Raw genomic sequence first — 72,089 nt, 5'->3', positions numbered from 1 at the left:
AATCGATCGTTGTTAATATAGACTAATAGTTAATCACACAAGCAACCTATGAATTAGCCAAAAGGCTCATACAAGACTTATATAATAATTTCATACAAGTCTCCAGTTATAGGCCAAGTCAAATAACTAATGGTTCCAAAATTATTAACGTTTCTATAACTTAGTAATAAGTAATTTTGGTATAAAACAATATCTACTTATCCCAATAGGATCAATTTGGGTATAATCGGAAATCCCTCGAAAAACCCTACAACTTTGCAGAAGGAACCGAAAGCTAATTTGGACCAGAAGTGGTCCAAAAACTCAAAATAAGGTTTCTGGTCCTAAGCCCAACCCCATCGGGCCTGACTCGGGCCCACAAACCGTCCCACTACCCATCAACTAACCCATCGGGTCAACCCACGACCCGACCCGCAAACCCGTTCCAGGATCCGAAATGGTCCGACTTACCGAGTCAACTCAGTCAATTAATCAAACACATTGCATACGTTTTTAAGTATCATTCTAGTTGTACACAGCACAAGGGTCAAAGTTTCGGGGTCTCTAAGTCTCTCAATTCTCATCCAAAATGAACACCTAATAGCTCTTTAGAAAGAAGTGATCCTCTTCAACAAGTTCCTTTCAGGCATGAAGAACTAAATCGATCTCTAACATACCTATAAACATCCATGAAGATGCCTACTCACTGCAGTTACAAGAAATATCCTGATTTCCAGTCACAACAAGTAAACTTTGAAAAATTATAATTAATTCCCTAGAAACCCAAATTGAGCAAACCCAAGTTCAAAGTGAATATGAGATGCTCATCTATAAGTTTCATTCCTGTATCAAGACTAAATCACAATTTAAATACCAACAATTCATGCTCAAACCTAAGGCAGTGAAACACCAACTCACATAAATTCATGATTTTCAAGTTCTATTTGTTATTGATTCTAAGCTATGTTTTTCAAATATAACAACAACCCAATTCATTAAAAACATACTATAATCATTCTAAATAGTTACCTTGGTTTATTAATTGATTATATCCTAATCTCCAATGACTCCATGTCTCCATCATCACCATCATTCTCTTTTCATCAACAACAACCTCATTAACATAACTAACCATTCTCAACACTTAATTCTCTAAATGATTCTCTTTATAGTATCAGTCATCACTGCTACTGATTTATTTTCAAGTTCTAACTCACAGATCATTCACTCACAAGAAATATAGTTCATCATCTCATTAACATCACAACCTTATAACCTATCACTAATATATCTCTCCTTTATGTATATCCCTTCTCCATCACTAATAAATATCTCTTTCTCTTCCTCACACTCTCACCAGCTCTCTGTCAACAGCTCCCTCCTTCCTAATTAACAACTAGATGAAACAGGAGAGAACAAAATATGAAGAGATAATCTTCACAGCAAAATGGTTTTTAAAACTATATAGGTGTTGTTATCCAATGTTATAGAAATGCTAAGGGATAACCGTTACTAATGAAAGGTCCATTCTAATTAAAGGTACGCCAACATAAGTAAATGGTCAAAACACTGGCCAACGGCAACGGTAAACGGTCAATGGAGAAGTCAACTCCGGTTGACTTTAAGTAAAACTACACCGTCCAAAATTCCGAGTGCGATATCTTCTTCGTCCGGTATCCGATTTGCGCGTTCTTGTAGTCCATTCTGCATAACATTTCGAGATCTATCTAGGGATACTAGTTTCATTTCCAAATTATTAATTTTTTTTTTTTTTTATTAATTTTCGTTCATATTTAATTAATTACATCATTAGCGGTTAATATGTCTCATGACTGGTCTAATAGCGTTGACGTACTTGAGGGTCATTACAAGACCAATATTGCAGAATATTCAAAGATTTATTCTATTTTTCATCAACATTCGCATAGAGACATGTAATAGACTTAATCTTTGTAAACAAAAGTTCATCCTATCTTCCATCAATATTTGTACAATGACATAATAGGCTTAACTTTTATTGTCAAAAGTTCATTCTATCTTTTATCAATAAAGACATATGATAGACTTAATCTTTTGAACAAATATGGGACAATCGTAGTTCACGGACGCAAACACACATATCCCATAACAAGTTGCAATGTATAAAACCATAAAGATTAATACTACAAAATCATCATCCAAATAAACTTTAGAATTTAAATAAATAAATCTCAAAATATTGCAAGATGAAAATCGTTGGAAATAGTTATACATACTCACAATAATTTCTATTACAAACCCTAGTTATCCTCTTAAAAACACAAGAATAAATTCTCATAAGAAGTTTCCTATCAATCTAGTTGACCTATCCTACTCACTGAGTTCCCCATCTTGACCTGGGTTGAACCCTTGACCCGATTTAACTCAGTGGATCATTTGACCAGGACCTTGACTTGACTATGGACTTTGACTGTTAGTTGAACCATTCGACCATCATTTACCGTTAGTTGACCCATTTGGGTCAGCACTTGTGTTATGGGCCGAGTCTAGTGGACTTGGGATTAGTGTTATGTATTCTTAATTTTATGTTATGGACTCTTATAGTCTAAATTAGGCTTTGGTTCCTTCTGCAAGTTGTGGATATTCTTAAGTCTTATCTATTAGACTATAGACCTAATCTAATTGAATTAGTAAGCCACTAGATATGCAAGAGAAGGGTAATGAAGATGTGCGGAACCTTAAATGGGCATAGAACAATTAAATTAGTTCACTTAGCCTATAACTGGAGAATTATATGAGATTATGTCATGAGCCTTGTGTGAGCCTTTTGGCTAGATTCTTAGACTTCTTGTGTGATTAACAATTAGTCTATATTAGCAACGATCGATTCAAAGGATGAACCAGTAGATCATGGATCTCGAGGTAGGCGTGGCTTGTCATCAAAAGAGGTGGGAATACTTTTAACTATTTTGAAACCATTGTTGTTTTATTTTACAAAAGTTTATGTTTAACAAATTCATGCATTATCTGATTGTGCGTTGTTTTATTTAAATTCCGAAAGTATATAAAATACGCTCCTTGATTTTTGTGTGTAAGGAATTGGTCGACACCAACATTGATGTGTAAGGAATTGGTCGACATCAATGCATAATATTGGATGTGTAAGGAATTGTTCGACATCCAATATATTTCATTGTCAATGTATACAATTGGATGTGTAAGGAATTGGTCGACATCCAATAATAAATTGTTTTGTCGAAGGAGTTAGTTCCATATACCATGATTGTTTGTTTCTGTATTTTGGATGCCATTTAGTGTTTTGGGAAAAACATGATTTGTTATTGGATGTGTAAGGAATTGTTCGACATCCAATAGACTTCATTATCAATGTATAATATGGGATGTGTAAGGAATTGGTCGACATCCGATATATTCATTGTTTTTCCAAATCCTTCCAATGATTACTTGAAAGTTAAATGTTATTCCTATTGGGCACTCTGTGCTCACCCTTTTCCACTTTCAGTTTTCAGAGACAGATCAGAGTTGCGCAGCGAAAGCTACAAGTGTTGACTCTGTTAATTAGTTAACTTCTGCTATGTTTATTATGTTGTTAATTGTATCTGTAAACCAATTGACTATTGTATATGTATCATTTTAGAGAAGTTCATGTATATATATTCTGAGCGGGGTTAGTTTTGAGATAAGTTTTGTAGCAGATTTCTTAATTGAATGTTTAAGTATTTGAATTAGATTCGTAGTGCCTCTTTATTTAGCTAATCTCTTGGATTAGTCAGCTGCTAACTTAGGGGGCGCTACAGTGTTGGTATCAGAGCTCACCATTAGATCTTATATGGGAATAGATTGAAATATCCAGTGCCAGTTAGTGAAATAGATTAGTTTAGAACTGGGTTGGGTTGTGAGATAAATCTTAATTACTAAAAGCTATCAATAATGAAAAGAAATTTTTGATTGATTGATTTGTTTGTTTGATTGTTTGTGTATGTAATGAAGTAAAAGTTGTAGGGTACACCAATAGATTTAGCTGATATGGATTTGAGAATAATCGATCTAAATAGTATGAACAGGTACACAATACAATACTAAAAAAAATAGTGAGATTAGTACTATTGATAAATTTTAAAAGTCACAAATATATATTTTTTTAAGCACCTTGACTTATATGTAGGGTCAATAATTTATTATAACATAAATGTTAATAATACTTTTAGGACTCAATAATAATTGGAAGACTAGTTAGAATAAGAGTTCGACCATCCATGTTAATAATAAAAATATTATTATAATAACTATAGGATAGTAACAACAAAATATAATTCTACTTAATAGTACAACTTAAGGATTATTTAGCAATAATATAAAATTTAATTACGATTAACTTTTATCGGCCTAAGAAATAAGAAATAAATGTTATAATGATAATAAAATATTAATACCAAATGATTATGACAAATTGTTAGTGGTTATTTACTTATATCCAGTCACATAATGAAATAAACAGATAGATACATTGAAGATAATATGTAATAATTTAGATAACTAAAGTCTAAAATGTTGTGAACTATTTATATATTTTACGAAATAAATTATAATACTTACACCAATTACGATAAAATTTTAGAGACTAATTAATTTTAATAAATTAATAATTAGTTAATCCAGCACTGGGGAATAATGAAGGTTGTGTTTTCTCTGTTCGTAGGAAAGCATTGTTGGGATTGGCCAACCTTGACAGGGCAACTTCATTCAGAGATGACCGATCATAGAAGCTTAGTATAACTCTTTAGGAAACCGATAATTATAAACTCACTTAGAAATATTCATAGGAATCTCCCTTGTAATTAGAGACAAGTATTTTATAAGATAGAAATTAGTGTAAGAAACCTAGACTTCCGTATTTGATAGAACTTAACTCAGTGTAATTGAACTTAGAGCTACAAATTTTAGATTTTAGTTATAGAGCCATATAGGTTTGTGTTTTGTTTATGTTGTTTGCACTTAGATAAGAGATGCGGTTATTCTATAAGGTGGGGAGTTTTTGAAGACTAGAAGGATGGTTCGATTTTAGAGGACGAAAATGATATAAGGTGGGGAGAATGTAAGGATCATCAAGCTCGTCAACGCTATTAAACTAGTTAAGAGACGATTTAGCCGTCAATAACTCGATTAGTGTACCTCGAATGTTAAATATTAGAAATTAATTTAAGAACGACCTAGTTACGAAACTAGTACCGTTAGATAGAACTCGAGAAGTTATGCGGAATGGACTACTCGAATGTGTCATTCGGATATCGGACGAAGAAGATATCAGCTTTGACTGAAGGGCAAAATAGTCTTTTCGCTGTTAGCCAGGTGGCTACCCTTATCTAGATGAACGTTTCATTCGCTGGTCTTATCCAACCAAGACGAGCAGATAAACTCGCCCTTCTTTCCTTCTTTCTTACTATTCTTCATTCTTCTTCTTTCTGCTTCTATTCTCTTTCTTCTTTCCCTGTTCTTTTCTTCTGCGATTGTTTGAGAGTAAAACGAGAGAATTCGATTGAGAAGAATCAATTTTGATGAAGATTTTATGCAATAGAAGTTGTTGCTGGTGTTGATAAAGATTCGAAAGTTGTGCTGATGTGTTATGAAACAGATTTAGAGTTTTGAGATGGATTCTGGATTCATATGAAGTTGATGGGTTGTTGTAAGATGAAGAACAGAAGGGTTGTAATTGATTTGGAGTTTGAAGTTGATTCAGTGGCGAATCATTGAAGATATTTGAATTAGGGTTTCTCAAGATGAACTGAATTAGGGTTTTTGAGTCGGTTGAGGAATTATGTGGATTTGATTGTGAAATCAGTCAATTGAGGATGGGTTTTCATTGTTATTTGCAAATAGGAGGATTTACTAAGTGTTTCTCAAACTGCAGTAGAGAATCGAAGAGTTTGGGTTAGTAAGAAGGACTCGGAGATTAGCTTGAAGATGAAATTGATGTTTAGGATGTTGATATGAGATGGGTTTGAATTGAATCAAGGTTAAGGCTAAAGAATTTCTTGAGAGTGATAATTAGGGTTCTGGATTTTGTAAACTGAAGATGCTGCTGAAGTTAGGGTGTTGACTTGAAGCTGATGAAGAACTAGGTTCGATTCTCGTGTTAAGAAGATGATGAAATCATTATAATTGTTGGTGATCAAAGTTGGTTTGAGGTAATTGCGTTTCTATGTTAACTTAGAAAATTTGTTATTTCTGTTCTTGAGATTCAATTTGAGTTATTGTGTATGCATGAAGTAGAAGAGAGAGTTCTTGAAGACATGAACTAGTTATAAAGTTTAAATGACAGTATGATTCAATTGCAGGGTGATAATTATGGTGTTGCATATTTGTATATCATTGAACTAAGTTACAAATTGTGCTAGTGATATTCAAGTTAGAAGGGATATGAGTGACTGGTGGAGGTTTGTAAACTGTAATTGATGGTGTTGTTATTATGAATAATTGCAGGAAATGTGTAATGGAAGTTCTTGTTTTACAAGACTGGAAGGTGTACTGAACTGCTAGGGGTAACAGATGTGCAGTGTTCTTTGTTATTGCAATTGAAGTATAGACTAGAAGTTAGTAGTGTTATAGCTATTGGAATTTGAGTGTATTGGGAGATGTTTGAGAAAAATTTGATTGTAATGTTGTTAGTAGTGGCCTTAATGAAAGATGAAAGTTGCAACTGCAGGTAATTAAGCAGTGATTATGTTTGTAATTGTTTCTGAAGTTTACTTAAGAATATTTGAGTTGAAGTTATTTTTGAGTTATGATTTGTGTAGAGAGTTATAGCCTGAGTTCTTCAGCTTAGCTGACTTGACCTTATGTTTCTGACTTAGTTCTGAATGAGTTATTTGTGAACCAGACTTACCTGAATCAGTCTAGTTGACTGAGCCTACTCACTGAGTTCCCCATCTTGACCTGGGTTGAACCCTTGACCCGATTTGACTCAGTGGATCATTTGACCAGGACCTTGACTTGACTATGGACTTTGATTGTTAGTTGAACCATTCGACCATCATTGACTGTTAGTTAACCCAGTTGGGTCAGCAGTTGTGTTATGGGACGAGTCTAGTGGACTTGGGCTTAGTGTTATGTATTCTTAATTTGATATTATGGACTCTTATAGTCTAAATTAGCCTTTGGTTCCTTCTGCAAGTTGTGGATATTCTTAAGTCTTATCTATTAGACTATATACCTAATCTAATTGAATTACTAAGCCACTAGATATGCAAGAGAAGGGTAATGAAGATGTGTGGAACCTTAAATGGGCATAGAACAATTAAATTAGTTCACTTATCCTATAACTGGAGAATTATATGAGATTATGTCATGAGCCTTGTGTGAGCCTTTTGGCTAGATTCTTAGACTTCTTGTGTGATTAACAGTTAATCTATATTAACAACGATCGATTCAAAGGATGAACCAGTAGATCGTGGATCTCGAGGTAGGCGTGGCTTGTCATCAAAAGAGGTGGGAATACTTTTAACTCTTTTGAAACCATTGTTGTTTTATTTTACAAAAGTTTATGTTTAACAAATTCATGAATTATCTGATTGTGCATTGTTTTATTTAAATTCCGAAATTATATAAAATACGCTCCTTCATTTTTGTGTGTAAGGAATTGGTCGACACCAACATTGATGTGTAAGGAATTGGTCGACATCAATTCATAATATTGGATGTGTAAGGAATTGGTCGACATCCATTATATTTCATTGTCAATGTATACAATTAGATGTGTAAGGAATTGGTCGACATCCAATAATACATTGTTTTGTCGAAGGAGTTAGTTCCATATACCATGATTGTTTGTTTCTGTATTTTGGATGCCATTTAGTGTTTTGGGAAAAACATGATTTGTTATTGGATGTGTAAGGAATTGGTCGACATCCAATAGACTTCATTATCAATGTATAATATCGGATGTGTAAGGAATTTATCGACATCCGATATATTCATTGTTTTTCCAAATCATTCCAATGATTACTTGAAAGTTAAATGTTATTCCTATTGGGCACTGTGTGCTCACCCTTTTCCACTTTCAGTTTCAGAGACAGATCAGAGTTGCGCAGCTAAAGCCACAAGTGTTGACTCCGTTAATTAGTTAACTTCTGCTATGTTTATTATGTTGTTAATTGTATCTGTAAACCAATTGACTATTGTATATGTATCATTTGAGAGAAGTTCATGTATATATATTCTGAGTGGGGTTAGTTTTGGGATACGTTTTGTAGCAGATTTCTTAATTGAATGTTTAAGTATTTGAATTAGATTCGTAGTGCCTCTTTATTTAGCTAATCTCTTGGATTAGTCAGCTGCTAGCTTAGGGGGCGCAACACTAATTTACTAACTGGCACTGTCTATTATCTATTGTTTCCCAAGTAAGATCTAATAGTAAGCTCTGATACCAACACTGTAGCGCCCCCTAAGCTAGCAGCTGACTAATCCAAGAGATTAACTATAGAAAGAGGCACCAAGGATCTAAAATATCTAATTAAACACTAAGAAATAATTTCTAAACAAAGATTAACCTGAATCTAAACCCTCTCTGAAATAAATACAAGAACTCCTCTCTAATGATACATTTTCAGTAGTGAGGTCGTTTACAAATAGAATATAAACACAAAATAAATATAGCGGAAACTAACCAATTAGCGAAACCGACTCCTCGTAGCTTTCATCGCCACGTGCATATCTTGATCTGTCTCTGAAACTGAAAGTGGGAATTGAGTGAGCACATCATCCTTAAAAGGGGTGCCGAGTAGAAATAATAACTAACTTTCAAGTAATCACTAGAATGATTTAAAGACAATGCAGGTTTTGTAGAAAAACTGATAAAACAAGGAGAAACAGATAAAGCATATTAAGATAATAGTTGTACTGAAATATAAAGTTCTACCAACCAATCATTCGGCAAACATTCACAATAGAAATAATAATTGAGCGACGTTTTCCTTTGGAGTAGCAAGGCATGAATGTTGTGGAAACTTCAATGATCATTAAAGCACCGTGAGGTTTCCGGCCTCTAAGTCATAAACGATAAGTACCTTATCAGTACCTCATTCTACGTGCACTCTACATATCAAGTATATAAATATCTAATGGTGTCAATATTATATCTGACAGATAAACTTAACCATGGAAAACCCTATACCTCTCGCAAGACAAGTTCAACAATCATATATAAGACACTCAACATCATTCTATCCAAATACCAAAACACAATATAATAGCTTTTGAAAGTAACTTAAAAGAAATAATAAACATCTTATGTATGAGACAAAAGTTGCCCGTACACAAACAGGGAATAGTAGTGTGCCCCCATCCCGAGCCTATACAATAGTGCGCCCCTATCCCGAGCTTATAGATGTGCTTAAAATAGCTATAAATTTTGGGACACATATCTCATACCAATCAAAAGGAAACCTTCTTCCTTTTATGCTAACAATAAGTAAATAATGTAATCACTTTCCAGTCAATGGAAAGAATCACTTTTTGAAGATAAGTAAATAATCCCAAAACACAGATATTAGATGTTTCTAAAGATCCAATCTCATACCAAAATATAAAAGAAAACTAGTTTGTATTACACATATAATACATGCATACACATATCATATACTAACAAAGATATGCATGCATTTCAAAAAGTATGGATTTTTAAAACATTAATGAATACATGAGAGTTCGTTATCGATTCTCACCTCTTATGATGACAAGCCTCGCATACCTTGAGATCCATAATCCACTGGTTCATCTTCTGAATCGATCATTGTTAATATAGACTAACTGTTAATCACACAAGCACTCTAAGAATTATCCAAAAGGATCATATCATAATTTCATACAAGTCTCAAGTTATAGGCTAAATCAAATAACAAATGGTTCTAATACTATTAACGGTTCTATAGCTTAGTAATAAGTAATTTTGGTATCAAACAATATCTACTTATCCCAATAGGGTCAAATTGGATACCATCGGAAAGCCCTCGAAAAACCCTACAATTTGCAGAAGGAATCGAAAGCTAATTCGGACCAGAAGTGGTCCAAAAACTCAAAATAAGGTTTTTGTCCCGAAGCCCAAGCCCATCGGGACTGACCCGGCCGACGAACCAGCCCACTACCCATTTACTAACTCATCGGGTCAACCCACGACCCGACCAGTAAACCCGTTCTAAGATCCGAATTGGTCTGACTCACCGAATCAACTCAGTCAATTAATCAAACACCTTGCATACATTTTTAAGTATCATTCTACTTGTACACAGCACAAGGGTCAAAGTTTCGGGGTCTCTAAGTCTCTCAATTCTCGTCCAAAATTAACACCTAATATCTCTTTAGAAAGAAGGGATCCTCTTCTACAACTTCCTTTCAGGCATGAAGAATTAAGTCGATCTCTAACATACCTATAAACATCCATGAAGATGCCTACTCACTTCAGTTACAATAATTTCCAGATTTCCAGTCACAACGAGTAATTTTGGAAAATCATAATTAATTCCCTAAAAACCCAAATTGAGCAAACCCAAGTTCAAAGTGAATATGAGATACTCATCTATAAGTTCCATTCCTGTATCAAGACTAAACCACAATTGAAATACTACCAATTCATGCTCAAACCTAAGGCAGTGAAACACCAGCTCACATAAATTCATGATTTTCAAGTTCTATTTGTTATTGATTATAAGATATGTTTTTCAAATATAACAACAACCTAAGTCATTAAAAACATGCTGTAATTATTCTAAATATTTACCTTGGTTTATTAGTTGATTATATCCTAATCTCCAATGACTCTATGTCTCCATCATCGCCATCATTCTCTTTTCATCAACAACAACCTCATCAACATAACTAACCATTCTCAACACTTAATTCTCTAAATGATTCTTTTTGTAGTATCAATCTCACTACTACTGATTTATTTTCAAGTTCTAACTCACAGATCATTCACTCACAAGAAATATAGTTCATCATCTCATTAACATCGCAAACTTATAATCTATCACTAATATATCTCTCCTTCATGTATATCCCTTCTCCATCACTAATAAATATCTATTTCTCTTCCTCACACTCTCACCAGCTCTCTGTAAACAGCTCCCTCCTTCCTAATTAACAACTAGATGAAACAGGAGAACAAAATATGAAGAGATAATCTTCACATCAAAATGGTTTTTAAAACTATATAGGTGTTGTTATCCAATGTTAGAGAAATGCTAAGGGATAACCGTTACTAATGAAAGGTCCATTCTAATTAAAGGTCCGCCAACATAAGTAAATGGTCAAAACACTGGCCAACGGCAACGGTAAATGGTCAATGGATAAGTCAACTCCGGTTGACTTTAAGTAAAACTACACCGTCCAAAATTCCGAGTGCGATATCTTCTTCGTCCGGTATCCGATTTGCGCGTTCTTGTAGTCCATTCCGCATAACCTTTCGAGATCTATCTAGGGATACTAGTTTCATTTCAAAATTATTAATTATTAATTTTTTTATTTTTTTATTAATTTTCGTTCATATTTAATTAATTACATCATTAGCGGTTAATATGTCTCATGACTGGTCTAATAGCGTTGACGTACTTGAGGGTCATTACAAGACCAATATTGCGGAATATTCAAAGATTTATTCTATTTTGCATCAATATTCGCATAGAGACATGTAATAGACTTAATCTTTGTAAACAAAAGTTCATCCTATCTTCCATCAATATTTGTATAATGACATAATAGGCTTAACTTTTATTGTCAAAAGTTCATTCTATCTTTTATCAATAAAGACATATGATAGACTTAATCTTTTGAACAAATATGGGACAATCATAGTTCACGGATGCAAACACACATATCCCATAACAAGTTGCAATGTATAAAACCATAAAGATTAATACTGCAAAATCATCTTCCAAATTAACTTTAGAATTTAAATAAATAAATCTCAAAATATTGCAAGATGAAAATCGTTGGAAATAGTTATATATACTCACAATAATTTCTATTACAAACCCTAGTTATCCTCTTAAAAACACAAGAATAAATTCTCATAAGAAGTTTCCTAAACATAATAAAGACAACAAGCAAAAATCAAAACACTCATAAACCAACAAAACCGATCATGAACGGAAATCAAAGATCACTTCTGGAACCCCCACAAGTCTTGTGTCATTTGAGCTTGTGATTGACGGCATTCACTGCTTCTTCATAAAATATATCCTCATTGAGAAGATCTTTAACATGTGTCTTCATGAGAACAAGGTCTGAATTAACCTTTTTCAACGCAGTTCTTAACACATCAAGACCCTTCATATTATCAACGAGTTGCAGTTTTGCTTCCTCAAAGTATTTAAGAAAATCATGAACCACTTCAGCAGAAACCATATCCTCATTCTCAATACCCTGATGAGTATAGGCATAGTAGCATGAGGCATCAGGATTTTTATCATTATCTTCTACTAGGGTTCTTTTTTTCCCTCATTTGGACTCGAAACCAATACCTTTATCAAGAAAACTTCTTGCAAAACCACCAGTGCGAGAAGTTGAAGACATTCTTGACAAAAAGACAATAACCTAGAGTATGCGTACGTGACTCAATAGGTTTGGTATTTAAATGGTTTCTTAGGGACGGTAACTTTTAGAATTTCCATAGTTGGTTCGTGACAAGTAGCACGGGTACTTGTACGCACACAAGCTTGACCCACAGGCGTGAAAATAAAAACAACAGAGACTGCAAATCAAGAAAAGACTGTGTGCAAGATAAAATTTTGCTGAGTGAATATTTTCACGAGACTTAGCTCAATAAATTTTATATACTCAGAAGAAAAATTTAGAGCATAAGAGTAGCATTTTTGTCTCAAAAATAAAAAGGAAAAAAAAATGACACGACCAACACAAATACTTATACAATAAAGTTTGTGAATGATAACTCAGCTATGAACGATAAGAAAATAGCTAGATAATCAGAGAACATTTTGCCATCAAGTATACCTGATCATATCTCACTCAACCAGGATTTTTATGAGTGCGATTTCAACCTTGTGATTAATTAGCACAAGTATGATTCTTGATCTTATTAAATGAATTTTGTTTTCGACTAACCCTCTTTTTCGTATTCTTCGGCGTTTTGATGCGAAAAGTTATCATAAAACTTACTAGCATCAAAATACGACGCATAGTATGGATTCTTACGTGAAGGATTTTGATAAGGGAAATTCGATAGCTTGTTGATGAGTTCTTTGTATCCTTCAATTATCAAATTTAGGTTTTATTTCATACCTCCACTTTTCATTCCTTCTCCTGAAACCTTATTCGCATCAACAACAACAACAACAACAACATCTCCCTTTTTAGCTGAAGAAGATCCTTGAACTCTTCTTAGAAGAATTGTCATTCAACGATGATTTCCTCATTTGTTCAACATGTCCTTTTGAATCACAAAAGAGACACACTTTCTGATCACCTGAGTGATTAGGGTGAACATCACCTGAGTGATTAGGGAGATTTCTTCCTTCCGTGTGATGTGGAGATTCCTTCCTTCCGTGTGATGTGGAGATTCCTTGATTAGAGGAAGAAACGGGAACATCTTTTCCAATCGGAGAGGACTGCGGTTTAGCTTCTGGAACTGAATTTTCAGTTGAGTTAGAAGTGATTGGTATAGTGGACTCTTCAGAACATCCTTGAATAGATAGTTTACTCAAAATACGTTCAATATCCAAGCATTCTCTTAGAGTTAGCCTCTGGTAAGGTTCATCAAGAACAAACTAAGGCGTTTTCTTCTTGGAGAACCTTTAAGTGAGAGTCACGATCATTTATTATACCAATAAGCACAATGACTTTGTGTTTCAACCGATTGATTTTATCATCCTGGATTCTAAAAAGTTTTAAAATCACACTCTCTTTGGCTGCTTCTCTTTCTTTAACAGAATCAGACTGGTTCGAAAGGTAATCGGGTAAATACTTATCAGTGTAATCCTGTTTCGTTGGGACACAATGTTCATCTAAATTAGAGATAGACGAATCTTTCTCTTTAATAGATTTCATGGAAACAGAACTTTTATTTCTGATGATGAGTTTATCTAAGATAGCACTACTGTCCATAGAGTCAGATCGCTACAAACACAGATTTATGAGGTCGTAAACGTGTTTGCCTGCTATGATACCAATTGAAAAATCAGGGGTCAAACAACCACACCCAATATTTCTCTTAGCAATCTATATGGACTAACTCCAAAAATATACTTTCAAGAGAATCAATTAGACAGTCAGACTCAATCTTAAGAAAAGTATATCAAAGAGTTATTTCTCTATTTCTCAATTCAATCCTCAATCAAACAAATAAGAATTTGCGAGCCCTATTGAATATAAGAAATAACTTGGATGGTATCAAAAACCAATATCCAAGTGTCAATCAATTTTAATTAACAACCAAAGGTTGGATTCTCAAATGATTGAACTTACGCACAACCTGTGATATTTCAATTATATAAACAAATAAAATGCGGAAAAGAATAACACAGACACCAAAAGTTTTATTAACGAGAAAACCGCAAATGCAGAAAAACCTCGGGACCTAGTCCATATTTGAACACCATATTTTATTAATCCGCTACAGATACTAGCCTACTCCAAGTTAATTTCGGACTGGAATGTAGTTGAGTCATAAGAAATCTCACACTGATCAAGGTACAATCGCGTTCCTTACGCCTCTAGAACCACGCCGGATTCTGCGCACTTGATTACCTTAACTGATCTCATCCACAACTAAGAGGTTCTACGACCCAAATTCGAAGACTTGATAAACCAATCTGTCTCACAAAGAAAAGTCTATTGAATAAATAAATCTATCTCCCACAGATAAACCTATGAGTTTTGTTCCGTCTTTTGATAAATCAAGGTGAACAGGAACCAATTGATATTCCAGACTTATATTCCCAAAGAACATCCTAGAAATATCAATCAACTCACAATAATCTTAATCTTATGGTAGCGAAACAAGATATTGTGGAATCACAAACGATGAGACGAAGATGTTTGTGACTACTTTTTGTCTTGCCTATCGGAGATTAAATCTCAAGAAAATATTAGAGAAAATAGTACTCAATCACGATAGAAAACAACAAGATCAGAACAGGCAACTACAGAGAAAATAGTTGGGTCTGGCTTTACAATCCCAATGAAGTCTTCAAGTCATTAACCTACAAGGTTTCGTGAAAAAACTAAGGTTAAAGGAGAATCGACTCTAGTGGAAAATCGTATCACACAGGAGGTATGGGGATTAGGTTTTCCAGTTGCTAGAGTTCTCCTTTATATAATCTTCAAATCAGGGTTTGCAATCAATGCTACCTTGGTAACAAAGAATTCAATATTCACCGTTAGATGAAAACCTGATTAGACTCAAGCTAATATATTTCAACTGTTAGATCGAACTTAGCTTGTTACACACAAATGAAAAGTGACTTCCTTTAGATATGAGTAACCGTACCTAAACGTGTACACCTTTGTTGGCTCAACAATAGTTAACCGAAATTATCCGTATGAACACTTTCATATCAACCTCATTCATCTTAACCATAACTAGTTCAAATGACTCAGATGAAACTAGTTCTAGAGTTGTTCAATTATTTATGTTCTCAAAGAAGTATACAAGACACAATTGAAGTAAAATCGATCTTGATTCACTCGATCAAGTCATGAACATTATAGCCACGGTTTTCAAAAGATTGCATTCCTTATTATATAAATGTATTAATTCATGAACAAAACCAATTTTAGAACTTAACTTACTCAGATATGCATACAGGTACGCATACCTAAGTACCCGTACTAAGTTTGGGTTCGCCAGTATGCGAACGGCTACGCATACCACCAAACTCAGCAGAAATTCCCGGACCTAAACCTCACGCCAGTACACGCATACCGGTATGCGCACAAAGTTCCCGGATTTTCACTAAACCAAGAAGTACGCATGCGAGTATGCATACTATGGTTCCCAGACTTGGATTACTTATATGAAAGTATGCATACTATGCTTATATCCAATTGTTCTAAACTCTCATTTCAACCATTGAAACATTCTTGGAAGACGAAAATAGTTGTCTCGCACAAACTATTAGCTTCTAAGCAATTTTCAAGTGATTAAATGATCAATACGGAACATTCCGAATCTACATCAAATGACTATCTCATACAAATCATGTAAGGTGTTACAAGGCGATTTTCACATGATCTTTTTTTGACTTTCGTCAAGAATATAAGATGAACTTAGTTAAAGCGAAAGTTTACCAACACATATTTTGAGAAATATATAAGCGAGTTAAACTCATCTCGAAATATCAAATGTGCATAATTGAAGTCTATATTGCTATACGACTTTTGTCTCAATTAGGAGATATAGTAGATACATTTTTTAGTGATAGATGAGTTCAAGTCTCCACATACCATTTATTGATGAATTTCCATAAGCTCCCCTTAGTAGTTCTTCGTCTTCAATCGATGAACGCCGTGAAGTCTAATGCTCAACTACACTTTCTATCCTAATCCGAGACTTAGCTATAAGTAGACTAGAAATCAAGACTTATAGTTTTGGCAACTAAACTTGACAAAAAATCTTGAGATAGCAAAGCTTGCGAGTTTGATCGAGAATTGCTCTAACATCAAGCATCATCTACCTCGAGTTTCCCATGGTTCTTCGGCCTTTGTATCCTTTGCTCTTTCCAGTAAGCATGTGCGGTAGTTGCTGATCGTTTGGCCGCTTCATGAAGCTCTGAGAAAGTATGGAGTCAGAGATTTTCCAGTAAGGATCTGTAGACTGGGATCATTCCATTTATACACAAGTCTACAAGTTGTTGTTCCTTGAGATTTGGATCATGACAGTCCATAGCCCGAACTCTGAACCTTTTCACATAATCATTGGGATGTTCATTGCTCCTTTGAAACATCCTTCCCAAATCAGAGAGAGTGACTTGCTCTGAAACAAAGAAGTATTTTCTGTAGAAAGCATTAATCATCTCTCCCCAACTGGTAATACTTCCTGGTGCGATGTTATTGTACCAGGTGTATGCTCTGCCTGTCAGAGACTTCGAAAATTCCTTCAGAAGAACGACATGGTTGTGTTCATGATCTCCCAATGGCTCCAAAAATCGAGAAACATGTTCTCGATCATTGCCTGTCCCATTATAGAGAGTGAATGTTGGAGAATCGTAGCGTTTCGGAAGATATATTCTCTATGTGGCAGCAGGATATGGAGGTTGATGACGGTGGACATATGATGTCTTGTCTTTTCCTCGACCTTCCCAAAAGCGCTCCAGATCTTCAAGAGTGATGAAACTTGCAGGTTCCTTTGCCGGTGGATTATCTGCAGCCTTGCAGACTTCATCATCATCTACGACATGGATTAGTGAGATTTCAGGATCAATAGTCGAGGATGTTTCCTTAGCTTTTCCTTTCTCCGACCGGCGTTGATCCTGAGTTTTCTCAGACGACATCTTGTCAGTGAGAGTTTTGAGATAAGTACATAACTCTTTTTTTGTTGCATCCATGTCAGTATGATTTCTAGCGAGAACTTCCTGAACCTTCATAAGATCAGCTATAGTAGGCGGATTTTATCTGACTTCTTCAAGAGACCGGCCAAAGAGAGGATTGTTGATGGTGTTAATACCATCTCTTGCAGCATTAACAGGGGTGGTTACTGGAGCACCGGAACTAGGAGTAGTAGTAGTGACACTTGGTGTGACATTTCTGGCCGGAGGACTGGTGTTAGCGATACCACTAGAGCCTGCAACGTTGAGAGAAGTAGTATTGGTAGTGACAGTACCACTAGAACTTGAATGTTGGGATTGGGTGTTGAACCCGGGTTGGTAACACGTCGTGCAGAGACTTGTTTGATCGTCCACCCACTATTTTTCTAACTTCCTCAACCGCTTGCAAGGCTTACTCACATTTCTCATCATGGATGAACACACGTGACGTAGGCCGCCAGACTAAAATCCTAGTAAATATCCCCGCATGTGACATGATTGATGTCTCATGATTATAGAGGAACGCGCGATTGTGGGATATAAAAAAATTGGGGGATATAGGAAAACGACAAAAACGGGATCCAAATATCAAATCAGGATCACCCCTTATCTAAGTATTTTATATAGTTCCTAATCTACCCCTCACTAATCCTGATTAGTGATTAATAATAATTAGTAAAATCATAAGATTTTGATAAATGATTAGTGTGTGTTTTTATTTGTGTTTGGGTGAGAGTAGAAGGAGGGAAAGAAAATTTGAGAGGGAAATTATTTTGGTGAAAATGGAGGATGATTGTGAATAAAGAATTGCTTCTGCTGAATCTTTAGCTCAACTAAAACAAGGAGCATATCTTGAATCTTCATCCAATGACAACAACTCAAAATTGCAAGTTTTTGTGGATCCAACATCTTTGGAACATGAATTTTATGAGCATGAAGTGTTTCGTGAAGAACCAACCCAAGAGAGTAAACTAGCTCAACATATAAGCACTCCCAATACTCAGGTAAAGCCGCGAATAGGTTGGAAAATTGATGTTTTTTCTTAGAATACACCATTGCTTATGCTGTAAAATCTCGGTACCGGCATGGTCAAAGTATGAATACCATGTCAGAACCACAAATACCGACATAATATTCATAGTACGACCATGCCGGAACCAGAAATACCGGCATAATATTCATACTACGACCATGCCGGAACCTTGATATCCCCCATTTTGAAACTAAAACCGGCATACTACGCAACCAAATTACTATGTCGGTACAAAAGTTACTTTTTACCTACCACAGAATTTTCTACGGAATATTCTACCGGCATGGTTGAATTGTTAGGTTACCATGCCGGTACTGCATGAAAAACATACAGGAAGCAGTGTCTTCCGAATCTAAATACTGGCATGTAAAATTATCTATAGTTCCACGTCGGAACTGTGTACCGCGTGGAACCATAGATAACGAGCATGCCGGAACACCTGCCGGCACAGTTCAGTTTTAACGTTACCATGCCGGTACCTACAAAAAAACATACATGAAGGAGTGTTTTCCAAAGACAAATACCGGCATGGTATATTAAGTATGTGCCACGCCGGAACCTCCTACCGGTGTGGTCACTAAGATTACGAACATGTCGGAACCAGTATTTCCGGCGTTGCTTTCAAACATATTGAGAATGCCGAAAGCGTCTCAAAATTGGTCTTCGGTTTCGGTGCAGTTCGACTATGCCGGGACTGTGATCGAGCATGCCGGAATTGCGTACCGGCATAGTATTAAATTTTTCTTTTTTGGAACTAATGTATTTTCTTTTCGTTCGATCCTTAGGTTGTGACATATATTGATCCAACAAATGCAAAACCGCTCGGTCGGGATACGTCGGAATACTATAAAATGCCTCCGGTACTATAGTAAGCTATTTATAGATGATTATTCTAGGGTTTAGGGTTTCAAAGTTAAGAGGCTCAAGGAGATATATAAAAACACACGAGTTTTGGGCTTTTGGTTCCAAGTATTAGCTCTCCTTATATATAGAAAAACCTCAACGACTAGTTTTTTTTAAATCACCCAAACTCCGGCATTGAAGTAAATGTGGCATAGGATACCGGCACCCAGTTCCGGTATAGTTTACCGTTAGATGTTCGTGCCGGTACAAGTGAATTTCTTCACAGACAAATATTCAACTATTACCGGCATGGTTGAACAACATGGTTCAGCGCCGGTACGTTATACTGGCATTGAATATATAATTGCGACCATGCCGGTATTTGTGAATTTCTTAAAAAAAAAACGGCTAGGTTTTTTAAAAATAAGACCGTTGGAGATTCATTTCTATATAATACCCCCTCATTCCTTTGGAAAAATCTACACAAAGCACCCACCAAATAACAAAAATCCTTCTCTCAAGAAAGCAAGCACCAAAAAATAGATCAATCAAGCACGGTTAAAGCTACACAAGCGATGTGAGATTCATCATCAAGCTCTATTTTCAAAGTAAGTAGATTGAACATTACTAAAAATATGTGGACAGTTAAAATCTTCACTACTATGATGCATAACTAATTTAATCTTCTCTTACAGAATCATCATTGCAGGTGTCAAATTTGCAAGTCACCTTCTCATCTAGCCATGGACTGTCCTTTTATTTATTCAAAGTGTAGAAGATGTGATGGGACACGCCGGTTTTGGATTGCAAAAATTGATGATGCTGAAAATGGAAGAATGTTTCTAAGGTGTTTGAATCACCCAAAGTGCGATGAGTTTCAATTGTTTGACAAAGCTGTTGAACTAGCATAATCAAGAGAAAACCACAAGGGCCAATGAAATCCTATCGATAGGTGTGATGGATGTTATATGAAGGGAAAGGAATATGTTGAAAGAGAAGAAGAACCAATGAAGATGGTCCTTGACACCCCCATTCCAGACGATGTCTTCGAAAAGATTCGGGAAAGGCTCAAAGGTTCCGCAATTGTTGAAAAGGCATGGAAATGGATTATGAGATCATCTTTAACCAAATTTAATCCATTCCATGTTTTTTAGTATGTTTTAATTTAAAGTTTTAAATCCAATGTAATAGATTACTTATGAATGAAATAAAAGAGCATTCGAAATGGATATATAATCAAAACCAGCATTGTAATTTTATCCTAAGAAATGTTCCGGCATAGACTCAATCAAGCTTACACTGCCGGTTTTCTGACAACTGGAAAATTTGAAAAAATCATAATTCCGGCATAGATTTTTGAAATACTACTATGCCGGTACCTTCCAATATCTATATAGGAACATTGAATTTTTTATCTTCTGTTCCGGTATGGTTTTATAAAACAATTTCATTGTCGGTACCAAAAACCGGCATGGAATAATAATCATCTTTCATGCCGGAAACAGTATCGGCGTTGTAGAACCTAAACTTATCTATGCCGGCAACAGTCATAAATAAATCTTTCAAAGATAGCATTTCACTAAAAATCTAAACATGTTCAACATAAACCAAACAACTGGATTGTGCTTAAATGTTCTTAATCCAGGTATCATAAACCAAAAGCAAAGCAAACAACTAAAGAGTTAACCATGAGATACAAACGAAAACAAGTTCGGAATTGTTCAAGACGTAACAACCACCATCCAAATAAAGAAACACAACTAAAGAGTTAATCACTTGGTCTTTTGCTTCTTTTGGGCCGGTTTCTTCCTAGTTTCCCCGAACAAATCTTTTGCACTAGGGTCGGTTTCTTCAATTCTATCAAGATTTTCCTCGACTTGCTTTATTTCTTCAAGGGATAGCACCTCTCCTTCCTGGTACTTGCAACCAAAAATCTTCTTCAACTTGCCAAGCCGACGCCGCTAGTTTAATACATCAAACATATAATTAGTACATATATGCTAATATAAGATTATGTGTACATTAAACGACTAAGCAATTAACAATACTTACTAGCAATCCAACGGTCTTATTAAGTTGGACCATCGTAGGTGGTGCCTCTGCAGGAGTTGGAATGGGAGGGTTTTTCTGGGATGAAACTTAGACGTCATCCGGGCACACGACATAAGGATGTGACCATTCCAGGTAATCTTCCATGCAGTCGTCATCAACTTCATCACCGTTTTCCACAATCTCCCACTTAATAATATCTACCAAATGACGTGGTTCCCTATCCCTCCAATGTGTTGGTTCCGTATTTGGATCATACTCTACGTGCAACCGATTGGGAGTTGAAAAGCACCGAGAAAGGTCAAGAACATAACATTGAAGAGAGGCCGTCTCAAAACATGATAATTGTTTATATCCAAGTTGGCGCATCATACGTGTAGGATCATCCATAACGTATCCTTTTGGGTGGAACAACGACCCTTTGTAAAATGCAACGTTACCAAACCTCAAAAGTTGGTGGTTTCCTCTAGCCTCCTTGTATGGGTCGAACACAACATATTTGGTACTTATCGCGTCCAGAGCCAATCTAGGCTCCTCGGATATAAGAACATAAGTTTAAAAACAAAATTATCTGCAGTAGAGTGAAATTCCACAAATTGGTTTGTTTTAGACTTAGAGGCCCTTCTCATCTCCGTCATCAAATTTTCCATTACCGCGGTGCCCCAAGAATAGTTAAAGACATCTTCCAACGGATCCAGGTACTGAAGGTAGTTTGCACTAACCCTATTGCCATTAGTGTCAGGGAATACCTTACTTCCCAAGATGTATAACAGGGGATTTATAACGAATTTGTTTAGGGTCTCATCCATCCTCCAAACTTCTTTCCTTTATTTTTTCAAACTTCTTCTTAAGCAGCGTCAGCTTGAATGTCTTTGTCCTACTAGACTTGGATACATAGAAGCTCTCCACAGAAGTTTTGTAGTCCCAACCAAACAGCTTGTTAGTCAGAGCATGCAACTTCGACCATTCTAGGTCCAGACACTCAACTCCCTCTGCAATTGATTTGCCGATAACATTCAAGCCTAGAATGTTCTGAGCATCTTCAGGGATGAAGGTCATCTCCCCAAAAAGGAAGTGCATGGTATCAGTTTCACCATGATACCTTTAGACGAAGCAATTGACAGTCACAGAATCAGGCTTCACATAATTTTGAACCAAATCATATAGACCAGAATCCTTTACTATTGTTTGAACCTCTTCACATTCCTCGGACAAATTCCAACCATCTGCGGCTTGGTTTCGGCAAACACGCACAGCTTTCTTATGATCCTACAATTATGAGACAACAAAATTAAGAGATTGTACATAAATACACAACAATACATATGCACGAGATAAAAAAAATGCTTACATAGGTTTGATAGATAGTACGAGCCCACGAGTCCTTGTATCCAAATAATTTTTGCGGTTCCGGAGCTTCACCCCAAATTATACCACGTTCAAGGTCAGGTATCATGTCATCAATGTGAGGAAGGTGAGAACCTTTAAATTTTACTTTGACTATACCCTTTCCCTTCTTTCCCTTGCCTTGTGTTGGATGTTGACTTGTCTCACCAACTTCGCTTTGGCTTTATAATTGACTTGGATGAACCTTATCATCTTCCTCCTCACTTTCCTCTTCATCATGCTCATCGTCCTCAACAGTTCCAGTAGGTTCACGGATTACAAGTCGACCACGGTCACCACCACTCTCCCAAATTATCCCTCTTGTATCAACCCCCAAACGCTTGTTGCGACCTTCATTTTTCCCTCGAGGAGGCAGAGACTGGGGAGTATCAAGACCGTCCTTCCTTCTTCTCTTAGTGACAACATCTTTAGTTTTTCATTTGTTAGCTTCCTTGGATTTTGACCTATATCATAAGCACACAAAATGAATATAAGACAACTCATTTTCAGTTTTAGTACCGGCATAGACTCACTTAAAAAAACCACGCCGGTACATAGCTCCCGGGATAGAAATTTAGCAAATAACTCTTGCCGGTACACTGTTCCAGCAGTGAACATTAACTATTGACAATGCCGGTAGTCATATGTAATTCTCCTGGATACCAAAAGATCACTACTGGCACTTGATAAGTGCATAATTCATATGATTTGAGTGTCCATTCCATACTTGTTTTAGCTATTATTCTTGCATGTATTCATATTATTACTCTTGTTTTCTCTTATTTGCCTCTAATAGGTGAATCATCCAAAAAGGAGCTACAAAGTGCTGAAAGATCTAGTAAGAGAAGTATTCCAAGTATCCAAGCGCCCAAGTATAAGAGAAGTAGAAGAAGTGCGACGAAAAGCAGCAAAATGCTCAAAATCAAGAGATGAGACAAATATGGATATTAACTCATCCAAATTAAGGATTTATCATCACCATATTGAATAAAATTGAAATATAAAAAAGAATTCAACAAGAATGAGGTCATTCCGAGTTCCGATGAAGAAGTTGTGGCCAAAACAGTTTTATCAAATACCAAAGACAGTGAAGTCCGCGAACTGGGTTTGCGGACTGGGTTCCCAAACTTAATTCCGAAACTTTCTGCTGGATTTTGAAGTTTGCGGACTGGGTTCGCGAACTTAGCAAATGGGAAACGTGTATTTACTCCTTGGAAGACCTAAGGGCACGTTTGGATTCGTTATTTTGTTGGGTTCTTGAACCGAACTAAGTACTTGGAGAACAAGTAATATAAACCTATAAAAGGGTATTAGGTTATGTAAAATAATATATCATCGACTCATATCATAAGTTTGCATCAAAACCCTAGGGTTTACCCCTTTAGGAGGAAACCACCATTATCATCTTCTTTGTAATATGAGTAGCTAAATCCTTTGTTGATTAAGGATGAATTCAATGTTCTAAGCGTGAAGCTTTATTAATAATACAAACCTTTGGAGAGTTTTTATCATCATCGTTTGTCTTTACCATATCTAGGGTTTACGAGTGATTCTTATATTGATTTGGGAGGCCTACTAGATCAGTATATTGATTGTTCTATTGCTAGTGGAAGTTATGAGATAAGTAATCGTCGATTAACTCTCTACACAAGTAGAAATCGCGAGACCTTACAGAGGGATTCTGTGTAGGAATCGTGTGCGAAGACAACACCAGCAAGTGAACCTTGATCTAAGAGTTTAACTATTGGGATCAACTTAAATTCACAAAGCTCAAAGCATTCGATTGGATTACACCTTGAGTGATCTACTACTTGGTGGTTCGTTGGATAGAATCTGGTAGGCGAGAACTTTCGTATCCAGTGATAAAAGGAGTTTTGGGGATAACATTGATCTAGATGTTATTCTACGGTTGGTGATGAATGGTTCTTACAACAATAGATAAGTATTTTAATCCATCTATTGCTTGGTAACGGCGAAGGATTCCTTAATCATCTCGTTTCTTTGTCTTTATTTATATTTATCTCACAACAAAACCTCCCTTTGTTATTTACTTTATTTTGCTATTTCAAATAACCTATCAATTACACAGATCTATGTGGGAACGATCTCTTACTACCGCTATATTACCAGTTAATTAGTGGGAAATATATCACTATTAATTTGTTGAGCATACGACGGCCCAAAAAAAATTTGGCGCCGCTGCCGGGGAGCAGTCGCTAATTGATTTGTTATTTGTTTAGCTTATTTTTATTTTTTAGGTTTTTGTTTTGATATTATCTTTTGTTCTTGTGAGTCGTCATGTTTCCTTACGGAAATAACATGTACGGAGGAGCACAAGATCAATCATACAATTGTGGTAATCAATACGGTTTTCAATCTCATTCTTATAACAACTACCAACCATCCTATGGGTATAACCAAAACCAATCTTTTGAATATGATCAATATCCCATGGAACCTTACATATATTATCATACATGTCAACCTTCTTATGGTGGGTATGTAAGTGAACAATCACAAAGATGGGAGGATAGTTATGCTTCTAATCGTTTATCTCCTGAACATGAACAGAAGCTTGACCAGATTACGCTTCATTTAAAGGCCGGTATGTCAACACTGGAGTCATTCAATGAGAAACTAAGTGCGGAGAACAATATGCCAACTGAATATTACTTCAATATATCTAACCAAACTCCTGATTGTTTTTATGATCATTCACCTATTCAAAAAGGGGAGCTTTGGTCTGGAAATAGTGTGGTGAGTGAAAGTGTAGGTTTTGAAGAACGTCTTGACCAACTGATCCAAGAGATGACGCAACATAAACAAGGGTTGGACCAATTCATTCAAAATTTGGATGAGCGCAACAAAAAGATGGATGAATCACGCCAAGAATTTCAAAAGAATATGGAAAAGATAAAGATACAAACTGCTCAACTCATTGAGAATAGGAATGAGGAAGAAGTTTGGCCTCAAAACCAAACCAATTCTAAAATTTCTGAGGACGAAAACAAATATTTTGGAGATGAGCAACCTTTGGAAATTTCTTATAACAATGATGAAGTTATACCAACTCCGGATCGCAATAATGATCATTCGCCTATTCAAAAGGAGGAGGGTGGTTAGACGAACCATTGTTATGAAGGTGATGGTGTTGTGTGTTGTTGTGTTGTGACATATTCAAATGCATATCAATGTTACAATGAACATCCATATTACAATGTTTTTAGGCCGGTTGATTTGCAAGAAGTAGACCTAATCATTCCCTCGACAGAGACTCATGCAGAATACCCAAAAATTTATACCGAGGAAGAGTTCATGAGAGCGGAATTTGATTCGGATTCTGATTCCGATGACGAGGTTGTTGAAGAGATGGATATTGAGAATGAAACAAATTGATTGAAGTCGTGGAAGACCCAATTGAGCTAGATAATAGTAGTTCGATAGAGGACCACGATATAATTGAGGTAAATAATGCATTGTTAATTACGAATAAGGATCCGGTACAAGGTTTGTCTAATCCTTTGCTTAATTTTATATCTATTGATCCTTTCCATCTGATTGAAGTAGTTCCTGAAAAAGTTGTTCACTCAACTTTTAAGAAAATACCTCACCTAGGATTGGAATTGTGTGCTTATAAAGTTTTAATGGATTATTTTGCTTCTAAGTATCCACCACTTGATGTGTTTGAATCAAGTATTATGCAGGTTCACCAAGCTGAGGAACCTTTTGAAGTTCCCGAATTCTATGTTCTTTATCCACTTCCGAGTGTAGAAAGGACTAAGTGTGGGGGAAACTTCAATAAAGTGATAGTTGTAATATTTATATTTTGTGTTAATGTTTTTGTGAAGTTGTTATTGGAATTGCAGATTTTTATTTGGAAGGATTACCAAATTTTCAGATTATTGGTGTACGGACGATAACAATAACGTCGGTCTTTGACGACGTTAAACCAAGCGCTGCGTGGGAGGCAACCCGTCGGTTTTGTATCTCTATCCCTTTTGTTTTTAGTTTACTTAGTGTTGCATATTATATCTTGCATTCACATCTTAGATTTTACAAAGTTTTATATTTATAATGAAAAGTTTGATTTGACGAACAATATTCTCGTCAGAAATTCTGACTGCGCACTTGTTACGAAAACAGCTCTCGAGACTTCATACGGAGTCCGATTTGAGTGGTTGACCCCAACTTTTAAAGAGGACAGACTCACATTTCTTTTCCAAAAAGAAAATCTGAATTTGGAGTTGGTTAAGTTGTAGCGATAGGCCTGGACATTTGAGTTTCGGTATTTTTCCAGAACTTTTTCAAACTGTATATCAGTCAGTACGGAGGCCATAAAAGTCAGACCATTACCGAAACACTGTGAAATGTTTACACCTTATAGAAAAGATGTAGGCTAACAACTTTTATTTAGGATGTTTGTCCTAGTTCCCTACCAATTTGTACAGTTTTCGAGTTTAATTTGTTGTTACGTCAGAAATCATAATTTCGGTTTTGAACATTGAGGACAATGTTGAGTTTAAGTGTGGGGGAGTAGTTAAGAAAGTTTGGCTTGCATATATATATATATAAAAAAATCTTGCGTTCTTGAGACTTCATCTTTTGGAGTTAATTATGAGCTATTTAGGATGACACACTACATCTTTTTAAGGTTGAAACAGTTCTTCAAGCTATAGATTAAGTTCCATTTATTTCAATCCTTAAATACATACGTTCATAATTGAATGTGAAACTAAGCTATGATAGTCATTTGAAAGATTTATTCTCGCAATTAATCATTAATGAATCACTTTCTTTTTATTTTTACAGTTTTATGTTTCTCTAAAGTGATTTGGTGGGATCCTGATACTACCGTAGATGTTGTAGCAAGGTAATCATTCGTTGAGTATTTGAAAGCCCCATAAGAAAATGGTCTTACACTCATAAAGAGTGAACCGAAAAAAAAAATTTAAATAAGGCTCCTCTTCTTTTATCGACATTAATAAATGATAAGTCCGGTATTTCGGACTAATCATAGTCGATAAAAACAAAAAAAAAACATATCATCATTATATAGCAAGTTAAAAGACTATCGATGAGGTTCTTGACACTTTGATAGCAGTATGTGTGAAACTTGTCTCTGTCTCCGTTGCCTAAGCAAGCTGGAACGCAGGATCCAAGGCAACTATCATGTACTTGCTGAAAAGGAACATGCGCTTAGAATATCTAATTATGCGGTCGAGTTAAATGGGTGCTTCTCTCAACTATTGTGCTATAAATAAGGATCCTTTGACGAGACTCATACAAGTATTGTAGGTAACATCTTTCACTTTAGTAAACATTTGCACACTTCACTTTTCCATTTCCATTTTCTTATCTATCCATGTGATTTCAGTATGCGAGTGTTGTGATAAACATTTCCACAAGTACGATGACTATCTTAGTAGAGTTTGTAATCAGGTTGAATGCCACACGTAAGTAATTGCTAATGTGTGATGATTGAAATGTATGTGGGATGTTTGCAGCTAAAGAACTTGTGCAAGCTAATTATTTGGCTTTTTGCTTTGTGTCTGTCCTTAGTGGTTCTTCCAAGGCGACAAATTGGAGTAGGTTTTGTGGGTATACCTCTTGTAAGCCCTCACGAGAATATAACTCGTCCACTAGGGACACCTAGGGGTTTAAAGGCATGTTATTCATGCTCTGTATCCTCACGACATGGAGTTGTTGTATTTAGGATTAGTTTTATTTAGTTTGCTCGAGGACTAGCAAAAGCTAAGTGTGGGGGAATTTGATAAATGCATAATTCATATGATTTGAGTGTCCAATCCGTACTTGTTTTAGCTATTATTCTTGCATGTATTCGTATTATTACTCTTGTTTTCTCTTATTTGCCTCTAATAGGTGAATTATCCAAAAAGGAGCTACAAAGTGCTGAAAAGATCTAGTAAGAGAAGTATTCCAAGTATCCAAGCGCCCAAGTACAAGAGAAGTAGAAGAAGTGCGAAGAAAAGGAGCAAAATGCTCAAAATCAAGAGATGGGACAAATATGGATATTAACTCATTCAAATTAAGGATTTATCATCACCATCTTGAATAGAATTGAAAGATAAAAAAGAATTCAAAAAGAATAAGGTCATTCCGAGTTCAGATGAAGAAGTTGTGGCCAAAAAATTTTTATCAAATACCAAAGACAGTGAAGTCTGCGAACTGGGTTTGCGGACTGGGTTCGCAGACTTAATTCCGAAAAATTCTGCTGGATTTTGAAGTTTGCGGACTGGGTTCGTGAACTTAGCAAATGGGAAACGTGTATTTACTCCTTGGAAGACCTAAGGGCACGTTTGGATTCGTTATTTTGTTGGGTTCTTGAACCGAACTAAGTACTTGGAGAACAAGTAATATAAACCTATAAAAGGGTATTAGGTTATGTAAAATAATATATCATCGACTCATATCATAAGTTTGCATCAAAACCCTAGGGTTTACCCCTTTAGGAGGAAACCACCATTATCATCTTCTTTGTAATATGAGTAGCTAAATCCTTTGTTGATTAAGGATGAATTCAATGTTCTAAGCGTGAAGCTTTATTAATAATACAAACCTTTGGAGAGTTTTTATCATCATCGTTTGTCTTTACCATATCTAGGGTTTACGAGTGATTCTTATATTGATTTGGGAGGCCTACTAGATCAGTATATTGATTGTTCTATTGCTAGTGGAAGTTATGAGATAAGTAATCGTCGATTAACTCTCTACACAAGTAGAAATCGCGAGACCTTACAGAGGGATTCTGTGGAGGAATCGTGTGTGAAGACAACACCAGCAAGTGAACCTTGATCTAAGAGTTTAACTACTGAGATCAACCTAAATTCACAAAGCTTAAAGCATTCGATTGGATTACACCTTGAGTGATCTACTACTTGGTGGTTCGTTGGATAGAATCTGGTAGGTGAGAACTTCCGTATCCAGTGATAAAAGGAGTTTTGGGGATAACACTGATCTAGTTGTTATTCTACGGTTGGTGATGAATGGTTCTTACGAACAATAGATAAGTATTTTAATTCATCTATCGCTTGGTAACGGCGAAGGATTCCTTAATCATCTCTTTTCTTTATTGTCTTTATATTTATCTCACAACAAAATCCCCCTTTGTTATTTACTTTATTTTGCTATTTCAAATAACCTATCAATTACACAGCTCTATGTGGGAACGATCTCTTACTACCGCTATATTATCAGTTAATTAGTGGGAAATATATCATTATTAATTTGTTGAGCCTACTGGACAGTCCAAACAGCACTCTCGAAATAAATCAATTCCATGTCGTAACTGGTTACCAGCATACAATGCAACCTAACACCTATGCCGGTACTGGTGACAAATTCGTAGGTGTTTCTATAAGTTTTAATCCACTACCGGCATACCCGAATTATTATTAAGGAAGGTCGTAACCTAAAACCGGCATAGTATTTCAACCCAATCTCTATGCCGGTACATATCATTCAGTTTCAGGCAACTCTGGGTTTGGAAACGGCATTGCATTCATGCTAACATCTAAGCCGTCACTTAATACCGGCACTGTATTCATTCTAGATTGAATGTTATAACCCAATTCCGACATTGTATTCATACATATTTCAGTGCCGGTACTCTCTGTAACTCAACTGTTTGAGTTAGGGTTCGCGATTCTAACCTAAACCCATTGTTATAAATCGACTTAAACACTCATAAAGTAGTTAAAATCACTTACCTTCTCACAGAAACCATGTTTGCGAGAAGTTGATTGTCCGAGTTCGCTGCTTCTTCTTCTTCTTGAGCAATCTTAGCAAAAATTATAAATATATGGATTTTGCATATAAAAATATATGCTAAAATTATCAGAAGTATCCCAAAGTATCCCAACCCTTTTTGAAATTAGAAAAAGACAATACTTTAAATGGAGTATTTGACATGTATCCCCAACTATCTAATACTGATACGGCGTCAATACGGATACGTTAGCAATATTGAAGTATCCGTGCTTCATACGACGTAACGATGGAAATATACTTTTGCGAAAAAGGAGAGAAAAGTTGGTTGAAAATAAGGGCGTGCCCGACCTCTTTGATTAAACATCATTAGAGGGAATTAAAAATAAAATTGAGAAACCCTGGAATTTTAGATGATATGCCACGTAAATATCTAACTAATGTTTAGATTAAACATCATTACAGCACTCTTATGACCTCTTTGATTACGAACAAACAAGTTGGTGCTAAGTTTCTATCTGCAACAAAAATTCGGCTCTACCTATTTACAATTGAAAATTCCATCCAATACGCGCGGCAGCCCTCACGGATCTGAATCTCAATGGCTTCCGTGAAAAAAAGAGAAAATTCATACCTATATATATATGATATCTTCTCAACTCAACCCGTATAAGACATCTGCACAAGAATCATCCTCTAAAGGCATGTTCAGATCAGGTAACACAAAGAAACTCCCCCGGACCGCTGAAGATAATTTTGTTTCTACTTCACAATATTCCAACCCATTAAATTTGCCTCTTGTTCGAAAGATAGGAGTTTCATCAATGATTTCCCTTGCGTTCCTAAATTGGTCAGAGTAGTTTGCTCTGGTAGATGCATCGCAAGATGCACCTGTTTCCCTGGTTGACCGAGTTTTCAAATCTAACTGCAGAATACAAAGATATTGATCAATTAAAACTACAGAATACAAAAATAATGTCGTCAGTTTCTATGCTATGTCCATAGAGCATAGAAAACAAAAATATATTACATCAACAAAATTATTAAGACAGCAGATACAAAACAAGCACGTCCTAACTAGGTCTGAACTGTGACATGAGAACTCATCTCATCTCACCGAGTTCAGGATCTACATTAATCCAAGCATTTCTTCATGTAAAATTTCTCTTAAAAAGAATGAGACTATAATTTTATCCTCGGAGAACCTTCCAAATCCTATATTAGAGAAACCAATAAGCAACTGGAATCTACATAACTAACATAACACACACCAAATTTATGTGCAACACGAATATGCATCACTTGGCCTCAAGAACAATGCTGCCAGAAAAGATCTTAATCTTGTACCCTTGGATGGAGTAGTAAAATACTTCAACAAACAACACTAAGAACTGTGCCTTAGTAACTGGCAAATTTGGATAGACAACAAACTCTAAGACACTCAAGTAAAAACAGGAAGGGACTAACGAACTAATAGAGAAGGTGGAGAGAAAGAAGTTAGCTCCTCTGAGTGATAATGCAACCACATACAAGAAACATAGGTTCATTCCGCCTTGCAACCAACAGTTGGTTTGATGAAAATGCAAGATGCTTACAATATTGCCACGTAGAATCAGTAAAGAAGGGAGAAAGGCAGCAAAAAAACTGATCTATAAAGCAGGAGGAGATAGAAGAATTTTATCACCCAAACCAGCAAGAATGTTTACCCTCTAGTTCCTTTCCTAGAGCGGTCTAATAATTCGTAAGATTTATTTTTTCCTTGATATTGTCTAAGTTTATCTCCACAAGAATGTACCATGCATTACAGAACATATGAGTAGTACAAAAAGGATCGTTCTTAGTTTGGTGTTTGCGGGAGACACTTGCTGGTGGGCTAACACCTCCTCTAACTAAAATGGACTAATCAAGCAATATTATATAAAGATTGTCCCTAAGTTTCTCTAACGCCATTTCTTTCATTATGATAGAAACAAATGGTGTGCTGACAATCAACAAGAAACGCACAAAGCACAAATGAAGTAACGCAAAAACAGGCACCTTAATTCTCTTCAAGCTATCATTTACGGCTTTTCTTCCCTCATAAGTGTTCTTTAATGTCACTAATTCCTATTTAAAATGCATAAAGCAAAGGTCACAATTGAGAGATTCCTAATACTTCAAATGCAACCAAATTGTAACTGAGAACAAAGCTTCAGATAGGTACCTTTTTCAGATTTATTTTCTCCTTCAGTAAGAAACTCTCTTCTTCTTTAAGATCTGCTACTTTCTGCAAACAACAAAAAAAGCATTCTCAGTAACTTAAAATCTTTGTACTCATACATTACATCATTACTGTTACACTCACGACACAGATAAAGGGAGTATGCACTCTCGACCTATATAGGACATAAATTGGGAGATCTCAAATTCATAGAACTAGTATTTGTAGACGAATGACTTCTATTTGATCACTTCTCACAAATCCATAGAAAGTTATGCAAGCAAAATTATCAAGATCAAGCAAGTCCTGGAAAAAAAAGACTTCATTATCACTATAATTACCTGCTTCTTTCTTGACCGGTTAGCATTAGGTCCAATTGTTGCTGTAACCTGAAAGATTGAACCAATAATTAAGTTAAAATTGCAAAAGAAAGAGAAGATACATAAAGCAGTTGACACACTTAAATGAAGATACAATCTACAGTTGTTTGCATGGAATGAGTTCAGGTCAAGCAAAGAAGTTGTTTGAGTGAGATAGTTATGTCTTCAGACGACCCAGATGGAATGGACCAAAAGCAACAACAAAAAATATCCATAAATTTGAAGGATTAAAATAACAGGTTATTCAAAACCTTTACAGTGAATTCAAAAACCAGTCCTGTAACTGTAACCAAAATCCAGCTAGTAAGTCGGACTCACATCCTCTCGTTTGAATTATAAAACATTTTCGATTAGAACTTTAATACTGCTCAACCATTTGACCATGACCATTAAATTTAATCTCATCAAAAAATAATAATTAATTAAACTAACCAATTGATTTAAAAATTTATATGTTATTTTTTATTTTATTTTTAATTAAATAAAGAGTATTGCATTAACTAGTTGGAAGCCTAACAAGCTACGCTCCAACAACGTGCTACTACATTAATTGAACAGGTTGTTGTGCTAGCCTACCAGCGAGCCTCATGGGTAATCTAGCTAAGGGAGCCGAGCGGATGGGGGTTGAGATTGTGTCACAAGGGCAAGCTAACTCAATAGCTTGCCATGTTAACTCTACCAATTGATTTTTATTTATTTTTTATTATTGTTTTTTCCTTTTCAGAAGGAAAAAGAAAACACCATCTATGTGGGTCCCGCAGACAAAACTTGTTAATTTATTAACAAGTTATTAACTCTCATTTATTAACTCTAATGGAAATTTCACAAGGCCAGCAGATACTTATTTCTGTCACAAGGCCAGCAGATACTTGTGACAGTTATTAACTGTCACAAGGCCAGCAGATACTTATTTCTCACCTTGTCTCATTTATTAACTCTAATGGAAATTTCTTATCGTGCCATGGAATTGATCAAAAATAAGTATTACCACAAAATTACAATTTTTACATTTTAAAAGAGAACAAAAAAAAAACTAAAGACAATTTTACATTCTAAAAAAAAAAAAGAAGACAGGACATGGGTTATTAAAAAAACAGAAAAGTATGATTTTAAAAAAAAATCCTGTTTCTGTTAAAACCAATACATCAACCAAGCAGGTAAACAGCGAGATTAAGAGAAAAAAGAAACTAAATATTAATCGATCGAGAAAAAGACTAACAAAAATAAAAATCTATCCCAAACAAAAAGAAAAGAAACATAATGGCAAATCTTATGCGCCCTATTTACCAAATTCCTCGTTTCATCGGTGGGAATGCAACTCCTATGGTGCATCCAAGCCTTTGAAAACACTATATTCCAGCTTTTGGTCCCAAATGTGTGGATCCAGAGCTGGAAAAACGACAATGACTTTTCAAAGAGAGTCAAGAATTTCATTTTTACTCTAGATCAAACAAAGCCCACAGATGATCCAAAGGCTGTACGTAGAACGAGAAGATAGTGAAAACCAGAAGAGGACAACTCGTTTTTAAGAAAGAAGAAATTCTGCGGAAATCTCAACAAAAGTTGGATTCCCATTGAACTCGATTAGGGCTTAAGAGACATATTTTCGTATAATTTGAAAGACGAAGGGAAAAATAAAAGAAACCAGAGATAGCAACAAACAAATAACGATTCAAGAACAAAAGACACAAACAAGGAATAATAAAAGAGGTTTGAAGAAGAGTAAGAAAAACGAAACACTAGTCGCTATAGATTACTACCAAATACTGAAAACACCATATTAAAACTAAATCTTTGACTGAAACACACACATATCAGCGGATTTCCTTCTTTTTTTTCCCCTCACAAACTTGTCCTAATCCTTCATTTATTTATGACAAAGCAAAGGCATTTAGGTGCAACAAAATTAATAAAAAAACATCATTTACTAACTCCAGCGCGTTTGAGCTGGAAACGAATCCAAAAATACAGATTTGAGAAGATAACCTTCAATGGTTTCAAAACAAGACAACTTTGCCAGTTTGCCCCCTCCATGGTGGGTGCTTAAATGGCAAACTCTTAGGTTTGCCACACCCATAGGAAGGGGCCTAACAAGAGAGAACGAGAGATTCAGCTTAAAAACCGGCAATCAGATACGAATCATAAATCATCACCGGTTAAGGGTATTTCCGTAAACGGATGAACACAAAAAAGTCGGCACCAAAGAGATCTGAGAATAGAAATCCTGAGAGATGGAGATAGAGATGGAAGGAGTAAGATTCGGAAAAACTGACCTTAGATCTGGAGTTGTGGTTGCTTGACCAAATGGAAGGTCGACTTGATTCTTCGCAACAATCAACAACAGAACCAACACCACTATTACCACTACCACTAGCACCACTTATTGAAGATCCAGGACTCCATGAGAAAGGAGTCGTTGGACTTGCTCTAGTTAAATCGTTTTCCTTCTTAATAATTTGTCTGTTATTGTATCTCACTGGTAATAATCTAGAACGAGGTTTTCTCAATCCCCATTTAATTAAAGGAATAGTTTCTGAATCAGTAATGTTTTTAAAATTGTTAGTAGTATCAGGATTCAGTTGCAGAGATGAGGCGTATGAATCCGAAGAAATCCTCATTATCAACTCAGCCACCATGGTATCATCCGTCATGGCGGATTGAATCCACTCGTCTTTTCTCATTAGATCTCTTTTTTTTCTTTCTATTTTCAGAAACTGATGGTGATATTAGATTCTTATGGATGGGAGAAAGAATGAATTTTTAAGAGAGATAAAGAGAGAGAGAGAGAAGAAGAAGAAGAGATTGAACGAAATGGTGGCAATTGGTGCAGCAGTTGGTCTTAAATAAATAAATTAGATTTTTTTAGTATTTCCATATATCATTATTTGAGGGTGGTGATAATATATTTTGGGTGTTACTTTATTAACTATGTCCGCAATTTTACGTTGCTTGGAGAATATTTACATCTTCATTTTTGTTAGAGTGAGTGTAAAAAGAGATCCCGGGAGAGTAAAAAATCATAGCCGACTCGCTAACCATGACCCATTTAATATATTATGATCAAATTACTCTTACAAAATATACCATTTAATCGCACAGAGTTTCCCTATTTTCCAAACAGGTCCTACGCATGCCCATAAACAAAAAAACGTTCTACACCATTGCCGTCCGTCAGTTCTTTAAACATATGTATGGATTTATATGACATTGATTAGGCTTTCCTCTAATTTCTATCTTCTTTACAAGTTGTCAATAAGATTTGAACTGATTTTCTTTTTAACAAAGTGATAATTTATTTTTCTGTATTTACTGCTTTGAACCGTGAGAACTTTATTAGGTCAAAAGATTGATGCAGAAGTAGTTCGGAACATCGAACTACAGTAGTTGCAATAGACCCCAAATCAGGGTCCAAGAGCATAGTTCAGCAGTATCCCATCAACATCAGTAAGGAGGACGTTAGAAGTTCAATCCCCACAGCCGTAAATGTTTGTGATAGATTAGTTGTATAGTGGGTTGAGCGGTGTTGGGTCTGGTAGTGAGGCCAGTCCAACTGGCTGGGTTCGAATAGGAGCCTGGGCCCGGCTTTCGCGTATAAAAAGAAAATTAGACCCCAAATCAAAAGAAGAGTTGACTTAAAAATAAGCAGATCTTTGTGAATTAAATTTTATGGGCTAATCATTTTTTGGTTGATTTTGTTTCTGAAGGACATGAATGGATAAAAACAAAGGATGAATAACAATTGATCACAAAATATTTTTTTTTTGGACAATCAACATATTTCAATTCATTCAAATCAAAATCGTGATTACATGTTTGCTTACAAGAATAACAAAAACATCAAAATATAAAATAATCAAAACCCTAATACAAATAAGAACATCAATTACCAGTAGATCGCGAAGAGAAAGAGCGATAAACAGCAAAGATATCCAAAATAATTTTATGTATAAGGGAGAGATGATGGTAAATCCGGAATTAAGATCTGACCATTTAATCTGATTGTATTTTTCTTCTTCAATAAGAGATGCTCCTAATACAAAGGAGTACATTGCCCATAAATTTGTCGATCCACACGAACACGGATGTCGATAAAGCGATGTCGTGATGAATCGTTGATGTTTTTGAACAAAGAATAGCAAGCCACGAACCGACCATTAAACTTGAAGAACTCGTCCCACAACGACGAAGAAAAATCGTCCCAAAACGATGATGTTTATGACATCATCTTCATCCATTATTTGTTTGTTCAATATTTAATTTTGATTGTTGCTTTTGGATTTTATTATGTTTATTATTTTAAATCATTAACTTTTCTTTGTTTTATCGGTTTTAGGTTTCCAAGCGTTTCATGTTGGTTTACATAATGAAAGTTATTAACCGTAAATCCTTGGCTTTACTGGTAATCGCATAAAATCCAATCATTGGTATCATTGACAACAATTGTATTACTTCCAAACTGTATTTTGAAAGTCTTATTTTGCAATTTTCTTCTAGTATGTCAGTTTTCAATATATTTCTTCTTCATGTGATGTGGTTGTCAACATATTGAGGATTCCAACCTTTGTAGTTTAGATACCGAGTTGCATGATATGATCAACAAATAGAATAACAGTGTAAATGCTAAGGTGTATCATGACAAATATATATCAGTAGGTGAACCTGGAAAATTTGCTAAATATTTTTGGCATAGTGTCATTTCGATTTTAGTTATTATGAAAGTAATGTGTGTTATGAAATTTGAAAATGGAGACGATAAATTAGTACTTGATAAGAAATATTCTTATTTCGATGGTCGTCTCATGTTAGTGAATTGATTGTAGCCATCAAGTGAGGTTAATGTTCTGAATTAGAAGAACGTAGAAATTACCTCAGATCTTTCTTCCATGTAAGAACTTGAAACCCCTAAATTATCGTTCAAATGGGTAAGGTGGTTAAAAACCATTTATCCACCTAGTGCAATTCCCATTGAAAACCAACGTATCAGATTCGTTGTTATGACCTTTGTTGTTACTTATCGGATTAGAGAAATCAATGTGTTTAAAGTAATAATTAATCGACTAACCTAATCTTTTATTACCATAGTCGGTCTATCCAGATTTATACAAAATATTATACTTGCGACCATATTTGACATGTTTGAATGACAAAAGAAATCATCTGCAAAAATAAGGTCATTTTTTTTACTTGAAAAGTAAAATTGGCGATGCTTTTAGTAGACACGGATTATCTAATATTGGAGAAATGCTTTCTCCCTATGTTCTCCCCTAAGAATAAATTTTATATCAACGTTATTAATAAATTTGAACTACTAACATAGTTGATTTTCAGAATTGTGACAATCAACTTCATATCTACTGCGTAAGCAAATTTAGGGTTTAAGAATGTTGATTTTCAGAAGTGTTAACAATGAAAGTTAACTTGGTTGGATAATTATAGTTTATTTTAATATAAAGATAATAACCGGTAAAAGTAAGGTTGGAAAAAAAATAGTTGAGTAAATTGTAATATATATTGAACTTTTAGAAGGGTAAATATTAACCAAAAGTTATGGGAATTGGTATTAGCCACAATGTTGTTAACTATGAAAGTTTTTTTCTTCCCATATGGTTAGCTCACCTTTCACATACCTGGGTATCCATATTCTAAGTAAATTCAAGTGCAAAACTGTGAAGGAAGATGTCATTTAAAATATGCAACGGAAAATAAGTACTTGGAAGAGAAAAAACTTTCCAAAAGGAAGGCACTTAATCCTTTTCAAAAGTGTTTTACCTAGTTTACCAATCTATCGTCTATTTCTAATGTTTGTCATGGTGAAAAAGCAAATAAAAAGATAATATGCAGTTATTCGGGATTTTACTGCAGTCAAGGAACGTAGTTGGGTGACAGAGGAAAAAAGTTTCCCTACCAAAAGAGCAAGGTGGAGTTGGAGTTTATGAAATTGTGCATAGGTGAAAATGTGAAATTGAAGAAATGCATTGTAGAAAATAATTCATCGGAAGCTTGGAGATTCATGTTTCCATCAAAAAAAAAAGAGAGAGATTCATGTTTATTTTGGCAACGCAATGTCTTGGTAATCAGATTATCCAGTCACTTTATCCAGTCTAATAAAAACTTCAAATCAAATGTAGTTATTAGTCTATTATGAGTGAGACAATTGTTGCTAATAGTGTTTGGGGTCTTGATTTTGGGATAAATAAATAAAAAAAAAATAACATAGGTGTGGATCAACTCATTTTGGAAACAAATACCACTTATTTTGCAATCGATTCTGTCACAGTACCCCTGGTTTGGATTATATTCCGAGTACATGAAAATCATCAAAAATATCTACTCTCTCCGTAAGGCGCAGAGAAATGAAAAACAAATCAGTATTTTTCCTGCACTCCAAGAAAATGATAAAAAATATAGAATTACTCTTTGAATGACTTTGGTATTCAACGAATCTTCTTAAATTTAGATTTACAACGTATGAACAGAATCGAAAATCAGACAAGAAAGTACAAATTCTCCAATATAATGTGCGTGAAGAAAAAAGTCTTCAACCACATAGGATACACAATCATATTCACAGGAAAAAAAACATCTCCAATACACTGATGTAAGGATGATTTTGGAAAAAACAAAGTTACACACTCTCTAGGTGAACCTCTAGTTTTAAACATCCACCTAGAGGATACCTTCCCATTATAGTCACACTTTTATTATTAAAAATCATCGAAAACAAAGTTGGAAATAATTTTTAACCAAATAAGTAAAAGAAGGATAAAAACCTTGTGGGTTGGAGATATAACTTATTTTTTCTTAATATTTAGTATTTTATACTTAGAGGATGTTAAAAGTGATGCCACATATGAAACGTCCACATTCACTGTCGGCGAAACTCTTCGTGTTTTTTTTTACAGCACGGCTAGACCCATTCCCTGAGCATACTTAACAAACTGGACTAGCCCTACAACTAATCCAACCGCCACCCCAGCAACAAGACCCAATCTCAACTCTGAAACTCTTAGTTTGTTTGTTTTTTTTCTTTTTTGGAACAACACAGCTAGACCCACCCCCCCTGAGCAGACTTAAAAATATGGAATAGCCCCACTGCTAATCCGTCAGCCACCCCAGCAATCCATAAAGGAGATTGGTGAAAGGGGGGATTCCAATCTTCCCTAATGTAATCGATCTCCCTGCTTCCCGTCCGCACTATAGACGAAAGGAGGTGCCTTTACCACTATACTAGATAGTTGTTGGCGAGAAACTCTTAGTTATTTGGAGCTTTTTATCATTAAAAGTTTGGGGGACCACTTAAAGAAGGAAATTAACAGAGTCTTCACTTCACTAAACATATAAAATACTGAGAGAAAATAATTACAACTTATAACGAGGGAGGATCCATGGATAATCTTATATGGACATTATTTTAGAGCAGTTCCTATGGAATGAACAATTTTAATTTGTTCATTTTGCTCCCACTATGGACTCAACAAATTTGAAAAACGAATGGTCAAACCTATAAAATTGAGGTTTTGTTTAGTGCGGTCGTAGATTAGGCGCACGCTTGATGTACAATTGTGTGGTGGATCTAAACACGCTGGCATGTGATCCAAAACTTGGCGGTTTTCCCACAAATGCCAACGACTCTAGTAAATCCTCCAGCGTGTGACCCAAAACCGCCAACGGAAAAATCTGGACGTCTGAAAAATCTTATCATCCAACGACTAGAATTTTGAGTTCTATAAATACTCCTCATTTCATCTCCAAATTCACACATTCTAAATCTCTTTACTCTTTCTTCTCTGAGCTTAAAAAAATTCTTCAATTCAACAAATTTGTCGAAAGATGTCTCGGCCCGTGTTAGTTCGGAAAGCTCTGTATACTGTAGAAGAAGATGAAGCTATTTGCAGAAACTATATTTTTGTATTTAATCATCTTGCTTAAGAAAACTATCCATGGGTGAATTTCTGAGCGGTTATTCACAAAGGGTTCTGCAGTGACACCCGTAATCCGAGTCGTCGTGCTATGTGTGGCATGGAAAGTCATTTTAGCATAATTAAGAAAGAAATAAGTGAGTTTCTAGCTTTAACTATGAGATAGACTGAGAGATGAAGCTGATGCTGAGATGGTAAGAAGATCTTTATTGAATGGCGAAGATGGAAAAAATGGCTTTTCGTTTCGAAAATTGTTTCGAAATCCTTAAGATGTTGAACAATTTCAACCCCTTCCTTGTAGTTATTGTTCCACCCAGTACTTCTCATCAGTGAAGCTAATGTAAAATGCTTAATTTTAAACATATGTAATTTCATTTAAACAAGTTTTCGTACTTTTAATTGATTAAAATTAGAATTACAAATGCAGCAGAATTAAAAATCACAATCTCTCTAACGTCGCTCATCATTATCTCGCTCATCGTTATCTTCGGGGCCTAGAGTCAGTCATTCTCCAAGATCCGGGATATCCCCACTTGCTAACATATTTGATAAATTTGTATAAGGGGAAAAAACTGGTTGAAGAACATTGCGCGATTAAAAAGCACTCGGTCCTCCAAACATATAAAATATTTGTTGTGATGGTGCCGGTGTAACAGTATAGCAAAAATCACTTGGGTTGAAGGGCGAGAACGATGATGCAATGCGCCTAGCATATGGATGAATTACTGAGGTTGAGATATTGGCACAGTTTGTAGTGAAGTACTGTACGGTACTTGTGTTTCTACCACCATTGTATTATTCTCGTGCCATGATCTGCCATGATCTGTTGCTCCTGGTAGAATCGAAATACTGTGAACGCCCATCATCATTTACAGTTGGACTCAATCAATACATTGTATTCGTCTTCCATTTGCGACACATATTCAAGTGTATAGCCCCCATTTCCTGATTCAGCCAATACATATCGTTAAGTTATCTGTTCAACTCTTCGTTACTGGCATCCACATTGTAGTAAGGACAATCACATTCCATAACTTGGAAAACAATGAGGATCGTGGTTGGCTCACCTTGTGAAGTAATACTTGGCATCTCTTAATGGATTTCAGGTAAATTTGACGAAGGTGATGAAGAACTTGCACCAGTGGTGGGGTAAGTCATAAAGCATGGATAATCACATTGTAGTAAGAACTTGCATTATAAACCAGGCGTGATAACCCTGGGGAATCAAACCCATAGATGTGCATGTTGTTTATACCAATTACAGTCTTTGCAATCGACTTGTACCCGTTAACATACTGCGTTTCATCAATATCCCTCCGTCTATTTAGTTCACACCTCTCCCATGACACTACTCTCAGCCGATCAAAATCTGATGCAGAGGTTTGCATATGTGGTGACGGGTTAATTGCAATTGCATAAATTCCACGTAACTGGTACATCAGTCTTTCTCCCAGGTACCAAACCCCTTTATAGGGATGTCAATGGGTACCCATTTATCCGGAACCGGACCGGAACCGGCACATTCGAGTTGGTTCCGGGTCATTATATTGTACCCATTAATAATTTTAATACCCGACGGGTGGACCCGTTAGGTACCCGATTATTATCGGGTCTTTAAAGGGTCTACCCGCGGTTCTCGGGTACCCGACAAAATATATATAATTTAGAAAATGATTACTTTTACAATATATCCGTCTACATTTATGATATATCAGTCTCAAAAACATACCGGAGTTCTCTCTTTCTGTCTCTTAATTGACGATTAATCTTTCCTCCAAGGTCAACTGTAATTAACTTCTTCATTATATCTTTTCATTATTTGATATATAGGAGTTTTATGTGGATCCCAAAAAAAAATAGATCGGATATTTAGGATAAGTTATTGCACATCATGATTTTGGTTATGAATGTTACGTTGTTGGTGTTGTGAACACAGATGTAACGATGGTATCATCGTGTCCACAAACAATATTCGTAATGTAAATAAAATCACAAGAATAATTGAAATACATATAAAACAGCACATAATAACTATACAGGAGACTCTGAGCCTTCGGGCTCGTCCTCATCTCTCATCATAGAAGAATCTATGATGAGTTAAACGTTGCATAATGGATAAACTATAAGATTGTAAATGCGGAATGTAAATGAGACAATGATTTACGTGGTTCAGCACTAAGGCCTACGTCCACGGGGGTTGGTTTTTCACTATGTATTATATGAGATTACAATGGGTAGTCGAGTGACTCTGAGTAGGGAACGATACTATAAGAGTTATTGATAAAACTCAAACTTACTCTTACAATTTCTCTCTTTCCCGGACTATAATTCTTTCTTCCTAAAATTGGTCGACCCCTTCTCTCTTAGTGGAGTTGGGTTGGGTATTTATAGGCTTCTTGTGTAGGACCCGCTTCTAGGGACAATTGTTTCTTATCGTCTTGATTTATGTGTTGAGCCCGATAATACCTTCATAGTTTCCCGATGCCTTTAACGGTAACATAGCTTAATGATGGGTCTCATCTTGCTCCTCCATAGGATAATTGACACGTATCCTACGTCCGAGGCATTTATTGCGGGTGGTTGGGCAGTCCGCACGCGTCATACAGTTGTCTGCTGCTGCTGTCTCATCCTTGTCAGTGAAATCCATCTACATCCTTGATCTTGGATCCTTCTCGGGATAGAGTAAAGTAGGATCTAGGGCCTTCTATGGTGTTCCATGGCGGCTTATTCATATGATGCTCCCTGATCTTCTGCCATCGGATCAATCTGTTGATGATTAGATGGATATGATGCATTCCCCTTAGGTGTTGGAACGTGGCATCATATCTTGATATTCCTATGCCATGTGTTGTCTACGTGTGATTCTTTCGACACGTGGTCGATGAGGGATTATGTGTATACATGTGTATGATTTCCCTAATAGGTTAGTTAGCTGTTAATTGATAGGATAGATTAATAATTACGTGTCTACAAGTGGTGGAGACAAGATAAGGGCATGATCAAATGTTTTAAAAATGATGAAAACTTGTTGGAGATGGTGTTGTTCATTTATGAAAACCCGTCGCAATTCACGTGAACCTTAGGTTCTGTTAACAGTTGTTAGTATATGAAACTTAATTTTAAAAAGAATATAGAATCAGTGAATGCTATTGAAAGATCGGCGCGGTCTTTTTATTTTTTGATTCGCAGGCAATTGACGATGATGCCGATGATTTTGTATATGGAAATATGTGACCTTGGACGGAGGTAGTAGTTACTGGTTCCCTCATCGAAGAAGATATAAAGACTAAATGATTATAATGTTTTTATTTATGACTAGGTGATGCGCCCGTGCGTTGCACGGGCTCAGATTGTTCCATCTGCTGACTAAACTGATGCACGGGATCAAATTGGTAAAAATAAGCTAAACATATGTTTATGTAGTTGGAGGATTTACTGATTGTTACAGAATAAAGAATTTTGACATATCTGTAGATCATTCTCTAATTCGATTCCCTCTTATGGTATAGGCTAACAATGTCCTCGGGCTTTGCAGCTGCCTCATTATTGCACAGATGTTATGATTCAGTCATTGCTGAATTTCATCTCCTTGTGATGGATACACCTTAGACCACTATAAATTTCCAAGTGACATTGCTTTTGAAGCTTCCCGACTGTTGCACAGATGCTATATTCCCGTCATTAGTGGCTTCACATCCTGAGCAACCGGCGACAGATACTGCTTGGAGTCTGGAATAGAATGTGTCCTCATCATGTATCGTCAATATAACCTGCGCAACACCTACAGATACTGTTATATTTGTGTTTAGTATGAATTTCTTTAGCTACACTTTAACGCAACTGTGGACCTTCAAACACCAATTCTATTTTGAGTTCTCAGAATGTTAAATTTATAAAATTAACCTTGACCAATAACCAATCCAGAAGGAAGGTGGAGCTTAAATGACCCTGCTTGGAAAAAATTTCAATTTATTATTTACTTGATGTTGTTGTATCTACAACATTCAATATAAAGTGTTATAAGTAACCACTCATCTATCACCAATTAAATTTACATCGATGGATAAATTTCTATTCATTTTAGTGTGCCCAGAAACACACATGTTTCTTCAATGCGTATTCATCATACCTTTCAGAAGTAGGCTATTCATCATCTATTGAAACACATGTGATAAATCTGACGCCAACCTCCACACACATCACCTATTAAGCAAAGGGACAACAATCAGGTTCATGAATGAAGGCCCTAATAGACACATATAAAATGTTCACAACATTTACCTCTCTGTGGAGAGTCTCATCAAGTTCCTAGCTATCATCAGGAGTAGTTTCGTTTTCCTATAACTGTGCTAAACAAACAAATCATACAAAGCATATATATTAGAATGAAACATAGAAGCTCAAAGCTTATTGCTAGGACCAAAGAGATTTATCTAATTAAAATATAACTATAATCAATAGGGGTCATAGCCTCCAATAACACACATGTTGTTATTAGGGAGGTCTAACAACAGAACCCCATGATTACTATAGTGTACCTGTAGACCATATGAATCACAAATATGGTCAAGATCACCTTCGTTTTTTTTTTTTAACAACGCATCATTTGATTATTTTAACATTTGATCAGAATCCAAAAGGAAAAAAAAGATACCACATTTCTGCACCATTAGTTTATAACCATCTCTTCCGTTTGTTTGGGATCGAAGTCATTGAACATCAATTGTAATTCAACAATTAAAAACATCTAATTTCCATAATTGTTTTGGGTTCTATTGGATTCTACTATCGCAATTTAATCATAAGAAACATTAATACCTTTAGACTGCGCTAACCGTCTTGGTTACTGTTTCTATCAAACAGCATAAAATAAGAAACCCTAATTTGAATGCAAAAACATGGAGTGAATATCAAATAAAATCATTTAAACCATGATATTATCAAATACCTAATTATACATTCTGATTCTGACAACCCCTAGTGTATCAAAAATTAAAAATCAGTCTGAGAATCCAAAACAACGTAAAATTCAAAACTCTAACTTGAATGCAAAAACATAGAACGAATAATCAAAACATTTCCTGGTTCGTTCTGCTAAAAAAACATTACCTGGTTCGAACTGGTAGACCTCATCTGCAAATCAAAAACACTGGCTAGTTAACCTCATCTGCAAATCAAAAACACCGGTTAGTTAATTCAAATCCGCGACTTAAAAAATCCTCAAATTTTATAAGTAGAAACGGTAGCAGAAGAAATAGTTTTATGAGAGGAAGAGGAGCGGATGCTGGATGCGAGGAGACTGGAGAAAGAGATGAAAGAAACAACAATTATTAGGGTTTGGTTATATGAAAGAAAAATAGGTAGAGAAGTGGATGCGGTCGAGAATAAAGACAAAGAAAGAATCGGTGGTTCGGTAGAGAAGTGGTGTGGAAATACGAAATATATTGGTGGTGTGAAAAATCAAAAAGTTTTTTATTGACTGAAATATATCCCGGTGGGGCTAGAGCTGCACAAGACCCGGTCCAGACCCGGTGACCCGCTCCAAACCCATAATTCCCGGACCTGTACCGACCCAGACCCGGAGTAGCCAGTACAGGTACCGGTTCTGAATGTTGATACCCGGAACAGACCGGTACAGGTATTGGTTCTGGCCTATTCCCGATCTGTACCGGACCGAAATACCCGGTAAATTAGAGCCATTGATATTTTTTAGGATATTACATCCTAGCCATCCCTTGTAGGTTTAGTCTCATCTTCAAACATAGGGTATATCATTTTATTTTTTTTCGTTTTTCCCGATCTGAACTCCTCCTTCACTGAAGAGTCTGAAGAAGAGAACAAGAACAAGTGAACAACATGCACCATAGATCGTGAAATTTCTTTGTTCATACGTATCAATTTTCACCCCCCACAGATTCAAGGTTAGTCCTGGACTCCTGGCTTGAATCTCAATTTTTTTTCTCTTTTTTTTTCTCAATTTAGAAATTTGCTTTCCTTGTTTTTCTTCTGAATCTTCTTTGGTTCTTGTTTACTGATTCTTCTACAAAGTAAACAAAGATTCTTAATAAGCTTAACGAATAAGGTGACGCACTGACGCAGTGACGCTGATGCTGTTGTTTGAGTTCTGAAAGAAGTAGAAAAGGGTAAGATTATTTAGGTTTCTGAATTGATTGATTTCTTTCCTTGAAGTTGATTTGTGCTGATAGATTAAAGATGAGTCTTCTGTAAATTTTTAGTTAGAGTTTTGCATGAGGTTTAATTTTTGAGTTTGTAGAAAGTTAGGGTTTTCCCCTGTTTTTCCCAAAAACCCAAAAATTAGGGTTCGTATGAATAAGGGTGACTGTTTTGGAATCCACAGATGAAGAAGATGAATTGGTTAGGATTGAATTTGGGTTGATAGTTTAAGGTTCTGCATAGGAGAATTAGAAACTAGGGTTTTAGGTTGTATTTAAGAATTAATTGGATTGTTTTGGGAGGAAGATGAATTGGGTGTTGCTGTTGGTGTTCTTATGTAGAAATAGATCTAGTATTGGTAAATACAATTGATAAAGTTGTTCTGTTGATATGGATTTGGGTGGTGAATGATTTGGATTCAGTTGAAGGGGTTTGTATGAATTAGTCTTTGTAATTAGGTTTGGATAGAACTTAGGTTTGGATTGAACATATTAGCAAATATTACCATTCAAAATCAAAATATAGAATCATGAGAAATCAGTGTGTAGAACCTAATGTTTGTTTGGCGTTTGATCACTGACAGTAGACTTAATGTTGTAATGTTTCTCATATAGTTTCTTGTAAGATGCTTTGATTGAAAACCTTTCTCGTTTCTCTATCTTGTTGTCTTGTTAATTACCTGCACTGAATCACTGATATGTTGCAGCCTTGTAGGCCTTTGAGGTGCTAAATGGGGAAGCGCAAAGCACCAGATGATTCCAATGATGCTGATGGCATTGCTCCTGTTAGTGTAAGACCATAATAAACTTTTTTTTTTCTTTTTTCTTTCACTTTTGTCGAGAACATCAACTGGTGGCATTAATTTGTAGATGAGTTGGTGAAATCATGTCGTATTTTTGATGTAAACAGTAATGTGATGTATTAAAATACCAAAAACACATGTGCATGGGTGTACTGTACAATATCCATATTCTTTTAGGGTCCACTTTGCTACATTATTATCATTGCAGAAATGTCAAAGATTATTCTTTTTGGGTCCACTGTGCTATGCGTGAATGCAGTATCATACGGCACAATGAAACATTGAGCATTAGAATTTCTCACACAAGAGAACTAAGGGTCATAATGCTTCCTAATCCCAGTGTTTCTTAACTGAATTGCTTACAATTATTGTTGACCAATGTCTGCTCCCTGAGTCATTGCAGAAATGTTTATTATTGCTTAATATTTATGACCAATGCCTATTTTATTACTGCTTATTTTTAATGTTTTATTATTGTTTAATATTTGTTAGATGACATTGAATCATTGACAGTTTAATGTTTAATGCACTTAGAACACCTGACCAATGTCTGCTATTACTGTTTAATGTTTGTTAGATGACTACTCCAAATACAAGTACAACTATTGGAGCAGAAGTTGGATCATCCTCTCAAGCTTCATCTCACACAAATGAAGCTGAACTGAAACTACACCAACAAGTACAACTGAAGTTAGTGCAAGCAAAAAGAAGTATGGCAAAGTGAGATCTGGAGTTTGGTTGGAGATGACAAGGGTAAGTGACACTCAAGCTCAATGTCATCATTGCAAGGGATTATATGCTGCTGACAATGATGTACATGGCACTTCTGGATTACGGAAGCATTTGAATAGATGTGCAAAGAATCCTAACAAGAAGGTAGAAAAAGGACAACAAACTCTGTTGATGCCACCCCCAAAGCCAGGTGAAGATGGTAAACTTGTGTCATGTACTTACAGTTATGATAGGTTAAGAAGGGCTCTTGTTGAGTGGATAATTAAGGATGAAATAGCTTTTAGAGCAGTAGAAGGGTCAGGCTTTGTGGCAATGATGCAGGTGGCAGAGCCTAGGTTCAAGGTTCCAGGGCGTATGACAATTTATAGGGATGTTTTGAAGCTCTATATAGAAGAGAAGAATAACCTAAAAACTTATTTCTTGACATCTAAGCAGAGGGTATCTTTGACAACAGACACATGGACATCACCAAATAATTATAATTATATTTGTGTAACCGTTCACTATGTTGATCAGAACTGGAAACTACAAAAGAGAATACTCATGTTTTGTCAAGTTGAAGGTCATACTGGTAATGCAATTGGTGAGAAGCTGGTGGATTGTTTGAAGGATTGGGGTCTACAAGATGTATTTGGTGTCACTCTAGACAATGTCAGCGCCAACAAAGTAGCTATTGATCATTTGAAGAATGTTGTCATTGACTGGACAAGATCACCAATTAGAGCCAAATATTTACATGTAAGTCCATGTTCTTGCTCTTGTCAAATATTTATTTTTTTGCTGCATTTTTAAGCATTGAATTTGACAGTATACTTTTTGTTTTGTTCTTTCTCTAGGTGAGGTGTGCAGCCCATGTTCTTGCTCTTGTCATAAAAGATGCAGTAAGGCTCTTTAATGTATCAGTTAGAAGAATAAGGTCAGTTGTAAAATACGTTCTTAGTTCTCCTTCTAGGCACGAAAAATTTAAACAATGTGCTTCTCTAGCAAAGGTAGATTGTAAGAAATCTCTGATTTTAGATGTGTATACTAGATGGAATAGCACTTACTTGATGTTAGATGCTGCTGAAAAATATGAAAAAGTTTTTGCAATGTTAGCACAGATTGATAAGGACTTTCAACAGAGGTTTATCTTTGAGCAAGAAAAAGAATCTGTTTTACCTACTGATGCTGATATTGAAGAAGCTATAGCTAGTAATGTTTTCATAGAAGACGTGTTTGAGGATATGGAAGAAGAGGAAGAGGTTGAGGTTATGGAAGATGAGGTTGAGGAGTTGGATCCAACAAGCAAGATCAAGGCAAAGCAGAATAAGAAGAAAAAGATTCCTCGTCAACATGCTCCTTATCAAGAAGATTGGAAATATGCTAGAGGTCTTGTGAAGTGTCTAAAGGTATTCTTCGATGCTACTGTCAACTTTTCTGCATCTATACAAGTCACTACTCATATGTTCTTATGGCAATTGTTACTCATAAATGAACAATTAGTAGAATTTAGAAACAATGTAGCATCAGATCCTTTTATTGCTCGTATGTCTCGTCTAATGTGTGCTAAGTACCATAAGTATTGGGGTGTGTATGAATCAATGAATTCTGTAATGTTTATTGCTCATCTGTTAGATCCAAGAGAGAAACAAAAGGGTTTGGAATTTACTCTTAATTGTTTGTATGAGAATAATACATGGGAGGTTCAAAGAGTTATGAGAAAGGTGAAATTAGAATTTGAGGAACTCTTTGAAGATTATAAGTCCTTGTATTCAGTTCATGAGGAGGGGTCAAGTAGTGATGCTCATACTGTTGCTTATCCAGTTAGTGTGCAATCTGTTGGTCTGTTTGCTAGAATTCAATCAAGGAGGAAACAACATTGGGACACCCCAAGTTGTGTTGAAGAGGCAAGAACAACTGAGCTCGACAGGTATTTGACAGATGTGATTGAAGGTGGAATGCGTGAAATAGGTCAACCTGACCATTTTGACATATTGGCTTGGTGGCAGGCTAATGCAAGCAGGTATAAGATACTTTCATACATGGCAAGAGATATATTAGCCATGCCTGTGTCTTCAGTGGCCTCTGAATCAGCTTTTAGCACCGGGAAGCGCGTGCTGACTCCATGGAGAGCTTCTATGTCTACAAGGACAGTCGAAGCATTGCTCTGTACACAAATCTTTCTTCAAAAGCCCATTGCTCTTGATCTTCTATGTGACTATATACCTGATGATGCTGTTGAAGATGAGGCAGGTAATATATTAGGTTTTCTTCTATTTAATAGAACTTACTTTTCAAGTTTTCTTGTATTGCTTGCTTACTTTCTTGTTTTACTTTTTTGTTCCATGTTGCAGCCATATGGGATTCTCTGCTAAAAGAAGCTTGATGTAAACTCCGTGTCAGTGACTCAGTGCAGCCAGTGCCAATTGTTCGAGAAGTCCCCCATCCTTTGCAAGGATTTCTTTTCATTTCTTGTCGCAGACTTATGGAAATGTTGTTTTTAGTACTATGTTTTAATGTTGAACTTTGAACTTAAAGTGTGATACACTTATTATTCTGTGATGTTTTAAACCTTTGTTATTTTGAACTTTGTAATGTTGAACTTAGTCTTAGACTCTTAGTCTTAGGTTGTTACTTTACTGTGTGTGTTAAAATTCAGGTAAAAAACCGGTACCGGAGTGGAACCGGACCGGTCTTACCGGGACAGGTACAAGTCCAGGTCCAGGTACAGGTACAGGTCCTCAAATTGAAGAACCGGTCAACTCCGTGTACAGGTACCGGTTCCCACAAAAACCCGGTCCGAACCGGCCCATGTGCAGCTCTAGGTGGGGCCATAAGCTCTAAGAAGAGAGCTTTGTTCAGCTTTTAACCACAACAGAGAAAAATCACCTGAAATCATATTATTAATTTGATGGACTTAATTGGCTCATTGAGACCTCTCAGAAGTTTCAAGGTAACCTAGTTTTTGCCTTTATTTAAGTGTAACAATCCTAATTTTCGTAAGAATTTCATCATACCCTACAATTACCCGGACCCGAGAATTACCTGTTTTTTTTATAGGGTACGGTTCTGGGTCCACAAAATTAGCAACCGGACCCAGAACCGACTTAAATAATAGGATCCGAGTCTGGGTCCTATGATACCCGCAAGGATCTGGACCCATTGACAACCCTGGCTCTATCCATTTCTGGAATGTAAAACACAACTCTACAGAGAGGATAATCAAGAATACATTGTACATCATTACGACGATAATCATGAAAATTAATGTAAGGGTGAACAATAATATCCCCTCCGAGTCATCTGTTGATATCTCTGAACAAAAATGGAAACCGAGTCATCTCTCTCAGTGTCCTTCTCCCAGTTGGTCGTGAGGTACATGTCCATGATTGGAAATCTATAGGTATTATCTTTAAGAATTGGTTTACCAACACGGAAGTATGTATACCACCGATACTGTATATTACTCAATAATTTTTTGACTTAATCTACATTTGTTCATAAAAATTCTTTAAATTTAAAAATAATAATTTGGATATTTACATGCCCTAGAAACTAGTGAAGTTAGCTATACCTATGGATGCTTGATCCAGCCTACAGTACATTGTTGTTAAAATTGCATAACCCCAATGATAATCTGGTTCTTTGTCAAGATATTCTAATGCTTCAAGCAACCAATATGAAAAACATTAGTTGAGTTTGGAAAGAACTTCAAGTAACCATAAGATAAACACCCTTTCGAGTTCAGAGTAGTCATCTACATTTGTTGAGTTTCCATTTTGGTTAAGAAAACGCTTCAACGCTGAACATAATAGTCCACCTCCTTTCAAATATTTATGATCTTCACGTATACGTGCTTCTATAAACGAGGGATGAAGCGTCTTCCATTTATTATTTGACATCCATTCGTTTTGGTTGAATGGTATATGATATCCCACTCCACTTGGGATCCCACAAATGAAATACAAATCAAGGGGTATAATTCCTATTACAAGAATAATATCAACTACAATTAATTTTTTTGATTATTTAATAATTATTTAAAAATTTAAATTTAAGTTAAGTTAAAAAAACTTACCTATTTCAAAATCCATAAAATGGGACGTGTGCATCTTCGGCCACCACATTTCGACCAATACTATCATAATTTTGTTGTTGTGTTTTCTAGGCTTCACAATATAAAACGCACGTCAGGGATACTACAGGGGTAGACCTTCATAAACAACCTTTAAGTATGAAAATCCACCTCTCATTCTATAATAACTCTCAGACCGCTCTTGATGCCCCGACACATGACCTTGGACTAATGATGGAGTAGTAACGATACTCGCGTAGCAAACTCTTCCTCCCAATTTTGAGTATAATCTACATTTGTGGCAGGCCGCGATAGCGGTTCATGTCTTCAAACTCTTTTGTGCCTTAAAGTATTTACCGATTTGCCGTGAGCACTACCGGTTGAATTAGCTTTTAGTTCATCGTACTTCTTTTTTTGTTTATAGCAATCTTGCCGGCTTTAGCTAACCCAAAAATTTTCACTTTTTGTAGACTTCGAATATGGTCAAATCGAAGTTGATTCTACGAACCAAATACCGATAAATAGACATTTTCTGTATCCAATTGCACAAATCATTTTAAGGTATTATATTATAATGTGAATAATTATAGAGGCGATCCAACTGGTAGATTAGGTTCTTTGATTTTCTTATTTTGATTTAACAAAAATGACGTTTCAAACATTTATAAATTAGTCTTACTTTGTTGTCCTTCGTTTACTTTGGCACTCTTGGATTTACAATCTTTGGTCCATTTTTGTTGTATTGGTAAGTTGGAGTCTTTTGGCTGTTTTTATTTTGTTGTATTTGTTGTTCTGGTGGGTATGTGATGATTTTAGTCCTTTTTTTACTTGAGTTAGATCTATTAGCAGTCTAATTAATTTCTGAATTTTAGGTTAGTTTATAAAATATTTTAAAATATTGCTTTTGCATTTTGCTCTATTATCGTTCCAATTTTTCAAATTTGCAGGTTTATCGAAACTTTTTCGGAGATGAAATACCACCTAAAGCAAGGGAGAAGGGGCACAGGTTGGTTTTCTCTGTCGAAGTAAATACCAATATTTGATTATATACATTAAGGTTTGGTAAAAATCTTTTCATTACGTATTAATTCTGGATGAATTTAGCACTGCTAGAGTCCATTGTAGCAATGTTCACGAAGTATAATATAGGATATCGTTATTATTAACATGTTATTTAGGGGGTTTGCGCAAGATCATATTCGTTTTCCAGATATATATAAGGTCGGGTGAAAGGTTTATTCGCGTTTTTGTACTGTTGGTCTCACTACAAGCTACTTTTGGACCCTTCATACCAATATTTGAGCTTGGATGAAGTATAAAAGTTCAGTATTTTTTCCAGGGACCTACTATATGTTCAGTTCGTACAATTCTCAATAAGTTTTAATCTCAGTTTTGTATAACACCACAGAGGTTGGAGAAAATGTAAATTATCAATTATGTGAATGCTTTGACAGAAGGTCTACAGATGTTGACAGGAACAAAGAGGTTGTAGAATTGTAAGTTTTCTTATATCATTTGGCTCTTTTAACTCTCTATGCATGTACTTCGAAATAAGATATTTTGTTATTAGAGATCTAACACCAACACATTCGTTCTTGCAACAGTCTCTATGTTTCAATTTTGACAGGATAACTGAAAGTCAGAGTTTGTGTTATTAGTATGTTACCTGATAATTATACCGATATCAGTCTGTGAAATCTGTTTGTTGGGAATTCGCTGAACAAGGAAAAGCTAGAAAATATTTTATGAAAAATATGTTGGTAGTGTCCAATAGCAACATAGAATATGAATTGTGATTGTGGTGCCGAACGTCGGTTGGTTCAATAAAAATTCAATTTTGTTAGGGAATAAAATCAGTAATCAGTTGCTTGATGATTTATGTTCACGGTAAAATGATGGATGAAAAAAAATAGATGGTGACATGTGTCGTGTTAATTAATGAGACTATAAATAAATGTTACATATCTTTCCAATATCGTACTTAGTTCCCTATCTTTTTTTTATTCTGAAGTTTCTATGATTCAATCGGGATAAGATCATGTTGAGTTAGTGTGTCACTTTCTTATAGATTAGTCATTTGAAATCAATTATGTAGAGTAATTTATTTTGATATTGTAACAAATTAGAAAGCCTGTACGATAGCCATGAAGAATTTCCTTAGGCACAATCTTTCCTTATAAAAGTTAATGTGTAACACTATTTCATAATGAATATGGATATGCAACTGGAGACAGTTTGGAACACCAACAACACTACCATCTTATATTAAAAATTACTTTCTCTTACATTTGGTCGTTGCAGCAGTCTCACATCAAGCTACTCTTTTAAATAAGCTATTAAATTTCATGTCTTTTTAATATAATGTGGAACTGATATTTTTCTCAATTTATACAGGTGAACTATTGGAACTCATGCTTTTGCAAATAATTTTTTCCGTTTGATCGTTGGCATGTTGATCTCGATGAAAGATTTTCCTAACAACAATCCACTTATACAGATATCGGCAATCATTCTATGTATGGAATGGGTTATCTTAAATAGTTGGTTAGACATAGGTTAAATTTGGCCTCATGTAGTCATCAAGCATTAATGTTCCTTTCAAGGTTATGTACAAAATGGTGTGTATACATGTATTCCCTTTGATTTCTGAAGTAAGTTGGATGTTAATCCTATATTTTTGTATGCATAGGCGAAATTGAAAAAGCGTGTATGGAACCGCGACATGTTGGATGTTGGGAACATGAACACCAGCATATGCATCACTTCTTAATTATATTCTTTTTCTCCATGTATACAATTTTAGAACTTCTGTTCCAAAGTTTCAAAGAACTTTGTAACGTATTGGAATAGTATGGGGTAGTAGTCATGTAAAAATTATTGTCGTTCAATTTTAATGTTCCATATTTTACAAATATTTACGTAAAATTCCACAATTCCGCCATTTATTAGAGCTTTACATATTTTTGGTTAATTATTAGTTTAAAAATATGCATTGAAAAACAGATTTAATTAAGTATGCTTCATCTAGGAAAAAATGACACAATGTAATAACACTGGAGTTAGATTTAACAGGACATATGTCGAAATACGATAAGAAACAATCGTTCAGCAACACCGAGAACAAATTAAATCCCGTGTTGTCACGGCACGGGTCATATCCTAGGGCTTAACCCGTGCCGTAACGGCACGGGAATACTTTTTATTTAGTTATGCATTTTCCGACATATGAATATTAAATATAATATTTATTAATATTAAGTTTACCCTTCTTATCATTACAAAAGTAAAGGAAACCCGATAGATATTTTTATTCTTCACTCCATATATCATTTCTAGCATTTTCCGCCTTGACATTCTCTCATATTATGCCTCTCCTTTCTCGAGTTGCATCTTCAAGCCAGCCATGAAATTATATCAGAATTAATTTTTATATATTTTGTCCCCCCATAAAAATATTATTTGATGTGTTTTTTAGTTTACAAAGATATCTTATCGATCCGCTGAAATAGTATTACATTTATGCATCTTCCTTATTTTAGTGAACGATGTTAGGATCTTCATGGACCATAGGAACCTACTATGGTCCCGACCACATAGCACCGCTGCTATCCCTACTTGACCACCTTGGGATAACAGGTGTGCGGTTTTAATATAAAAGGCATTGGTGCTACGTAAGGAGATGCCCAAGCTTATTAAGATCCATACGTACTCCTCTTTCTTCCATGTGGGACTTTCCCTAGCTATGTATATGTGGTTTATCGCGCCATATACTCCAACAACCTCTACCTTGGTGAGATTAAACAACTTTACCAGTCCAATCAGACTCCGCCGCATGATTACCATCTGTATATGTTACCCATCGATAATGATTATTGTCACTATGCACCCTGGAATCCTACTCCACCTCGAGTTAATGAGAAGGAAAGTACTAACTCTACCTTGAGCATTTCCTTGCCCACCTAAAATCCTGCTCCACTTGAGAGTTAATGTGTGAGACATTACTCCACCTTGAGCGACAGTTCAAACTTGAGCATTGCCTTGTCAATATAGAACCCTGCTCCACCTAAGTTAATGGGTGAGACACTAACTCCACCTTGAGCGCCAGTTCAACTTTGGTCCTTTCCTGCTCCACCTTAAATCTTACTCCATTTGCTCCATAAATCGGGTGACATCCACAACCACTTTTGCATTCGAATAGTAGACCCAACCAAGGGCTATGATACCGATTGTTAGGGTCTTCACGGACCATCAGACACTACTCAGGTCCCGACCACATAACCCTGAACCCCACTTGACCACCTTGGGATATGAGGTGTGAGGTTTTTAACTAAAAGGCCTCGATGTTCAGTATGGAGATGTCCAAGATTATTAAGATCCAGATGTATTCCTCTTTATTCCATGAGGGACTATCCCTAGCTATACATATGTGGTTTATCGCGCCACATACTCCAACAACCGAGCGGAACCAGAACATTAAACTATGTAAGATGTAACAAAATTGCGACATCTGAACTCATTCGTCTCAAGAATAATTGTGTAGATATTAACAGTGTTCGGATCCTTGTTGCTTTTTTCCCCTTTAAGAATAGTCCGAAAAGAACAAAACTCATAATTGAATCTACAATACATAATGTATTGTATGTTCTTACTATTTCAATGACATAATGAAAATCTAATTCATTCACTTAAGTTATTATATTTTAAAATGTTAAGTCATTTCCGATGGCAACCATTTTACTCACATACGATGTACTTCTAGTTTTTCAAAATTCCCAGATATATTATGTACGTAACTCAATTCGGCAGGAAGAGTTCACCGAATGGAATATAGGTAATGGCTTGTCCTTTCGTAACACTGTGCACTTTTCAACATAGTTGGATCCAGTAAAAAGCACTGCATTTATGCGTTCTTGGGCGAGAGTAATCTAGTGATGGCTACCTCACAGAAAACTGCTGATGGATGACCGCATCAGTGTCCGTTGAAAATCCCAACTGCAGTGACCAAGTGGGGACAATATTGGCGGAGGATCAGGTCTTTACAAATGGTATTAGAGTCGACCATGGGTTACCTGTCGAGGGTGAAAGAGTATGCTTGACGGATTGTGTCGGGAAAGGGTCTCGTTAGTGAGAAAAAAATGCCAGAGTCAAGGATTGAATATATTCCGGAGCCGAGGACGACTCCAAATTAAGTTGGCGTTATTATAGTACTCCGACTCGGCAGTTAGGATTCGTCAAATGGAATATAAGTAATGGTTTGTCTTTTCCTAATACCGAGACCTTTTCAAAATAATTGGTTTCATAGTTGGAGAAAAATCTTTATAATTAAGCATGCTCGGTATTGAGTAATCCTGGGATAGGTGACCTCCTTAGAAGCTGCTGCTGAATGACCGTAGCGGTGACCATTGAAAACCCCATACCTTCAGATGATCGCAGTGGCTAAGTTAGGACATTATCGGAAGAGGGTCATGCCATTACATTCTACGACATTACGCTTCCAAATGTGAGGTTATTCGTTGCATAAAACTAATAAAACAATGATTAGTTAGTAAGTCAAATCGTTAAATACTTAACCTAATAATAATACACTCTACTAACAATAAACTTTTTTATCCATCATCATTGAATAAAAATAACATTAAACCATTTATCAAGAAATACGTGAGACGGTGCAAAATTACTCACAGGCACCAATATTTGCCACCGTCACTATGACCCACTTATATAATTATTAGCCAATCTAACTAAGTTTGATACTGCTTATAAGTGTTTTTTATGCAAAAAACTTTCAAAATCTATCAATTTCAAAAGCAAATGGTATAGTTCACCCTAATTTCATATTTTATTTTCCAATTCTATCCTTTTTTTATAACTGACAAAAATTATCCTTGAATCTATACATCACCAATTTGTATTCGTTATATTTTATTCTTTAAACTTTGAAAATTATTATTTTTTATTTTCAAACTATCACTGAAATATACTTTAATTTATCAGCAATAAATATTAAGCAATTATTGATTTTTAAAAAGTGGTTAAGAAAAATAATATTTTTTAGTAATAATACTAATTAGTAAATTTAATATTACATATATGTACTCTAATAGTAGAAAAAATTACTTATTTTAAGCACATTAAAATAGAATAATCAATTTTAATAGATATGTCTGCTTTTGTCATTTTCTCACTAATTATAGTTGAACCTGATATTTTCCCACTAAAATAAGTTTTACCTTTAGTTTATAATTTGCAACCATTCAGTTGCCTTTTTTTTTACAGAGCTCGGTATAGTAACGTACATCGGAAATCATTCAATTGCTTTTTTTACATAGCTCGGCACAGTAACGTATATCGGGAAAACAGTTTTGTAAATCTCGCAACAACACCAAGCTAATCTTAAGTATAAAAATATATTTATTATCATCATTAGGAGAATAATTTATATACTATCATTTTTAATTTGACATTTAATAAAATATTGTCATGAAAAATTAATAGAGTATTTATTATGAAGAATTATGGAACTTTAATGACATGATAAATGTTGTCCATCGGATGCATTTCTAATCCTAATCACAACCATCACTTATGAAAAACGATTATATCCCTAGATTTATCTCTTGTGAGGACAAATCTGAACCCATTCGTCGATTAGGTTCGGATATTATATTATATTATAAGGCACAATCTTTACAGTTACTGAACCTATCAACTATCACCTATAGTTACTTAGGTGATAAGGGACAATCTTTATAGTTACTCAATACCAACCATCACCTATCAGCTTATGAACCTAATCGACGAACGGGTCATATCCTAGTATATTATAAGGGACAATGGTGTTTTCCTACATCGACGGTCATCTACAGTTGGGACACATAAAGAGCGGTCCAGATCGATCAGTTTTTGTAGTTTGGGATATACAATTTAGGAACAATGGTGCTTTACTACATCGATGACTCTCTATAGTTTGGACACATAAAGAACGTTCCAGATCGAGAAGTTATTTTGGTTTAGGATATTCAATTTTGACAAATAATATACAATTAATTGTCATTTAATGGAGGGTTACGATTTAGGCAATTTATGAAAAATGTTAACAAATAAATTTTTTTCCTAAAATAAATTTTTTTCCTTTGTGTTAATGATGGATCCCTAAATATCATCGTCAAGAGAAAATATATTTTTTTCCTTTGTGTTAATGATGATCCCTAAATATCATCTTTCAGGGGTTAATATTCATTTTCAATATCAAATTCAGTTTCAATACCAAAGATGTTACAGATTACCATTTGAAAACCACCCTCAAATCATCTTCCAGGGGTTAAAATTCAATTTCAATATCAAATTTAATTTCAATACCAAAGCCGTTACAAATTACCGTTTGATAGCGATAATCATTCAAACCCTAAGCCCAGATTTCCAGAATTTACTCCTAAAAATCTTTTAGGCTTTCATGATACTAAGGGTTTAGCCTATATAAAGCTCACGATAATTTCCAAACTGTTCACATTATTTTCGCAAGTCTAGAGCAAACTGAGAAAAGACCATGCCACTATGTTCTTTGGTGACCAGTACTCCTGCTGCTATACGTCTCCTGCTCAAAAACAGAAATAATGTCTGTACAAGGTATCTGATTCACTTTGAAGTCATAGACCACAACGACGCAACTGCTATATTTGGAGAATTTGACTCCATCGTTCAGATGATTATTGGCCGCCCATATGGTTTTCCTGTCAAAGGTACAACCCTTAGAACACCCATCCGAATTGCTTTCTTTGCGCTCTAGCGAACTGTGTGTGCTCGGGTTAATACGTCGTTTGTAAGATTAATGCGCATGTCATTGGAACAGACACGGGAGAGGCCCCTTGCGGATTTCTGGAAGATTATAAATGTCAAGCTTGATTATCAGATTGTTAAGTATTCCTTTAATGCAAATCCAAATATTACCCAAAGCTTCATCGTCATGAATATCCATCTCATCACTTCAGAATTATTTAGGACAACGACCATTGTTTCGTTTAACACATAGTTTTGATGACGTCTGGCGGGAGCTAATGAGTCATTCAATCATTTGAAATTTATGAGACGGTTTAGCATTGGATGATAGAGCCTTGGGTGCAAGTTGCAGTAGAGTTTCTTATTTTAGATTAACACGTTGATGTAGTAAATGTTGATTAAACAACTTATTCTTCTGTGATGCATTTGTGTCGGCTTAATCATCCTTGATAGTGCCATTTTAGATCTACAAGATGTTTGATAACAGTGGTAATCCCAAATTTTGTTGTGTTTTATTTTTAAAAAATGTTCTGGGTTCCTCCTTGGGTACTACTTTAAGTCGACATCCAGCTGCAAATAACTATTATTTGTTAAATGTTGATTATCCAAAGGAACCACTAAATTAGTGCTTCCAGAACATTGAATTCTTATATTATAATCATTAGATACAGCATGCTTTGAATTTCATTGCAAATTGCAAATTGTCGTTTCCAACAAGAAAATCGATTCGGTAGGATCATAGAGTCGCTGAATTTTCGAACCCAAAAAAAAAATCCTTAATATTTGCGTTAAACCCCGGCATAACGGTTATGGAATCCTTTCATGTCCATGACTCACTCATACGGTTGTGGATAAAAGAGTCATCACCGTGGTTACAAAATATCCAATATTTACTCGCGATAATTTTTAAACCTTCTATAAAATGAAAACAAGGTGAGAGCACTGCATTGTACGGCGAATGCCGCACTCTTTGAAATGTAGGGGTGAATTTTCAAATGGATATTTGCATTCTTAAACTATAAGCAACCGTTATTTGAGTTCCCAATGTGGTAACATATATAAAAGTTCCTAATGGAAGCACGTTCATGCAAATTATGATTTTGCTACAGATCTAGGAATGCAAAATGTGTCTGACCATACTGGTAGTGAATAATACATGTGATGCATGAAAAACATGGTTGTATGCGGAAAAATACAACGCCAAAATGGTTAGTGTTTTAAATTTGGGGTTGTCATTAAATAGAGGGAGTACCGTCATTTGCACCCACATAACTATTACAGACTCCCAATATTTACTACTCCCTCCCTTCGTACCTATTATATAGGCGGAATTTTGAATTTTCTTTGTACCAATAGATAGGCGGAGTCCTATTTTCAAGATTAATTTTCCCACAAATACCCTTATTTATTGTACATAGAAAATTGTGTTAGTAATAAGACAAAGGGTAAAACAAGAAAAAACATGAAAAATGATGAATTCAAGGTAATTTTCTTAATCTAAGAGAATTGGTCTCTCCACTTATATATGTGGTACAGAGGGAGTACCATATATATAGGCGGAGTTGTAGATTTTGGTTGTCCCATTAGATATGCGATCCAATTTCAAGATGAGTTTTTACACATTTTACCCTTATTTAATATACATTGATATCACTACAAGTGAGAGAATATTTCTAGCATTGGAAATATGATAAGAGAAAAACAGGAAAGATAATGGATATTTATGAAACCAAAAAAAATAATTAATCTTAGAGATTGTGCATTTTCCGCTTATATAAGTGGCACAAAGAGAGTTAATGTAAAAATAGTAAAAGTAAAATGGTTCCTTAGAGAAGGGAGTTGAAGGAGGGTATGACATGAACAAATATATTTATATAATAAGGAATGCATTCTTCACAAACCGTGGCTATAAAGTGTTCACGAATTGATCCGAGTGAATTGAATCAATTTTGCTTTAATTGTGTTCTATACTTCTATGAGAATATAGCAATTGAATAACTCTTTAACTAGTTTCATTTGAGTCATTTGAACTAGATATGGTTAAGATGAATAAGGTTGATATGTGATTTGGGGTAAAAAACTGATTATGTTGGGAAAGGTAAATTGGGTGTGCCGCCGAGAAACGAATCTAAACCCTAAACAAATGTGCTGCATATGAGTACTTTAGATTCGAGAGATCAATCTGTATAATTCTAGCCTAACCCAAGAAATGGTCGTCCCAGTCTTACTTCGGTCAAAAAACGAATGAGAAGGGTTGATCTTAGGGAGGGAAGCAAAGAAGGTGTTGAGATCAGAATGTTGAATTATGAAGGTGTGGTTGTTTTATGACTTGTATCATCATGTGGAACTTTCTTGCGGAATGTAAGTTATAAGTTCTTGGTATTTTCTGGATACTTGTGTTGATAATCTTTGTCGATTGAAATAGGTTGAAAACCTATTTATACAAGTCATAGTTGAATGCACCCTGATCTCATAGGAAGTGGAAGTAGTTGAGTGATGGAGAAGTGGGGACCGTGTAAAATGTTGAAAACCACGTCCCTACTATGAAGGGAAGAACGGTCGGTTACACCCATTACTTCTCTGCTGCCACTAATTGTTCGCCTTTCCTGAAACTTTCTCATAATAGGAGTGTTGCACGCCGCACGCTGTAAATCGCCAGACAGATTCCCTGATGAACATCCCCCAGTTTATGACATGTTTGATATCTCGAGTATTTTGTAGAAAAATGCGCAGCACGCTGCTGAGTGGGTTTTGCCTGCAATACCTAATTATTCGGACCAATCACACGCAAACTAGGCGGCGGGTAGTTATATGTGACAAGTCCATTTGTGAGACTTGCCGCAAGAAATAGCATGCAAGTTGAATAAATAGGTTATTCATGAAACCGATATTTATTGAATATTGCTTGTAATCGATGCATGTAATGCATATCTTTTAAGCAAGCAGCTCAAAATAAAAGATGCTCATGAAGCATTGTTGTATAGGGCCCGTCTTGGTTGGTCGCGGAACCTAGTGTCTTAAAAGGAGCGCGGCCAGCCATCTTCGAGCAGCTGCCAGGGGCCGCTTGGGCAAGCTGAGGGAAGGCTGATCGGCTCTCATAGAAGAGTGGCGGCCGATGAGTACGATGGCACCTTATTGGTCGCCCAAAATTAAATCTAAGTCGGTCAATTTGGCTAGCCAAGTTGGATGGCTGAGATGATTTACGACAGTTGTATATTGTCGTTGATTCAATTCAAGGTTTCTAAATCCGCGTGGCCGGCACACTTTGACTGATCGGTTTGTGGCATTACTGGCTTATTTGAAGCAATACGATTGGTCGGGCTAGTTGAACCGCCCGTGAATATGACCGCGCCTTGCCAGTTTCTTGAAATGATATCTTGGCCGGTCGATTCGGCTAGCGAAGTTGGACGACCGAGCTTTCTTTGTGGTAGTTATATACTGTCGTTGGTCGACCTTGAGGTTTTGAGGCCGTGTGGCCAACCTACTTTGGGATAACGATTGGAAGCGCTAGTTGCTGGATGCGAGCAATTCGATTATCCAGGGCTGAAGGAAACCCGCCGGTGAGCATACCGACACTTCATTGATCACTCAAAACGAAATCTAAGCCATCCAACTAGGCTGGCTAAGTTGGAAAGCCGCGATGAATTTGAGACTGCCATGGCTAGTCTTAACTCGTGAAACCCTTTGTTCAACAACGCAACTAGTCTACTTTTTGGCCAGCAATTAGGGTTGTTGCTGGCGAGTTAGGAGAATTCCGATTGGTTGGAATAGTAGTGGGCCCGCCGTTGAACACCATGAAGCTTGTTTGGTCACGTTGGGAGGAGGCCAAGCTTGTTAAATTGGCCGGCCAAATCGTGCGACCGTAACTGTTTTAAGACTGACATGGGCAGCCTATATTCAATTCCTTAAGGAATTAGGTGTGTCGACCAACCAACTTTCGACTTTAATTAAAATTGTAGGGTGCACATTTAGAGCGTTTTGATTGGTCGATGGGAAAGAGGGGGCAGGAAGCAATACGGGAATGGCCGGCCGATGGTACGGCGATGCCAGCTAGGGTGAACCGGCCGGCGAAGTGGTGCGGACACGTCCCTTTTGTTGCTGCCTTTACCTGTCGCAATTCCACTTTATTTCTTGTTTTTCAACTTTTGTAGGATTTTGCTCCTACTAGTCCATGGTGGATCAATCTCCTAGCTTGCCTAGGTTTAGTCTCGACCAATATGGTTCGAGATATTGCGCAGGCCGCAAAAACGTAATTTTTGTAAGTTGGTAAAATTAGCTTAAAAAAATTGAATTTTGTGAGCAGTCACAATATTAATCAAATTTGATGATTTCTATGTGTTGGCACCAAATCGATGATTTCTGTGTGTTGGCACCACATCACTAATTTTATTCTCAGAGAGCAACACAACGCGCTTCCGAATAAGTACTTTCATGCAGATCTTAATCCCGACACTTCAGGAGATTCATGCTACTCAGCCGTGAGTGAACATTAATTGTCATGTCATGTCAATATTAAGAGTTTAGCTGGGGAACATAGCATAGGAAAAAAATACTCAGCAAACCACACATTAGTGAATAATGCAGGCGAGAGATTAAATACTCATTAGGCTCTACACTAGTGAATAATTCATCTAGGAGATTGAGTTTCAATACAATATGAAGAACGACATAGGCATTCACCAGATTTTAATACATTCTTCAGACTCCTTGCGGAATATGAACATATCAAGGTCTACTATTTCTGACACCGGCTCAGTTAGACAGACTTTTACAGTTTTCGCCATAAACTAAAATCCACCATCAACATTAAGTCCCCTGCTTAGCACATAATAGTGACATTATTGCGGGGTAAGCACTAGATGATGACAGACGAAAACAAAATTAATAAGATAAAGTAGGTAGATGTTACCGGAGAGATATCAGTTGGTTTGAACTTCCTTGGAATTTGTACTGGTGAAGCAGCTATCAATCAGGGGTTGCTAACAAATTACCGCTCATCGAACATCAATGTTAGGAAAAGAAAGCCAACATATCCGGTCAAGGCCTTTGAGCTCAACCGGGTTCTCCCCCATCTTCTTGTACGCCAACCAGCATCAAGGTAAGTTCATCTCGTCTTCGTATTTTGGATGTGAGTGTAATATCCACGAGTAATTGATCAAACTTAAATATTTAGCTCAGTGTGAATGACCTTCTTTCTTAGCGGCGGTAGAGAGAGCGTCAACGGAAACAAAGTAATCTCCAATAATTATGATCACCATCAATGCGAGCAAGGAGAACTCAAGGTAGGTGCTCTTTTCTATTTTAAACATGTAGCCACCCAACAGTAATTAGGAGCGTAATTTTTTTTATAAGATGTCACCCGGAGATATTCCCGCTGCTAAGACAGGAAGGATTAATGATTCCAAAGACACGCCAAATATAAATAATGACTTCTTCGAAGTGTCCTATACGACTGTTAGGACTCATCTTGATCATGTGACGGTTCTTCTTCATGGACCAGAGGGTGTAGAAGTTGTACCATCGATCTTCTCCAGAATGTGTAATGAGGTTCTGTCTCCAGAAGAGTGAGTGTCTAGCCTCTCCGGTGGATTTCAATATTTTCCAAACTCCATTGCGCTCAATTGCAAGAGGCCTTGACTTTAAGTTGTTTGGTGTCCGGACTGCTGAGTCACAATTATAATGTTCTTTAAACTCCTGGGCATTGACTGGAATGAAATTGTATTTATTTTGACTCTTTATCTCATAGGCCCACTCTTTCCCTTATGATTGTGATGATGATATGCTTGGAATGATTGTATGGGCAAAATCTTCCGGAGTCGTTGAGTGAAGTAGACAAGCCGAGAGGCGTTCTGTTGCCGACGTGCTGGTATCAAGTTTTCAAGGACTTCGCTCCAAGCGACATCCTTTGAACCATTTTCTGAATCTGGGATTGTTTTATGGAATGGGATGTGATAAGCAGTCCCCAGTTACACTTCTGTTTGGTTGCTAGAGCTGTATTTTTGAGTCGTCTTGGGAATACAATGCGGTCTTGTAAGGAGGTGTAGATACGTACTAGATCCGATGGCGTGGCCAGATATGTGAAAATATCTCTGCGGCGTACTTTTGGAGTCTTTGATACACGTGTACGGCTTCATGTTAAGAAATTCCTTCGGCTCGTAAATCTTTGACAGTGATAATGCTGGTATCAGAAATAATCTGGTTGAGGGACGTGAAGGCATCCGATGCTGCCAGTCCTCAGGTGTAATTATCTTGAGCATATTTTCTCCTGAAAGATGTACTTCCATTGCATTTGCTATTAAGGTGGTTGATGAATTGACGAAAGCGGCAATCTTTTGGATCCGTCATTTGTTAATCAATGGGAAGGAGTCACACTTGATAGACCTGTATCGTATCCAAAATTATGGCAGTCCATGCACCCCTTCCATAGGAAATTGGAAATCTAGAAACACCGAATCTGACTTTGTCGACTGATGTGGTGGTTGATGCGCAGCTTCGTGCAGACCTTGGGTAGGCTGTACTGAGTTCTGAGTAGGTGATGTGGCAGACATGATTCAGTTGGTCTGGCTTGTTGAGGCGCGACTTTCCTCTTTGATTCTTCATTGATAACAGTGTTTATGGATGGTTGAACCAAATACTTCTTTTCGGTCAGGCGCCTTCCAGACAGGGAGGTGATGATATCCTTACGCTGCATCTTTGAAAAGTGGTGACCTTGTCACGGTTATGGCTTCTTGGTTGACTGTCTCTTCTGAGTTGAAAAGGTTCTTGACAGTGAAGGGATTTCGTGTTGAGCCTCAGTCCCCAAGTGTGATTTACGTGGTTCTATCTTGTATGGTCGATGGGTTGACCATGATAAAGATATCACCATCTTGTATCCGTACTAGTGACTCTATTAATTCCTTTATGGGAAACTAAAATATGCACAAGTTCGGATTACCTTTGTCCGTAGCGGTTGTTGCTATGATGAAGCTCTGGATGGTATCAACAAACGAGCAACAACGGTTCTTGGTATCAACTATGATCAGAAGAGATTGTGTTTTCATGGGAACAAAACAGGTTGGTTGGAGCTTGCAGGGCTACGGTCACGATCCTTAACAGGGAGGGGTGGTGACTACGGGCACAAATCTTGGCAGGGACGAATGGTGGCTATGTCCATGGATCTTGGCAGGGAGGAGTGATGGTGGCTACGGCCACGGATCTTGGAAGGAAGGAGCGGCAGCTACGAGAACGAACCTTGGACGACCACGACAATGAGCGTTGATAGTCTTTGATCAATCGTTATAGCCCAAAGGAAGTGTTTTTTCCTTTCATATAACTCACATATGTGAGTTTACTCCTTGTTTTCTTTCCCCTCTTTATTTTCAGTGAAGCAGCTCCTCCCTGATTCCATGTGTGCGTAAGCTCTCCTATTGTTGTTTGCCTGATTGTAAGTGCGACCTTGGTGTATTGACTTTATGAAAATTTCAGATTTGTGTCTTCTTGCCAGAACGGCCACAAAATCTTCATCCGATGTAGATTTTCATCCGTCACGTAGTCGATATTTTCGGCTGCCATTTATAGCTCATTCATTGGATTAACATTCCCTCTTAGTATGTTGTAGAAGACTTCTTGCGAATCGTTCTATATATAGATCATCCACAGATTCTTCACCAATTATTGCCAGCTTCATTTCTTCCATAGGGCAGTGTAAAAACATTTCTGACAGAGTTTTTGCAAAATGACCCGTAACCTTTCTGAACTACATGCTCCCCATGCTTGAAACATCTTTTGTTAATTATGATGCTTTTATGATTTTTTAGCGGGAGTACGTCCCAAATAGAAGAGGACCTGAGGATGGAGCCTTGGATATTACCGTAGGTGACGCTGCTAATAAGGTGTCTCTCTTTGTGAGTTATCTCTTGATGTGTTAGCACCAGCAATATACTTGGAAATCGAGGGCTTCAATTCTGGATCTCTTAACATAGTCATCGATATGTCTGTTATTTTGCTGGAACATCATGTCCAAGTCTTGAGGGTGATCGGCTCGGGAATGAAGAGATATTTATGGTAGGGAACGTCACCGTCTGAAACTGATCAGAGGTTTTGTTCGGCGCGTTGTTGTTGTACCCGGTGTAGGCTCTTCGGGTAAGATATTTGGAGAACTCTTTGAGTCATAACATCTGGTGATATTCGAATTTCTCTTAAGTATTCCAAAGGTGGGAGATGTGTTCTTCAGCATTACCCGTTTCCCTAGGCAAAGGGAATATGGGAGACGTGGGTCCTTTTGGTGCAGGAACTTCTCGGATCTCCTCTTTGTGAGTTTATCTCGGCTGCGGATTTCTTTTTCTGGCATGATGATGCGGGCGTCGTTATCTTCTTGAGGCTGCTCTCTTGATGTGTCTGCTCCAGTAGATCTGAAGATGTCCCGGGCTTGCTCTTGCTTGGGTTGGCGTAATTGGCGAACCCCTTTATGATGATTTGAAGATGTGTCAAGCCTCCTTTTTTATTGCAGATGTACGAACGCCCGTAATTACGCCACGGTCTGGATCTACACGTTTTGTTGATGAGGTGATAGCGGAGACTCCTGACTATAAAATGGTAGCAGTGGTGGAATAGAGATAGACCTTTGCTTTCGTAATCTCTGCAGGTGCCTTTCTAAGACTCCAATGGTGTTGCGTTTCCGTCTTGCTCCATATAACTTATGGTGTTGCAGTAAAGGCGGTTCCTCCATCCGGATTTCGAGAGAAGCCATTGTGCCCTTCTAAGTAGTAGTGACATCTTCTTGTGTCTCCATGAGGCTTTCTGGTCCTTTCATATGGGAGATTTACTGGTGCTCGGATATCCAAGGTATTACAAGTAGTATTGCTTGAAAAAGCATTTTTGTGAAGCTTTTTAACGAACGGAATGTGATGTACTGAGTTATTCTGTGATGTAATAAGGAAGGAGAGATTGTACTACAAGCATTCAAGTAACTCAGTACCACTGTACTGCCTCCATTAACTCAATTCATGATCCAACTGTAATTCCAGATACAAGCTTATTTAAGAGAAAGAGACCTAACGAAACCCTAAAACATCACGGACTGCACGTGTGCTTGTACTACATCCGTACCAGTAAAACTTAAAGCAGAATTAAATGAAAGTAAAATGGCTAATTAAATTTACTAAAAGCTAAATACACCCCAGGGATGGTTGTAGGCACTTTGGTATCATGAGAATACTCCCTCCTATAGAATATCCTTGTCCTCAAGGATGGTAGTGTGGAAAGTGTGCTCTGACATGCGATAAGTCCTCCCAAGTAGCATCCGCCGGAGTAGTGTGAGACCATTGAATCAGTAATTGTTGCACTGCCGTTCCTTGTCGAAAAATCTGGAGGGAGTCCAAAGTGGCAATTGGTTTGAGTATGAGTTCACCCTTTGAATCCACTAATGGCGGTGAAGGAACAGTAGTTGCAGAAGCACCTATTTTCTTCTTCAACTGTGACACATGGAACACTGGGTGGATCTTGGAGTTTGTGGGCAGTTGTAGTTTGTAAGCGACCTCACCAATTTTTTGGATCACATTAAATGGTCCATAATATCTAGCAGATAACTTGAAGTTCCTGCGCAGGGCCATAAAAGTCTGTCTATAAGTCTACAACTTCAAGTAACCTAGATCACCCACAAGGAATGATCTATCTGTTCTTTTCTTGTCAGCAAACCACTTCATTCTCTCTTGTGACTTATGCAAATTCTCTTTGAGAATGTGTAAAACAGCATCTCTTCTTTGTAAATATTCTTCCACGGAAGCTACAGATGTAGTAGATGTTGTAGGAAAGCCAAATGAGGTGGTACATACCCATATAGTGCTTGGAATGGAGACATCTTCAAGATGGTGTGATAGTTGGTATTGTACCACCATTCCGCCAATGGAATCCACTGAAACCATTGTTTTGGCTTATGGCTTGTCATGCATATCAAGTATCCTTCTAAGAAAGCATTAACTCTTTCAGATTGGCCATCTGACTGAGGGTGATAAGCTGTGCTCATAGATAGATGGGTGCCCAAAGTTCTGAAAAGTTCCTGCCAAAACTTGCTTGTAAAAACCTTGTCCCTGTCAGAAACAATTGAAGTTGGAAGTCCATGTAGTTTAAAGATAGTATTTAAAAACTCCCGAGCCACTGTGATAGCTGTGTATGGATGAGTAAGACCAATAAAATGACTATACTTGGTGAATCTGTCCACTTCCACCAGTATAACATCTTTTTTATGTGACTTAGGAAGGCCCTCAATGAAATCCATGCTAATGTGCTGCCAAGCCTGAGTAGGTACTGGAAGTGGATGTAAAATTCCAATAGGATAGTGATGATCAAGTTTGTTTTGTTGACAAATCTCACACTGGATGGCCAACATCAAGTTGTCTTGCTTTAAGCCTTTCCAGTAGAAGTATGTTTTAGCTCTAACATAACTACCATGAATACCAGAGTGACCCCAATGGCAGATGAGTGAATAGAATGCAAGATGTGTTGCCTCAAGTTAGAGTTGGTACCCACATAAATTCTTCACTTGAACCTCAGAATTCCCTCCAAGTATGTGAAGTTAGGGACTGCATATGGGTTAACCAAGAGCTGTGGAATAAGAGTAGAGGCCACTGCATCATTGGTGTAACTATTAATAACATCTTGAGTCCAAGCTAGAGCAGATAAGGCCATAGCACTACAAGTTGGTATGGAATCAGTATGAGGAAGTCTAGAAAGAGCATCAGAAGCTTTGTTATCTAAACCCTTTTTGTAATGAATTGTGTAGTCAAATCCCAGAAGCTTGATGAGCCATTTTTGCTGCAGCAATGTGGTAATATTCTATTCCATAAAGTACCTAATGCTCTGCTGGTTAGTATTGATGATGAAATGGTGACCAGTGAGATAGTGTATCCATTTGGTCACTGCATTAACCACAACCAGTAACTTCTTTTCATAAGTGGATAACCCTAAAGCCTTTGGACCTAAAGTTTTGTTGTAGAAGGCAATTGCTCTACCATCTTGCATGAAAACAACACCAATGCCTCCAGAACATGCATCAGTTTCTACTACAAAAGTTTTGGTGAAGTCAGGAAGGGCAAGGACATGAGTGGTGCACATAGCATTTTTAAGGGTGTTGAAAGCATCTTCAGCTGAGGGAGACCACAAGAATGAATTCTTCTTTAATAATTCCGTGAGAGGTTTACTGATATTACCGTAGCCTTTCACAAACTTCCTATAATAGCCTGTGAGGCCCAAGAAACCTCTTAACTGTTTAAGAGTAGTAGTAATAGGCCAAGACTTCATACAAGTAATCTTCTCAGGATCAGTATCCACTCCATTTGAAGTAATAATGTGGCCTAAGTACTCTAGAGAATCTTGAACAAAACAACATTTAGAAAATTTGACAAATAACTTGTGTTCCCTGAGTAAAGAAAGAACCAGAGAGAGATGTTGAACATGTTCTTGGATGGTGGAGCTATAGATCAAGATGTCATCAAAGAAGACAAGAACAAATTTTCTCAAATATGGACCA

At 36.4% G+C, this 72,089-nt stretch overlaps 1 protein-coding gene and 2 long non-coding RNA genes across 5 annotated transcripts; 2 read left to right on the top strand and 1 right to left on the bottom strand.

The window, feature by feature from the left end:
* Positions 1-30,915: 30,915 nt before the first annotated feature.
* LOC113306913 lies at positions 30,916-35,948 on the bottom strand. Of its 3 annotated transcripts, none has more exons than XM_026555826.1 (5): positions 35,400-35,948; positions 33,088-33,135; positions 32,750-32,812; positions 32,584-32,652; positions 30,916-31,471 (listed from the first exon to the last, which is right to left on the bottom strand). In XM_026555826.1, exons 1-5 carry the CDS (start codon positions 35,805-35,807, stop codon positions 31,202-31,204), a joined length of 858 nt encoding a protein of 285 aa, XP_026411611.1. In that variant the 5' UTR covers positions 35,808-35,948; the 3' UTR covers positions 30,916-31,201. The 3 variants fall into 3 exon arrangements, with proteins under 3 accessions (XP_026411611.1, XP_026411614.1, XP_026411613.1); XM_026555829.1 differs by lacking the exon at positions 35,400-35,948 and adding an exon at positions 35,113-35,382; XM_026555828.1 differs by lacking the exon at positions 32,584-32,652 and having other exon boundaries at positions 35,400-35,945.
* A 10,630-nt stretch (positions 35,949-46,578) lies between these two features.
* On the top strand, positions 46,579-48,679 carry LOC113303558. Its single transcript, XR_003337585.1, has 4 exons — positions 46,579-46,966; positions 47,094-47,188; positions 47,926-48,009; positions 48,599-48,679. It is a non-coding gene; the product is annotated as an uncharacterized LOC113303558 (long non-coding RNA).
* Positions 48,680-50,915: 2,236 nt separating this feature from the next.
* Positions 50,916-51,366, top strand: LOC113303559. Its single transcript, XR_003337586.1, has 2 exons — positions 50,916-50,985; positions 51,087-51,366. It is a non-coding gene; the product is annotated as an uncharacterized LOC113303559 (long non-coding RNA).
* Positions 51,367-72,089: the final 20,723 nt, after the last annotated feature.

This window comes from Papaver somniferum, chromosome 8 (assembly GCF_003573695.1).
Source record: "Papaver somniferum cultivar HN1 chromosome 8, ASM357369v1, whole genome shotgun sequence".
Classification (NCBI taxonomy): domain Eukaryota; kingdom Viridiplantae; phylum Streptophyta; class Magnoliopsida; order Ranunculales; family Papaveraceae; genus Papaver; species Papaver somniferum.
Note: the sequence above shows the minus strand (reverse complement) of the source record. Positions and strands in the feature narration are given on the sequence as shown.

Bases quoted from the DNA above. Each gene is read 5' to 3' on its own strand.
- LOC113306913 (XM_026555826.1), bottom strand. From the start codon at position 35,807: ATGAGAAAAGACGAGTGGATTCAATCCGCCATGACGGATGATACCATG. The intron at 32,813-33,087 runs GTAATTATAGTG...TGTTGTTTGCAG, and splicing joins ACCGGTCAAGAAAGAAGCAG to AAAGTAGCAGATCTTAAAGA. The intron at 31,472-32,583 runs GTGCCTGTTTTT...TGTATTCTGCAG, and splicing joins ATAGCTTGAAGAGAATTAAG to TTAGATTTGAAAACTCGGTC.